Source organism: Rutidosis leptorrhynchoides, chromosome 1 (genome assembly GCF_046630445.1).
Source record: "Rutidosis leptorrhynchoides isolate AG116_Rl617_1_P2 chromosome 1, CSIRO_AGI_Rlap_v1, whole genome shotgun sequence".
NCBI lineage: Eukaryota > Viridiplantae > Streptophyta > Magnoliopsida > Asterales > Asteraceae > Rutidosis > Rutidosis leptorrhynchoides.
Window position 1 is genome coordinate 484,388,250 of NC_092333.1, and position 72,089 is coordinate 484,460,338.

General features: G+C 34.6%; 2 protein-coding genes and 1 long non-coding RNA gene across 3 annotated transcripts; 1 reads left to right on the plus strand and 2 right to left on the minus strand.

Annotated features, from left to right (window-relative positions):
* Positions 1–16,783: 16,783 nt before the first annotated feature.
* LOC139840295 (uncharacterized) lies at positions 16,784–17,197 on the minus strand. Its single transcript, XM_071830559.1, has one exon. It carries the CDS (start codon positions 17,195–17,197, stop codon positions 16,784–16,786), a length of 414 nt encoding a protein of 137 aa, XP_071686660.1.
* A 25,755-nt stretch (positions 17,198–42,952) lies between these two features.
* Positions 42,953–43,582, minus strand: LOC139840304 (uncharacterized). The gene is made up of 2 exons (XM_071830571.1): positions 43,318–43,582; positions 42,953–43,176 (listed from the first exon to the last, which is right to left on the minus strand). The coding sequence occupies exons 1-2, from the start codon at positions 43,580–43,582 to the stop codon at positions 42,953–42,955; spliced, it is 489 nt and encodes a 162-aa protein (XP_071686672.1).
* A 1,777-nt stretch (positions 43,583–45,359) lies between these two features.
* On the plus strand, positions 45,360–48,060 carry LOC139875151 (uncharacterized). The gene is made up of 4 exons (XR_011767906.1): positions 45,360–45,622; positions 45,706–45,755; positions 46,000–46,110; positions 46,239–48,060. It is a non-coding gene; the product is annotated as an uncharacterized lncRNA (long non-coding RNA).
* Positions 48,061–72,089: the final 24,029 nt, after the last annotated feature.

Here is a 72,089-nt window from a genome sequence, read left to right on the forward strand (position 1 = left end):
CTTCTCCGTTCACCATTTCGTTTCCAACGATGGAAATTAGCACTCACCGCCACCCATTGGCGTCGTCTAAATAAGGACTTAAAACCAACACGATTCATATGTCATAATATTTGCTCCATCCCCGAGCATACGAAAGATTTCGAATTATCATTCATCACTTCTACGAAGATCTCACTACAATTTATTCGAGCTTTATATTGCAATTTTCCAATTGCTAACGCTTGTCACTCCTTCACCGTCACACATATACTTAAGAGTTTCACTCCAGTACCCTAAGTACAATGTAACCATCAACTCATCGGAGTCAAACATTACGCTTGCAAGTATGAAAAGGCACCTGACGCCGCGTCATTTAGACTCCACTACTAACATTTATCAAAGTCAAAAGACTTGTTACCTAGGGTCCCATCTGCCCGAGGACTCCCATAACATAATTAGAATGACCTTAAGTCATACGTGCTCGTCGAACCTTATGGTTCATATTCATACAACACAAAAACGTCCACACACTAACAAGTAACACCAAAGCCTACTCCCATGGCTTGGTAAAAATCTTTCACCCGATATTAAGGAAAGCTTGGAAGCACCAAGTCTTACTCCCTTTGACCATCAACCCAAACATCATCACAGGGAAATTCTGAAAGGAATCCTACCCTTCATTACACTACTCACTAACAAAATGCATCAAATCAAAACCGTAAGTACATTTCACTAGAGAAATCAAAAGGTACCTGAAACATCGTCTTCAAGTTCTCACGCATCATCACTAATCATCACCTAGTTGCGCCCCCTGGCATCACCAACCAATTTCGGGCAATCTGACTTCCGGTTTCCCTTTTGCTGACAATTAAAACATGTAACCTGGTTGGAAGATGGCTATGTACAATCTCGAGACAAATGACCCCGTAACCCACAGTTGTAGCAAGTAGGGAGATAATTTCCGGAACCATCCTTCTTCGCACTACCGACAACTTCGGTCACACTTTTACTCTTCTTGTTCGAATGCATCATAGTTTTGAACTTTCGCTTACTAACATCGGAAACACTTGCCTTCGAAACCTCCGGTTCGAAACCCCGTGTTAACTCAAACAACTCTTCAAAAGACTTAGTCATCCCCCAACTAATCTTACGTTTCAATTCATCGCTTAAAGTACGATAGAAGTCTAGCATCAACATTCGGTCATCACCGACATACTCCGGACAAAAATGAGTTTTTGACAAGAAAGTAGACTTGAGAGTAACCAAGTCCATAGAACCTTGTCGCAAATCGCACAACTCGTCCTGAATTTTATTAAGGTCGGATTGAGTTCGGTATTCATCAAAGAACTCCTTTTTAAACTCTTCCCATGACAAGCTCATACATTATTTTTCACCATACAATTGAATCTTATCATCCCACCACATCTTGGCCTCTTCACATAACATACTAGAACCATATCTTGTCTTCTTCCCGAGAGGACATTCACTAGTACGGAAAGCCCCCTCGATATCGGAAACCCAACAAATACTCTTCAACGGATCCCTCACCCCATTAAACATAGGAGGTTGAGCATCCTTGAAATTTTTGTAATGGAAGTCCCGCCTTCCATGTCCCCCATTACCATCACCCCCTTCACCACGAGGATGGATGTTTCTAGCCTCGAGTGCCTCTTCGATCGCGGCATTCATTCGTTCATTGATTAAATCGGTTACTTGCCCATCGACCGAGTCTTGGAAGACCTTTCTAACATCCTCGAGAAACTCCACTTTTTCACGTTTAATGATGGCCTCAACCTTAGCCGTGAACTCGGAGTCTTCGCCTTGATCATCGTTATCATGTCTGTTCCTCGTCTTCATTCTAAGAAATGAACTCGGTTAGGAATGCAACACGAATAATTTACATACACCGCCAAGATCTATATTCACCATCATATAAATATGTCGCCGTTCGTACACCCTATCTAGTTCAATACTTGTTGTACATCACTTACCTGACTTGGCTTGCAACCGTAATAATGGTCGCGAAGCATTATTACGCTCACACGCCATGCCGAGCTCATGAATACAACAACCATCTCGCTAGATGTTCAACACAAACAACATGATTAGTAACACATAATCAACATATAACTAAAACTCGAACCGACCCGTAATCCTACAAGTCCAGCATAATAGCACACACAAAAGTCTAAGTCTAGGCGCCTATCTTAAGTCACCTAAATCCCTTAGACCATGCTCTGATACCACTTGTAACGACCCAACCCGTTATCCAACTGAATACGCGAAATAAATATTTTTTTTACAACAGAAGGGTGCGCGGCGCGCGACCCTCCTTGTGCGCGGCGCGCACAGACCCCCGGACAGTTCTGATCAAAATGCCATTTTCACGCGAAAAGATCTCTCACTTCCCGACACTTTTAGAAGAAATGCTTTTCACAACATATTAATATAAGTAAAACTTACACGTTACAATATTAAAACAAGTTTTACGACACCGGGTCCACATGTGCCCAAATTTCGAATTACGTACAAAATACAATTTTCGACCACATGAGTTTAATTTCCAAACAAACTACGAGCATGATGTTTGGGGATAAACTACCCAATTTCTAGGCAGAATCCAAAGTAATCCAAGCAAGCAACCAAAAAGGGAAATCATCTAATTCCGAGCATACCCTTGCCACGTCCGCTTCCAAACCTAAAAATATAAACAACGAGAGGGTAAGCTAATTACTTAGTGAATGCAATACTTATACGCATACATACATAATTCAATTACTTGCATTCACCTACACAAAATAACACACATCATTAGCAAAACATAATATCACGTATTCAATTGTATAACAAGCCAACATCTATAATATAAAGGTCACGTCAATATTACAATGCTAAAATATGAATACGTACAAACCACCGATTAAAACAAGACCACGAGGGAAACTATCCCCTTGAAAGAGCCATGGATGTTCATAACATCAAATAGTACCAATTTCAATTCCATGAGTGGTATCGTCTCATCGAACTTCAAACCCACTCTTCACGCTTCATGTGGTATCGTCTCATCGAACTTTAAACCCACATATGAGGTATCGTCACACCGAACTTTAAACCCTCATCAAGCATTACAATAGTAGTATGGCATCATCAATATCGAACTTTAAATCCATACATGAGGTATCGTCACTATCGAACTTAAACCCTCATCAAACAAACAATCGTGGTATAGCATCGTCAATATCAAACTTTAAATCTATACATATGAGGTATCGTCACATCGAACTTAAACCCTCATCGAACAACGTAATAGTGGTATGGCATCGTCCCATCGAACTTTAAGTCCATACATATGAGGTATCGTCACATCGAACTTAAACCCTCGTCCCGCATCGAATAATACAATAGTAGTATGGCGTCTTCATCATCGAACTTTAAGTCCATACATATGAGGTATCGCCGCATCGAACTTAAACCCTCATCCCGCACCCCAGTCCCAATGTGGCCCAAAAGAAGTGTATTCTATCGAATAACACTTACCACGTCGTACACAAGCAACCAAATTATATACATAAACTTATAAATATTCCACTCACCTCGATTACTTGAAACGCTAATCTGCTTGAGCTTCCAATCAACCAAACGTGAATCACCTAAGAAATTCACAACTAAATAAGCTAAACACTCCAGCTTATGCCCAAAACACCTTAAGTGCTATTTCGACCAATTTGCACTTACATCTATTTCGACTAAGTTAAAAATTCGCCCAAAACGCTCATAATCACAATTAACTAGTGATTATGTTCCAATACTACATTTTACTCAATGTTTTAACATCAAAACACTTACTTGCATCAATTTACACAAAACCCATATTGACCTAATCTCAAGTCAAAACACCTAGTTGCAAGCTTACATAATTAATCACTTATAATCTAAGTTAACTAGTGATATTAACACCCGAACATGAATATCAACTAATCAATTTCATCATCCAACCTAAAACCCACCAACAATGGTCATCAACACCATTTACTAGCTCAAACACCCAATTATCAACTAGTGGGTTTACTCAAGAACACCCAAATCAAAACCCCAATTATGAGCACTAATCGAACTATGAAAACTCGGAGTTAGAACTTACCAATACTACCACAACGTAGCCGTGAACGAGATGAACAACTTTAATACCCGAGCTTTGGTGAGGATCCCACTCCTTCTTCTCCAAATCAAGCTTTCTCTCTCTAACACTTTCTCACTTTAGGGTTGGAGGTTGAAGATGAGAGATTGAAGATAATATTGTGGACTTGAATGAGTCCACCAACCTGCCATTTTGTGGCCTAAAACCGACCCTCAAGTGAAACGACCAACATGCCCTTCATTAAACTCAAAACAGAAAAAGCAGAATTCTGTAGCAGGTCAGGTGCGCGGCGCGCACCCCTTACCTTGCGCGGCGCACACGAAGGTCAGAACAGTCTGCCAGCTTTTAAAATGCATCACGCTTCACACACTTTACGTATACCATATCTACATTATGTGCAATAAATATTTGGGTCTTATAGTTTCATACTCATCTTCATCAAATTTGAGTGGTCTATTAGACGAGCCATTTTCAAGGTAAGCTGTATTTGAATATGCAGCCATGAGAGAATTCAGATCCAAGATATTAAATTATCAAGACTGAAGCTCTGATACCAGTTGTTGGTCCCTTGATAAATAACAGGAGTATTGTAGAGGGGGGGTGAATATAATTCATCTTGATTAACTTAAACAGTTTAAACAATTTAGTATTCAAGCAAGTATATTAAATAGAGTCGGTAATTTCAACGGTTTATTCTTTATTGATTGAATCACAAAGAATTATAACTATCTTTGGCGAAATGATAGTTGGTTGATACAGATTTATCTAAGTATAGCTATTGAGGATATTTTAAGCTATTACACGTTTGGACTCTAAATAAATAAAACCCACACCACTAGTTGTTACAATAGTGGATACACCAATTTATAGTAGTTCTATTAACCGTGTAATTGTTCTATTGTCCACTGGTACATAGGATGTATGTACTTGTGGGAACAACTGCATCAGAGAGTGTGCTCTCCTCTTTTCTCTTTGGTAGCTATTTGCAGAAACACCACAAATCGGTTTGGCACCACTATTTGATTAAACAAATAGAATGACGTGTTCCCTAGGCGTTGACAAAGGATAACACATGTCTGCACATGCGTTAAACTTCTGCATTCCCACGTGGTCTTGTAAGATCACTTGTCAGCCACCCACACGTGTCCTTTTTTGTTCAACTTTGTCTTTGACTTCTGTTGAATAGTACAATTGATATAAACCACTCAGGAAACCACTATGCTTGTAATGGAGCATAGTTGTCTTGTGTAGTAAGCTGCATTGCAGTTATGCTGGTTCTTCATTGCTGAGTCACTTGATATTCTTGAAATGCTGGGTTCACATCCTGTGCTAATTGAAGAATACTGTCTACCTTGTGCTGGTAGACTAGGCAACAAATTAAACACTCGACACATTGATATCTGCTGTCTATACATAAACAAACTTGTGCTGACTGCACATTACATTTTAGTGCAAATAAATTCTGTTTTGTCATAATTAAATCCTTAATTATTTTGGGGACTCAACAAGATGTCAACACCAAACCCACCAAGTAAGATGTTAATATCTAACTTAACTTAGTAAACACTGAATCAGGTTAAAGGTGGCAAATCCTACCCAAACTATAAAACACATCATTATCTTCGATTAAATTTGATTAAATCGTCCATAATTTAATATTTTTGAGGAAAAACAATGTTACCTTCAGAGAACTAATCAGCTTAAAAAGGCAAGCTATTACCTTATAAATTATAGTCTTTATATATAAACAACAATATCCAAGTGTCTTAAGAAATTGCTATTACCGTCTTGATAAACAATGTTATGTAAAGTTATACATCTAATGAGCTGGCAGAACCTTAACCTTCTGAATCAAAATGCTGTTCAAAACCCTGTGTAATCTAAACAGAAATAACAAGAATCATAAATCGGAGTTCAAATAAAAAACATAATGAGCAAAATAACACCACCAACCTTTTTAATCATCCTGACATTCTTCGTAATTTACTTTACATTCTTATTGATAGAAGTAATGAAAAAGGATGCAACTTCTAATTCATACAAAATAAATTATTGTGGATGTAAATAAAAATGAAAGCTTGATAGAAAATTGAAAAGAAATTAGGGTTGAAACTTGAAAGCTTCATTGTGGAAAAACCTGAATATGAGAGATTTAAGAATAAATTGAGCGGTGGTAATAGCCCATAAAAATTAGGGGTGAGCAAAAAACTCCATTAACCGAACCATAACCATGTTAACTCTAACGACCCGCCAAAATCGCTATTGACGCGGTACGTTATCTACGGTCCCACAGCGAGGTTTCGACCTCTATATGATACGTTTTGATAAAACATTGCATTCATTTAAAAAAAACATACTTTCTATACATAGAAAGTTTACCAAAATATAGACATATCCCAAATATATATGACAACTTATACAAAATGTCTAAATCATCAATTTATTTAATAACAGATTATAACATTAATATTTGAATGCAATGTCTTTTTGAAAATATGGCATAAAAGACTCCATGCAGCACCTTGAGCAAATAGCAAGCAAACAGCGGAAGCACTTTTGAAAGACCTGAGAATTAAACATGCTAAAAGTGTCAACCAAAAGGTTGGTGAGTTCATAGGTTTATCGTAACAACCGTTATCAATAGTTTCAATAGACCACAAGATTTCATAATCATAAACATAATACACTCGCAAGTGTATGTAAAGCATTCTAAGTAGTTGAGCACTTGGTAACCATACTTAACATTTAATCAACGTCGCATATTCCCTTTATTATGAAATCTCACTACACCGTACCAAGTGTAGTTACCGAAACGAAGTACTGTGCAACCGTTGAATACTGGTCGTCCAGTCCGGTTGGGGTTGTCAGGCCCGATAGATCTATCAACAGGATTCGCGTTTACAATACCCATGTAAATAGTAGTTACCAAGCTACAGGGAAGTATGTCAGTGGTACAACTCAACGTAGAATATATTTTTAAGTACTTGTGTCTATTTTGTAAACATTTATAAAAGCAGCGCATGTATTCTCAGCCCAAAAATATATATTGCAAAAGCAATTAAAAAGGGAGCAAATGAAACTCACCTTTGTAGCCCAACAAACAATTCACGTAGATGTAACCAATACTTGGAATGCAAGTAACCGTAGACCTCATTCTAAAGAATATATGTTGGTTAATAAATGTCTAACAAGCTAGGTCAGGTCATAGGGTTCGTATAGTCCTATTGCTCAAGTCCGACTCATAAATTTATCAAAATTTAGCAAAAAGTCAACAAAAGTCAACGCAAGTCAAAGTAAGTCAAATGTAAGTCAAACGCAAGTCAAACACAGTCAACATGATTAACACAAGTCAACAACCGCATAAAATTACACAAGTTGATCAAGTAGTCAAACATAGGTCAAACTTAAGTTATTCATTTTTACTTAGAAAAATTTATATTATTTACATATATGTATTTTTTAGTATTTTGCAGCTGATTCCGGGTCCCACCAAATTTGATATAATACCTTAGGTCATGACCATTGGAAAGTATGTCATCCCACCTTTCTATAGACAGTTTATTTGACAAAAATGGAGTTACGGTTTTAAAGTTATGACCTCGCGAAAACAGTCTCCCGAAACATAAAATGCTGATAAAATTTTTGTTTTAAGTGTTCAAAATCAGCAACGATTGCCCATATTCTCGCTTGTTTTATATCTGTTTAAACTCAACAAAATTATACAAATAATATATCATTTTAAAGCTTGTCGCAAATACTTTCAATACCAAATAATAGTTTTTATCTAAACTTAACTGATTTCAACTTGCGAGTCCTCAAAGTAGGTCCGAGAGTCATTTTGACAATTTTGTAAAAATACTAAAATTTTCGGTTGACGATCCAAATTTGAATCCGGCTGACCTGACTTAACCAAATTTTTATCACAGCTCAAAAATGACATTTTAGATGTGTTGGTGACTTTCGTTTTCCAAAATTATGCATATGGGTCAATTTATGCACGTTTGACCCGAATGAGTCATAAAACTTTCTTTAAACCAAATTTGACCCAAACTCATTTTTAAAGCACCAAAACTTGCAAACATACTTTAATGTGTTACATACCTTTGGTTCTCAAAATTTCGCATATGGGTCAAAGTAGGCTCGTATGACCCAAATGGGTCATAAACACCCATTTTGACCAAAACATGCCACAACTTATTTTTTAAACACCAGAACCTTTAAACTTACTTAAATCGACGTTTGGGACTTTTCTACACTGACCGTTACCCATTTTGACCCATTAAACCCATTTGGTCAAACAAAGTCAATTGCACATATTATTTAGCTTAAATAATGTAGTCAACTTCCAGAATTTTTATAAAAATAAGTACAGGTCCATTTGACTTGAAATACGCGCCAAAATCTCCAAAATTTAGTCGACTATAATATATTTGAAGCACAACCTCTAACCCTAAACATAAAGCTCGCAGTGACTAAAAACGTACCAGGCTTTAATGCTGAATCATTTCGGTACTCATGTATAAACTTTGAAAAATCATATCAAATCCAAAAAGTATCCAAATGACGCGTTTCTGGAGTCTAAACTTATTACTTTTTCGATACGCACGCAACCGTGAACCCAGAATTCTGAGATCAGGTCACACGCATCCCAATGAAACTGTTCTGTCCGGTTTTAAATAATATAAAATTTTAACTTTGATTTGGCCATAGATTTTGACTCTTTTATCGGAATTGGACAATATCTAAATGAAAACCAAATGTTTTTTTTTTTCGCAAGCAATACAACTATATACCTCTCCGGACCTGAATATATAGCATACTTTCCCAGATTCACAGTTTCAATTACGAATTTTTAAACCGAAATAAATTTTTAAGCATCAAAATCACAAACCTTTAATTAACCATAACGAGGGCTATACATATCCGATTAACATGAATCTTAAGTCTATCTTGGGTGTTTTTCAATTATCTATACATCTAACATCAGTTCACAAACTCAATCATAAAGCATTCATCTCAGAAAATTCGGATTCATAGCAAGATCACATGAAAACTTCAATTTAACATATCGGGAGCATACGATAACGAAATCAATTGATTCTTGAGCCTAAAATTAGTAGTTTTTCAATAGTAATCCATCTACATACTTATATTTACAGATAACAGAGTCAAAATTCCAGAAACATGGCAAAACAATTCGGATTTCATGTAATATCATGTTAAACTTCAATTAATCATACCGGAAGCAATTCTAAACGAAATCAAGTGATTCTTGAGCCTAAAATTAATAGTTTTTCACAAGGATTTCATTTATAAGTATTTCATAAACTGAAAATATCATGTTCATATCAGTAGCATACCATTCAAATTCGTGATTCATCAACAAGTCAACAAATGATCAAATTAACGAACAATATCATGCATACATACAAGGACTTGAGCACTAGACACTATATCTACCCTAATATGTAACAAAAATATGAAAACTAGAAAATTAGAGTTTTTAAAACTTACACAAATCAAGAAATTGTTGGTATGGCTGAGTAGAGCTCTTCGAGAGGAGTCCGAATATGTAAACGATTTTATGATCAAGTGATTTCTTGAAGGTGTTTATAAGGAAAGAAGATCGATGATGATGATAAATAGTAATGGGTATTTTAAGGAGAGAGTCTATGTACGTGTGTGTTAGATGAAATGAATTAGGTTTAATAATATAGATGGGATAAAGAGTCACGGGTGATAAATCTATCTCAATTATTGATATCACGGACGTAATAATGTGTAGTCACGGGTATAATAATTAAACACTGGTATTACTATGTAATCACGGGTTATAATTAAATTTTTATCCGATATCTAAAACCCAATGTATTTTATTTTAATATGATTCAATAATTGGTAAATTTTTATATTTATAAAATACATTTACATATATATTGTTCGAAACCTTTTAAATTCTAGACATCGTACCTAGTTGGTGTTTTTCATAAATACTTATTTAATATATTTTTAAACTAAATAATATATGTCTTTTATTGAAAATATAAGTGTTTAAAATGATTCCCCGAGTTTAATTTAAGAGTATACTAATTAATTAAAATGATTTTAGAACTCAATTATTGTAAAATATAATATTTATATTAAGTACTCATACGTTTCGTTCTCTGGAAAAAAATTATTTTATTTTATTATTATTTTATTTATTTATTATTTTTTTTCTGGTTACACTAATTGTAGTGTTTTATTTAACACCTATAAAACTTATGTAATAATATATATATTTTAAAAAAAAAAAAAAAATTTAGCGTTGAAAAACGTTGAATTTAACAGACAGTTGTTAAGTTTTTAACGGAAAAAGTCTGGTTGTTACATTACCTACCCCTTAAAGAAAATTTCGTCCCGAAATTTTGGTTGGTGTGATTAAACGGCGTTTAGGAAACAAGTGAGGATAGATTGTTCATCTTGACGTAGTAAGATCGAGCATCTTGTAGTTAAGTATGAAAGTTGGGTAAAACGGAATCATGTTCCTTTAATGACGAATACCTTCGGATGAACTGTTCGGAGTACAAGTATGATATGACAAATACGGAAAATCATATGTGACTTCAAATGATGTCACATATAGAGTCTTAGTATATTCAGATGTCAGCAGAGAAAATAAAGGAGTCATGTAACATGATACATGGTAAGGGTAAGATTGATCAAACTTTACCGCCATCACGTTCCATTAGAACTTCCGCATGACTTACTGTAATATAATCACGCGATCAACTGCCATCATATTGCACTAACTCATGCTTCTATTCCAACATTACTCCAGAATATTTATGGATATAAGACTCAAGTGTCATTTTCCAGAATTTATAAATCAAAATGATTTCAAAAAAAAAAAAGGTGCACTAAAAATAGTACGAGAATATAATATTATAATTGATAATATTGAAAGGGAACGTCATAAGAATGTCTTGGAAAATATGAAGAATCTTTGTACGTCGGAAATGATGCCTTTCGGTTCACAAATCGAGATGTTCGGAATTTCTTAATCGAAGCACATAAGCACATAATATATCACAAATGATAACTCACGTAGGAATGTCGGAAATTTCGAAAGTCCTGAATGACGCTTCCTGGCTTCACTAATCGGGGCGTTAAAAATGAACTCGTATGAGCAGGAAAAGTCTTGAAATCGAAAGGAGAAATACTTTCACCGATAGTAGTAATAATGTTATATTAAAGTCAGAATATGCACATAATCACATATAAGTATAACGACACGGTTCTAGACTAGATCACTAATGTATCCTAACGGTCCAGGTCAGACACACTAATGCATCTAATTCCCTAGAACCACCGCTCTGATACCATCTCTAACGACCCGCCAAAATCGCTATTGACGCGGTACGTTATCTACGGTCCCACAGCGAGGTTTCGACCTCTATATGATACGTTTTGATAAAACATTGCATTCATTTAAAAAAAACATACTTTCTATACATAGAAAGTTTACCAAAATATAGACATATCCCAAATATATATGACAACTTATACAAAATGACTAAATCATCAATTTATTTAATAACAGATTATAACATTAATATTTGAATGCAATGTCTTTTTGAAAATATGGCATAAAAGACTCCATGCAGCACCTTGAGCAAATAGCAAGCAAACAGCGGAAGCACTTTTGAAAGACCTGAGAATTAAACATGCTAAAAGTGTCAACTAAAAGGTTGGTGAGTTCATAGGTTTATCGTAACAACCGTTATCAATAGTTTCAATAGACCACAAGATTTCATAATCATAAACATAATACACTCGCAAGTGTATGTAAAGCATTCTAAGTAGTTGAGCACTTGGTAACCATACTTAACATTTAATCAACGTCGCATATTCCCTTTATTATGAAATCTCACTACACCGTACCAAGTGTAGTTACCGAAACGAAGTACTGTGCAACCGTTGAATACTGGTCGTCCAGTCCGGTTGGGGTTGTCAGGCCCGATAGATCTATCAACAGGATTCGCGTTTACAATACCCATGTAAATAGTAGTTACCAAGCTACAGGGAAGTATGCCAGTGGTACAACTCAACGTAGAATATATTTTTAAGTACTTGTGTCTATTTCGTAAACATTTATAAAAGCAGCGCATGTATTCTCAGCCCAAAAATATATATTGCAAAAGCAATTAAAAAGGGAGCAAATGAAACTCACCTTTGTAGCCCAATAAACAATTCACGTAGATGTAACCAATACTCGGAATGCAAGTAACCGTAGACCTCATCCTAAAGAATATATGTTGGTTAATAAATGTCTAACAAGCTAGGTCAGGTCATAGGGTTCGTATAGTCCTATTGCTCAAGTCCGACTCATAAATTTATCAAAATTTAGCAAAAGTCAACAAAAGTCAACGCAAGTCAAAGTAAGTCAAATGTAAGTCAAACGCAAGTCAAACACAGTCAACATGATTAACACAAGTCAACAACCGCATAAAATTACACAAGTTGATCAAGTAGTCAAACATAGGTCAAACTTAAGTTATTCATTTTTACTTAGAAAAATTTATATTATTTACATATATGTATTTTTTAGTATTTTGCAGCTGATTCCGGGTCCTACCAAATTTGATATAATACCTTAGGTCATAACCATTGGAAAGTATGTCATCCCACCTTTCTATAGACAGTTTATTTGACAAAAATGGAGTTACGGTTTTAAAGTTATGACCTCGCGAAAACAGTCTCCCGAAACATAAAATGCTGATAAAATTTTTGTTAAGTGTTCAAAATCAGCAACGATTGCCCATTTTCTCGCTTGTTTTATATCTGTTTAAACTCAACAAAATTATACAAATAATATATCGTTTTAAAGCTTGTCGCAAATACTTTCAATACCAAATAATAGTTTTTATCTAAACTTAACTGATTTAAACTTGCGAGTCCTCAAAGTAGGTCCGAGAGTCATTTTGACAATTTTGTAAAAATACTAAAATTTTCGGTTGACGATCCAAATTTGAATCCGGCTGACCTGACTTAACCAAATTTTTATCACAGCTCAAAAATGACATTTTAGATGTGTTGGTGACTTTCGTTTTCCAAAATTATGCATATGGGTCAATTTATGCACGTTTGACCCGAATGAGTCATAAAACTTTCTTTAAACCAAATTTGACCCAAACTCATTTTTAAAGCATCAAAACTTGCAAACATACTTGGATGTGTTACATACCTTTGGTTCTCAAAATTTCGCATATGGGTCAAAGTAGGCTCGTATGACCCAAATGGGTCATAAACACTCATTTTGACCAAAACATGCCACAACTTATTTTTTAAACACCCATTAGAGTTTTTAAAACTTACACAAATCAAGAAATTGTTGGTATGGCTGAGTAGAGCTCTTCGAGAGGAGTCCGAATATGTAAACGATTTTATGATCAAGTGATTTCTTGAAGGTGTTTATAAGGAAAGAAGATCGATGATGATGATAAATAGTAATGGGTATTTTAAGGAGAGAGTCTATGTACGTGTGTGTTAGATGAAATGAATTAGGTTTAATAATATAGATGGGATAAAGAGTCACGGGTGATAAATCTATCTCAATTATTGATATCACGGACGTAATAATGTGTAGTCACGGGTATAATAATTAAACACTGGTATTACTATGTAATCACGGGTTATAATTAAATTTTTATCCGATATCTAAAACCCAATGTATTTTATTTTAATATGATTCAATAATTGGTAAATTTTTATATTTATAAAATACATTTACATATATATTGTTCGAAACCTTTTAAATTCTAGACATCGTACCTAGTTGGTGTTTTTCATAAATACTTATTTAATATATTTTTAAACTAAATAATATATGTCTTTTATTGAAAATATAAGTGTTTAAAATAATTCCCCGAGTTTAATTTAAGAGTATACTAATTAATTAAAATGATTTTAGAACTCAATTATTGTAAAATATAATATTTATATTAAGTACTCATACGTTTCGTTCTCTGGAAAAAAATTATTTTATTTTATTATTATTTTATTTATTTATTATTTTTTTCTGGTTACACTAATTGTAGTGTTTTATTTAACACCTATAAAACTTATGTAATAATATATATATTTTTAAAAAAAAAAAAATTTCGCGTTGAAAAACGTTGAATTTAACAGACAGTTGTTAAGTTTTTAACGGAAAAAGTCGGGTTGTTACATTAACCGATAAAACCGCACTAAATTAACTAAACCAAATAGATAACCGCAGGTTTGGTTAACACTTTTAAATTAACTGCACTTTATGGGTCGGTTATGGAAATCATAGCTACCCGCACCGAATTAACCGAACCAGCACCATTTAGTATTCTATATATGATCATTTTTATGGAAGATGGTCAAAATGTTAAAACATTAAACCTTTTAAATCAATGTGTAACATTATGTTGACTTTTAAATTGGGAAAAGTTAAGCATAGATATTAATTATACCAAATGGAAACACACTAATGAAAGATACTTTGATCTATGACTCTCGAAAGGAGGGAGAATAAAGTTTGAAGGAAAGTTTATTTATTAAGAACTTTATGTGAACTTATGTTTTGTCTAATTTATGGTCTTTGACATTAATTTAAAGTGTAAAAACGATATTGATCTACTTTTATTTTCGATTAGAAATATGAGACAATGACCTAATCTCATATTAAAATGTTATGTATGTAGTATAGAAAAACAAACTTATTAAACTAATTTTTTTTTCCGTAAATGGTTAATCAAATTAACCGTTTTATAATTAATCGTTAACCAATTTAACCATATTAACCAAACCGCTTTTAACCGCACCAAATGGTTAAGAAAATTAGTTAACCGCAATAATGGTTATGAGTGTGGTTTTGGCCTAAAACCGCCCCAACCCGCACCATGCTCACCCCTACATAAAATTGGCCTAGAACAATGTGTGGTTGTTTTCAAGAAATATGATTTATGATTTATCTTTTCAAAAAATCTTTTAAAATTATTTACAGTATCTTTTAAAAAAGTCTTTTGATATATTTCAATTTTCAAATGATTTATCTTTACTAAATAATTTTGAAGTTAATGTAATTTAAACATAATAATAATTAATTAATATTAATATTAATATTAATATTAAAAATAACATGACATCAAATATTGCAACCTTTCAAAGCACCGGATGACCTCACCTTAAACCCCAATTTATAAGATAGAATAGATGTCATGAGTATACATTTGAAATATATTATATATCACGGTCAATTTATTTGTCGATCCGAGCTCATATTTCCAACAATATCAAGTGGCATGCTTCACTTAAGTAAATATATATCATGGTAACAAACATATTACAGTTAGAACTTTGGTAGAAACTACAACCATTTTGTCTCATATAATGAATAGATATAAAAACCAATGTGACCAAAGGCTAACTACTTAAGACCATTCAAAGTGGTGCCGGGTGATGGGGCGTGATAAGGTGTTTTTGTGGGGTATAGTGCTGATTTAGCAAAGGTGATGGCGTAATGGCGTGATGGAGTTTGTAGTGGTGGGCATGATGGTTATGTGATGAGTTAATTTTAATTTAGTTATTTATTTTATTATTATTATTATTATTATTATTATTATTATTATTATTATTATTATTATTATTATTATTATTATTATTATTATTATTATTATAAATCACTAATTTTTTTTTTTTTGAACGGCACTTTTACTAAAACAAATTCACGGTTACAATTTTTTTAAACAAAAGATTAAACACAATAACAACGATAATAAAGCTAAACAACGATAATACAACACAACATTTAGAAATCATTGAGATTAAAAGAATCAGACGAATAGAATTTGCCATCTGTGTCGTCACGTGGCCCGGAGGGTACGTAGTCCTCTTCATCATACACATTGTTTTTGCTCTCATCCCAGAACTCAATATACAACTTGATGATTTCGTTGTTGGTCACAGCTCAACCCAAAAGCATGGTACAGTCTTCTTCATCTTTAAGAAGACTGGCTGGAACATTTGGTTCCTTAAAAACCACACTTGTGAGAATGCAAGAGGTATGACCTCTTTGAGAAAATCAAGTAGTTCAGACAACAGATAACTTCAGACATTCATGCAATACTCCCTCTGTTAAGAATTAACGGTGGAGTAATTCTTGACCTCGCGGTCGAATTCCCCACCATAGTTAACTTGAAGCATAACATTCATTTGAGACATTTTGAACTTATAAAAATTAGAATTAGTAGAGAAGTAAGTGTATGAGGTGTGGTTTGATAACAAATGAGGGATTGTATTTATAGCGGTAGAATCACTTGTTTGAACGAATTCAATGTTTGATTTAAATACAAATGTTGAATACAGCTTTAATAAAGCAATAGTTGAATACAGCTGTAAACAGAGCATCTCTGCTCAATACAACTTTATACAGAGCATCTCTGCTCATCACAGCTTTATTAAAGCAACAGTTTTATGCAGAGAATCTCTGTGAGCATCTTGGAACGAATCCAATGTTGAAATTACAAAATATATTGAAAATAAAAATTACACAATTTATTAAAATTCAAAATTACACAATTTATTAAAATTCAAAATACAACAATTTATTAAACTTCTAAAGTTTTAAAATTAAACATACAATATACTGAAAATAAATTAAGCGTTTAAACTTCTAAAGTTTGGTGGAAGGCCCCAAATGTGTTCAGTGAGATCATGTCGAAGTTGGTCATGAATGTTTATATCTCGTATTTCATGTTCTCTTACATCATGACTTGTAGATCGATTCCTTACATAGTTATGATTACCTTCATCAGTCCTAAGTAATTCTTCCTCAAGCCATGAAATGTTGAAGCCATTATCCTCGACTATCAAGTTGTGCAAGAGCACACAACAATACAATATTCGCCTCAACTTGTTGACGGTGTGTGGTCGACCAGCCATTTGTAAAATATGGAATCTACCTTGAAGAATACCGAATGTTCTTTCGATATCTTTACGTGCACTTTCTTGAAGTTTTTTAAATTTTGCACGTGGCTCGTCGGTTGGGGTCGAATATGCCTTCATCAACATTGACCAAACAGGATAAATATCGTCCGCAAAATAATAACCATTTGTGTAATCATTTTCATTTACAGTAAATGGAGCAAATGGTGCATTTCCATTCTTAATGTAAGACCCAAATATTTATTGTACATAATGTATTTATGGTGTACGATGCATGTATGAAGTGTACGAGACATGTACGTGTTGCTTGCTCGAACGTCGAAGAAAACTGGACGTTGTTTGGAGTCACAAGGTGTGTACGTACCTTTTCGACCCCAAATAAAGTTTGTGTTGATGTTTCAAAGCCTTACCATTGGAAAGAAAATCTTATTACGTTTCCAACGATATTTGATTCATCGAAAACGGAGTTACGGCAAAAAGTTATGGCCAAAACAAGTTTACTGAAGTTCGGATGAAACGGGCAATTGTCACGGCGCGACCAGAATGGCCACGGCGCGACAAATGCCTATTTTGAGCGTCAGAAAGCTTAAAAAAGTGATCTAAAATCACCCTTTGGGCCAATGCGCGATAAATTTTCTCCACGGCGCGACAATAGGCATGATCTTGTACTTTTCAGCCTTTTAATGAGTTAAATGAGGGGCAAAGTTGGTATTTCACATATGGACGGGTCTTTGGCCATAAAACTGATCCCAATCTTATCTAAACCTCATTTCCTTCTCATTTCTTCCCTCCCACTCACACCCCAAACCCTAGAGAGAGAGTAAAGGGTTTAGAGAGAGAAAGCTCGAATCGGGGATGAAGAAGAGTTATTCGGGTCGGGTCTCAAGTGTTAAAGTTGTTCTCCTCGTTCACGGCTATGTTGTGATAGTGATGGTAAGTTCTAACTCCGAAATTCATCTTTATGATTTGATATTCAAGTTAGGGTTTTTAGCTTTTTAGTTGTAAAACCCATTTAGATGATGAAGTGGGTTTATGGAAACTAGTTATTTTTGATACATGGCGGGTTTAGGGTTGATTGACGTTTTGGCCATGATTAGACTTTGGTTTTGGGTGTAATCACTTAGTTTAGTGATTTTGGAAGCGTTGGAACCCTTTTGGGTGTATTTGAGTTGACTAATTTTAAATGGGTCAAGATTAGGGTTTATGTGTCAAAATGGGTTTTAAGTCAAGTTTTGGTAAATCAAGTAGGTAAATACTTGATTTAAGTGTTAGTGGTTGTCTTGGAAATATAATCACTAGTCGTTAGTGATTTTGGGGCGTTTTATGACTTTGGTCAAAATGAGCATTTGGAATTGGGTCAAAATTGAGGATGACACTAATTTGGATTAATTGGATGTTAAACGCTTTTGTTAAGTGTTAAATGATGCTTTTGATGTAATTACTCGCGAGAAGTGATTTTAGGTTAAAATTTGGTGTTTTAGCAATAACGTCAAACTTGGTCAACCATGGAATGGGTTTTGTGTAAAATACGAGCTAGTATGCGTTTAGAGGTTAAAGTTGACATATTTGGGTATTTCGGGAACGCGGGAACTAGTCTCGTTAGTTTTGGACCTTCGGGTAGGGCTAAAAGTGCAAAAGGGTGTATTTTGCACTTGTTGTTCATTTGGGCGGGTCAAGAGTCCAAATGGGGTTGTATGTTGATTATGTGTATACCTATATGCATATTATAGGTAAAATCTTGCTCGGTTGCGTGTGGTGAAGATTTCGCGCATGGTTTGTAATGCTCGACTTCACGAGGTGAGTGGAATGATTATGCATATGTGTATATAATGTATTTACTTGTACGAGATTCGATGTGGGTTTAAGTTCGAGCGGTCAATACCACATCGGGTCAATATATGATATGGGTTTAAGTTTGGGCGTTCGATGCCATGTCATATATGTGTGTGGGCATGTAGTGTGGGTTTAAAGTTCCGGTGTTCGATACCACATTACACGTGACGGATGGGTTTAAAGTTCGGGCGATCGATACCACTCCGGGGTTAGTGTTATAATTTGTTTTGCACTAACGGTTGTTGGGAACACCAATGGGAAATTCGAAGTACCATTCCTTGTACTATTGGTTAACCATGGTTATGTGTTGTAGTGTAGCATATTATATTGTTCGAGTTATATATGCTATTATTTGTGCTAGCTTGTGGTCTTGGAGATTTAGTGATATACTTTGCGATGGTATGCCATGTAAATTGCTAGCGTGTATGAGGTATTTGTGTAAGTGTTTGTAAGTAGGTATATTATATATGTATATGTATAATTATTGCATTCACTAAGCTTTATGCTTACCCCTTGATAGTTATGCGAGGTGTATATAAAATAGCTATTATATTTTAGCAGAAAATACTATTAAATACGATACAATTTTACACAAGATATTTATTTATTTAGAGAATGGATATACTTAAACCTTGCTACAACACTTATAGGCAGTGTACCTAATCGTACAGTAGTGTAGTTTTTAGTAAGTCCGGTTCGTTCCACAGGGAAAATCTTTAAACAAAGCTTAACGCTATATTAGTTTACTTTTATAAAAATACAAATATATATATAAGTAATATTATTATTATTATAAAGGGGGGTTTTTACCGTTTAATGACCGGTTTGTCGATTTTAAAACTTTAGTCGCAGTTAAAACCAAATGTAAAATATTAAAAATAAATACAACACTTAAATTAAAGCGTAACGTAAATAACGATAATGAAATTGCGAATAATAAAAGTGCGATAAAATAAACTTGCGATAATTAAAAAGTACGATAATTAAAAGTGCAATTAAATACAATAACAATAAAAATGCGATAATTAGAAGTGCAATTAAATATAAAATAAAGGAAATTAAATATGAAATAAAAGAATTATGCTTATTTAAACTTCCGTAATCATGATGTTTGACGTGTTGATTTTAGTTTTATGCCCATGGGTTAATTGTCCTTTGTCCTGGATTATTTAATATGTCCGTCTGGTTTTTGTCCATAACAGTCCATCAGTCATAAATATAAAGTGCGAGTGTCCTCGTCAAATTATCCTTATACCCGAAGTTAAATATTCCAACTAATTGGGGACTTAACCTGTAACAAGATTTTAATACTTTGTTTAATAATTACACCAGGATGTCGACTGAGTGTAACCCAAGGTTTTAATATTTTGTTATCAATTATACCAAGTGTCCTTGTACATAATTTCACCCCTGTTTTAATTATTCTAGTGGCTATTAATCCATTCCTGTGCCCGGTTAAATGAACGATTATTCGTACATATAAATACCCCGCCCATCGTGTCCGATCGAGTGTATATGGTAATTTATAGGGACGCCCAATTGTAAATATTTATATTAACATTAACAAACTATCATTTAGTTAAACAAATATAAAGCCCATTAATAGCACATAGTCTAATTTCCACAAGTATCGTTCTTTTGTCCAAACCCCAATTATGGTACAAAGCCCAATTACCTAATTTTAGTAATTAGCCCAACATCATGATTACTTCGGATTAAATAAGCATAATAATAACTTAGCTACGAGACATTAATATAAAAAGGTTGAACATAACTTACAATGATTAAAAATAGCGTAGCGTTACACGGACAGAATTTCGACTTACACCCTTACAACATTTGCTAACATACCTTTATTATTAGGATTAAAATTAAAATTAAAATTAAAATTAAAATATAAATATAAATATTTACGTATAGATATAGAGAGGATGGATATATATTGGTTTTTTTGTGATCAGAATTCGTTTACTTTTATAGGGAGTTTCAGAATTTGGGGCTCCGCGACTCGCGGCCCTTTTTGCCTTCAAACTCCGCGAGTCGCAGAGTTTGAAAATACAGCTCACAAACTTTGGAGTCTTTCTTGCCGACGGATTTTTATTATTTATATAATATATAAATAATTATAAGAATTATTTAAATATTATATTATATTTATGTGCATAGTTGACTTGTAATTTTTAGTCCGTTGCGTCAGGCGTTGAGAGTTGACTGTGGTCCCGATTCCGGATTTTCGAACGTCCTTACGTACAATTTAATATCTTGTACTTTGCGTTTTGAATCTTGTACTCTTGTAATTTCGAGACGTTTCTTATCAATAATTGGAACCTCTTTGATTGTATTTTGTACTTTTGAGCTTTTTGGTCGTTTGCATCTTCAATTCGTTGAATCTGTCTTTTGTCTTCACCTTTTATTATTTAAACGAATATCACTTTTAAATAGAACAATTGCAACTAAAAGCTTGTCTTTCTTGAGGAATAATGCTATGAAATATATGTTCGTTTTTAGCATTATCAAATATTCCCACACTTGAGCGTTGCTTGTCCTCAAGCAATATCGTCTTGAAATACTAGAATCACTTCTTTATTCTTCACACTTTGTACATCAGTGATTTCTATACGGCGGTATAAACAATGGTAGTAACGATATGGTTTACAGTCCCACATGACTATAAAAATTTAGATCCATTAAGGAAATTGGATCTTTATGAAAACATTTGATCTTTTGAAAATTAAATCTAGTTTTTACCCTAGATAAGTTTTTCGGAATAACCCTTCACCGGTGTTTTGCAAAATATTTTTGTGGGTTTGGTGGGTTTCAGATTTGAAAATTTTAGCTCAAAACTTATGGTTTTCTGTCACCCACTTGCTAACCTTGTATTTGGAAAGCAACACGTCCAGTTTACTTGTCCCGTATATTACCTTTCGGTAAACTACCGTCCGGTTGTAAAGGAAAGCGTTGAACAAGCAACTGTTAAGGCAATGTCCCCTGACATGCTTTTAATTATGGTCTATAACGTGTCGGACGCAATTACTATCCTTGGTAGGAGCAATAGTAAAGCTCACCCTTATAATTTTTCGGTCTGGCACAAGGTCCTGTCCTTGACCATGCTATGCAACCACCGTTCTTACGGTTGACACCCGATTTAGTTCAGGTGACCTAATGAATTCCAGGTGAATTCCTAGGATTTTACGTTCAATGGTAATGAACGCATTGAAAATAGGGTTTTCAGAAAACAAATCGGTTTGTAATTTTGATCAAAATATTTTCTCGTTCAAGCTCGAGTTTAGATATCATTGAATTCCATGAGTTTGTAATTCTCAATCTTTAAGGTCAATCTCAAGGATTGAGTAATATCAGGCTTAAAAGCTGATTTTTGATCTTTTAAGGAGATTATCCTTTCTAGGGATCTGATTCATTAGTCTTATCCAGCTAATTTGCATGGTGCCCCCCATTGTACGAGATAAATCCTTCTCATGGTTAGGATAAATCTGACCACTTGGCGACCCTGTTTAATGCTGAGGTCCGTGGATTTCCTGCTGATTTTAGTGATGACTTTTCTAGATTTTTCGTCAACCTACAGCTGGTCTGGACGACAACTTCCTGACTTAAATCAAGAAGCGCGTGTCTTTTTCGGAAGACTTTACTTCCTTTTAATGATGGAATTGATTCATCGTGTAGATCCATCTTTCATACAGTAAATCAGGTAAAACTTTTTAGTTTAGTCCAAAGCAAAAGTATTTTCAGTTATTTGTACAAAAATATGTGATATATGTTTTGAATAACTTGGAGAATTTTCCCACACTTGGCTTTTATTTTCCTTTTTATTGTCCTCTATTCCATTTTAAATGAATTTTAACATTTTGGTTTGTTTCTCAATTTATGTCCTTTCCGAGCTTACAATAATTTCGGTGTTAAAACCTAGTTTTATCGTTCATAAATATGTATAAACATGATTTTGAGTTCATTTAATTGAAAATTTTGAAAAATTTTACTAGAATTGGGTAGTCAGTATATAAGACTAGGGCTGTTCTTTATTATCAGAGAGCACTAGATTCTAATACAACTACTGCTTTACTAGTATTTTTAATGGTAACCAAGTGTTTAAGATAAAAATTATAAAATCCGAAAGAATTTAACCCCTTCCCACACTTAAGATCTTGCAATGCCCTCATTTGCAAGAAATCAGTAACAATTTAAATTATTGAGGGTGATTTGTGTGAAAATGATTAAATTTTTACCAAAGTTTCCAAATATATTGGCGTTTGTTTGCTGAATGATAAATGGTGCACATCATTTGTTCATTCCGTCTTGTTGTTATTTCACATATATTTTGCATCTTGTCGTCAAAATTAGTTGCTTTTGCTGAACTTAATGCCAGTCTTTGAAAATGCGTTGTTTTACCCTGTTGTGTACATAAGATAAACTGCAAACATATATACATATTTTTGAAGTTTGGTATATTACCCCACATTCAAAAATTATTAAAATCTAAGAATAAAAGTTAGAAAATTATAAAAACTATTACAATATTAACATAAGTATTAAACGTATCAACATTACAAATTACAAAATAAATAAAACTAAGTAGACTAGGGATGATACTGATACCAATAGGGGTTCCATGCATAACCATAGGTGCTATAGAATGCTTCGGCTGGGTTATACGTAGGATACGGTGGTTGCATCTCTATAGACCAGGGAGGGAATATGGGTTTTGGAGTAGGAATATAGTTTCTACCTATATGTTGGCAATGAGCTATGATTTGGTTTTGATGAACTTGCCAATCTTCAAATGCTCTCTGTCTAGCATTTTCGTACTCCCGTGAAGCTATAAACCTTTGCATTTCTTGCATTTCATTTCCCCCTCCTACATTACCTTCTTGTTGGTTTCTCTCAACCTGTGGATGTCTACCATGGTATTGTACTGCAGCGTTATTTCGCCTCTTCAAAACTTCCGCACCATGGTATACATTTAAACCTATAGTATCGCGGGGTTCTGGTTCTTCGACTAATAATCCCCCCCGACTTATATCCACACCGAGATATTCAGCAATCAAAGTAATAAAAATACCACCTCCTATTATGTTATTCGGTCTCATCCCCCTAATCATAGCTGATAAATAATAACCCACACAATAAGGTATACTTACAGCGCTTTGTGGGTCTCGAATACACATATGGTAAAACAAATCCTGTTCATTTACCTTTTCCTTGTTCTTACCTCTTTGTGTAATCGAATTAGCTAAAAACCTATGAATCACTCTTAATTCAGCTCTATCTATATCCAAATAAGAGTAATTTCCCCCTTTGAATCGGTGATGGCTTGTCATTTGACTCCATACACCATGTGTATCAAAATTTTCATCTATCTTTCTACCATTTAGTATCAACCCTCTACAATCGGCAGATGCTAACTCCTCAGGCGTATATATACGTAAAGCCTGAGCCATGTCTAGTAAAGACATGTGGCGCATCGAACCTCCTAACAAAAATCTAATAAAAGATCGATCGGTTAAACTAGCTACCCGATCATTTAATTCTATACTACATAACAATTCTTCACACCATACTTTATATACAGGTCTACGCATGGTGAATAAACGTACCCAGTCGTTAAAAGTAGAATTACCATACCTCTGTGCAAGTAATTCCCTAATTGGCCCGGCCAATTCTACAGCTTCTAATGGTCCCCATTCTATGACCCTAGGTACCTCAACAACTTTAGAATGAAGAGTATGCAAACCCCTTTGGTATTTTGGATAATCTATCCAAAGTCTGTCAAATCTCAGGTTCGGGTGCAAATCTTCCAAGTGCATATCAGAAAATGTCATGACTGGATGAGGTATATCTTGCTTGTAGTAGTTATCCACCTCCTGTTGTTCCGCATTCTCAGCAGGAGCATTGCGAGCTTGAGATGAAGATTCACCCCTTTCAGTCTGCAAAACACATCAAACACAATTTTTGTGCATCTAAATATGCATTAGTGTCAGCAAAATCATTAATCAAAATAATTACAATGACATGATCAATTTATATCAAACTTAAGCTCATTTTCATATTTTCATCAAATCTACACTTTTTCAAATAAGCATATACGAAAATGTTCGCCAAATTCATAAGCATTCAACTCAAATAACATGTCAAAATAATCATTACTAGCAATTAAACAAGTTTCAAATGGCATTATCTCTCAAAAATCAAGTTCATGAATTTTTAGACTTGAAGAAGTCCACTTTAATTCTCAAAATCATGTTTAGGCTCAAAGTTTGGATCATTTAACTACCTAAACATGTTACACTACTTAATTTAGCAACAATTCATGACAAAAATCGGCCATAACCTGTTTATATCAAAAAGCCCCAAATTGCTCAAGAACACAAACCCTAGATTACTCAAAATTTGAAGTTTAAGGCTTCTAATCATGTTAAATAGCATCAATCTAAGTTATACAAGCATAATACATAAACAATTTAAGCATAATTACACTAAAAAGCATCAAAATCAAATTGGGTATAAAATTGCTCAAGAACACTAATTTTTGGATTAAATGGTGTTTAGGTGTAGAAATTTACCGTTTTTCTTGAGTAATTCCTTGATAGCATCCTTCTCAACATGATTTTAGTAAAAGATTTGATGATTAACGGTTAAAAATTGTGATTTTGGGGGTGTTTTTGCGGGTTTTTTCGGCAGTATTTTCGCAGTTTTTTTTTTTTGAGTTTGTGGTGTGGACTGAGCTGTTCTGCGTTTATATTTTTTTTCTGGATTTTAGGAACTCGGCGAGTCGCGGGGTTTAAACCTTCAAACTCCGCGAGTCGCGGAGTTTGTTAATTTTTTTTTTTTTATAACATCTTATACTAATTAAAACAATTAAGTAATTAATTTTAAAATTTTGTTTCCCTTGTTATTTAGGACGAGGTCGTTTCAGATCGATGTCCTAGTCCGTCCTTCGACAAAATTTTAAAATTTGTCTTTTTGTAGCGATTGTTTTAAAAGCTAAGATTTTTGGGTTTTTTAATGTTTTTGGCATACTTTAATTCAATAAGATTAAAAATAATGATAATAAAAGTTCTCGTCCCTCCCTCGGGTAAAGCAATTTCGATTTAAAGACCTAGTCTTCAACTTACGACGAATTTTAAAAATCATATTTTTAACTTAATGAGATAAAGTAAATTTTTGTTTTTAAATTCACACAATTTAAATATAAAATTCAAAATTAATATTAAAAATTCACACCAAACTTAAAATTTGAAATGCATAAAAATAAAAATTCATATTTTAAAAACTAAAAATTCACACCAAACTTAATTTAAAAATTCATATTATAAATTCACACCAAACTTATATTAATTTTTCAAATATTTACAATTTTAAAAATATTGTTTTTACAAAGTTTACAATATTAATTTAAGATTTAAATATTAATTTTAAAAACATGGTAAAAATAAAATTAAAAATCTTTTTGGCTTTTTTTTCCACTTTAATCAATCAAATATTATCAAAAATATGCGCCCCTCTTTTCGGTAAAGTAATTTCGGTTCCATGACCTAATTTAACTCATGACGAATTTTTGAAATATTTTGGGTTGATTGATTAAAGATATTTATACCTTAAGAATAAACGTTAAATTTCGCAGTGATGTAATAAATTTTTGAATGATATCAATAATTTCGGTCGCCAAACCTAATTTTATTCAATACCAATTTAATACTTTATAGCGAACAAATTAGCGTTTATTATCAAAAGGTTAAAAATAAAAATAAAAATAAAAAATTGTATAAACATACCTGTGAAATAGATTTCTTAGTTATATGATCTATCCCATTCATAAGATAGTCGGTTTAATTAGTTTTCCATAGCTACATAGGCGTAACCTCGAGCATTCAGTGTCTTTTCTTCTAAACATATGAACGGTCCGTCTCTGCATAAAGTAACAAATTCGGTATTTGAATAGGTTTGATTATTTGAACATTTACCTCCATGTGACCATTTTCCGCATTTGTGACATCTTTCTAGGTGTCGTGCTCTTCTTTTCGCTGCGGATTTTGATTTTCCTTTACCAAATTGTAACTTATTATCTTCGCATCTGGATTCTTTTCTAACTCCGTCCAATCTTTCTCTGATTACTGATACTATTTCACTCGGAAGTGTGTCATTATTACGTTTAGTGATCAAAGCGTGTAGCATTAGACCATGGTTTAGTTCACAGGCAGTCTTCATTTCCTAAAAAAAATAAAAATTCAGAATGGGGGAGAAGACTAGTTCTTTAGGGTCTGCTAGGGAAAGACCATTCGGGTTCCATTTTCGAGAACTACACGAAAACAGACAATCTAACTCTAACAGAAATACATATTATCCTTTAAAGACTTGATTCTCCCCACACTTAGTTAGCTGTGGTGTCAAATTGTGATTAACTTCGTTGTTGACTTTCATCGGACTATCTATGTAGTGTTTAACTCTGTGACCATTAACTTTAAATTCAATCCCATTTGAATTTATTAATTCTATTGTTCCGTATGGAAAAACTCTTTTAACTATGAATGGTCCAGACCATCTTGATTTCAGTTTTTCAGGAAATAGCTTGAATCGTGAATTGAAAAGAAGAACTCTGTCTCCTTCCTTAAATTCTTTTGAACTTCTGATTCTTTTATCATGCCATTTCTTCGTTCTTTCTTTATAAATTAATGAATTATCGTATGCTTTATGTCTTAATTCTTCTAATTCGTTTAGTTGACTTAATCGTAGACGTCCGGCTTCATGTAAATCAAGATTACATGTCTTCAAAGCCCAAAATGCTTTGTGTTCAATTTCTACTGGAAGATGACATGATTTTCCATAAACAAGTCTAAAAGGTGTGGTTCCAATTGGAGTTTTGTAGGCTGTTCTAAAAGCCCAGAGTGCATCCTCCAATTTAATGGACCATTCCTTCGGATTTGATCCTACGGTTTTCTCTAGAATACGTTTTAAAGCTCGGTTGGTATTTTCAACTTGTCCACTTGTTTGTGGATGATATGCGGTGGAGATTTTATGAGTTACTCCATATCTTTTAAGAACTTTCTCAAGTTGATTATTACAGAAATGAGTACCCCGATCACTTATTAAAGCTTTCGGAGTTCCAAACCTTGCAAAAAGACGTTTTAAAAAGTTTACTACAACTCGTGCATCGTTAGTTGGGAGAGCTTGTGCTTCCGCCCATTTAGATACATAATCAATGGCTACGAGAATATAGAGATTATTATGAGATTTTGGAAATGGACCCATAAAGTCAATACCCCAAATGTCAAATACTTCACATACTTGGATGACATTTTGTGGTATTTCATCACGTTGACTTATTTTTCCAGCCCTTTGACAAGCATCACAGGATTTGCAAAGAAGGTGTGCGTCTTTGTAAATTGTAGGCCAATAGAATCCAGCATCATAAACTTTTCTTGCTGTTAGTTGAGGCCCATAATGCCCTCCTGTTGGTCCTGTTTGACAATGGTTTAATATTTTACTAGCTTCATCTTCAAATACACATCGGCATATTATTCCATCGGGACAACTTTTAAACAAATGTGGATCTTCCCAAAAATAGTGTTTTATATCACTGAAGAATTTCTTTCGTCTTTGGTACGATAATCCTTTTTCAAGGAATCCACATACTAAATAGTTTGCATAGTTTGCAAACCATGGAATTTCTTTATAATCTATCTTCAATAGATATTCATCAGGAAAGTTATCTTGTATGGCCGATTCATTTAGAACTTCTAATTCGGGATTTTCAAGACGAGAAAGATGATCAGCGGCGAGATTTTCTGCTCCTCTTTTATCTCAGATTTCAATATCAAACTCTTGTAAGTGTAAGATCCAACGGATTAATCTTGGTTTAGCATCTTGTTTTGAAAATAGGTATCTAAGAGCAGAATGGTCGGTATAGACCACCGTTTTTGCTAGAACGAGATATGATCGAAATTTGTCAAAAGCAAAGAAAATAGCAAGGAGTTCTTTTTCAGTAGTTGTATAGTTCGTTTGTGCTCCTTGTAACGTCTTACTAGCATAATATATAGGTTGAAATCGTTTTTCAATCCTTTGTCCTAAAACGGCTCCGATTGCAAAATCACTTGCATCGCACATTAGTTCAAATGGTAGATTCCAATTTGGTGTTATCATGATCGGCGCATTAGTTAGTTTCTCTTTAAGAATATTAAAAGATTTGATACACTCATCTGAAAAGATGAATGGAGCATCCTTTTCTAGGAGTTTATTCATAGGAGTGGCAATTTTAGAAAAATATTTTATGAAACGTCGGTAAAAACCGGCATGCCCTAGAAAACTCCTAACTCCTCTAACATTGGTGGGATGTGGAAGTTTAGCAATTACATCTACTTTAGCTCTATCCACTTCAATTCCTTCTTTTGAAATTTTATGTCCAAGAACAATACATTCTTTAACCATAAAATGGCATTTCTCCCAATTAAGAACTAGATTTGATTGTTCGTATCTAATAAGCATTCGTTCCAGATTAACTAGACATGATTCAAATGTATCACCGAAGACTGAAAAGTCATCCATGAAAACTTCCATGCATTCTTCTATCATGTCATGAAAAATCGCCATCATACACCTTTGAAAGGTTGCAGGGGCGTTGCAAAGTCCAAATGGCATGCGTTTGTAAGCAAAAGTACCATAAGGGCACGTGAATGTGGTTTTCTCTTGATCTTCGGGTGCTATTGGAATTTGAAAATATGCGGAAAATCCATCTATAAAACAATAGTAACTATTTCCGGCTAATCTTTCCAACATTTGATGAATGAAAGGTAAGGGAAAGTGATCTTTTCTGGTGGCGTCATTTAATTTTCTATAATCAATACATACACGCCATTCTGTTACAGTCCTAGTAGGAATAAGCTCATTTTTTCATTTGTAATGACAGTCATGCCACCCTTCTTAGGCACGCATTGAACTGGGCTTACCCATGGACTATCAGAGATTGGATAAATTAGACCTGCATCTAGCAGTTTAATAATCTCTTTCTTAACTACATCTTGCATATTAGGATTTAGTCTTCGTTGGCGTTGCACATACGTTTTATGACCTTCTTCCATAAGGATTTTATGTGTGCAATACGAAGGACTTATTCCTTTAATATCATGAATCTACCATGCAATGGCTGGTTTATGAGCTTTCAACACAGAAATGAGTTGTGATTTCTCATTTTCATTAAGAGAAGACGATATTATTACAGGTAATTCAGATTCACCATGTAAATAAGCGTATTCCAAATGGTTTGGAAGTGGCTTTAACTCTAATTTCGGAGGTTCTTCTATCGATGATTTGTATCGATATCTGTCTTCTTCTTTTAGCATTTGAATTTCTTCTGTTGTTGGTTCATATCCATTAGCTATAAGTGTAGCTAACATTTCAGCTTCATCAATTGGTTCATTACCTTCTCCTAAAGAACATTCTCCTGTTCCTTGTAATTCTGGAAATTCTTCTAATAATTCTGCATGTGTATCTATAGTTTGAATATAATAACATGTATCATCTGCAGATTGTGGTTGTTGCATTGCTCTATCAACTGAAAAGGTAACACTCTCATCCTCTATACTTAGGGTCAATTTCTTACCGAACACGTCTATCATTGCTTTAGCCGTGTTTAAGAATGGTCTTCCTAATATGAGAGGAACTTGAGAATCTTCTTCTATGTCCAAAACAACAAAATCTACTGGAAATACTAAAGTACCAACTTTAACTAGCATGTTCTCCATTATCCCTCTAGGATATTTTATTGATCTATCGGCTAGTTGTATGCTTATTCTGGTTGGTTTCAATTCTCCAAGGTCTAGTTTAGCGTATAGTGAATACAGCATTAGATTTATACTAGCACCTAAATCTGCCAATACTTCTATTGAACTAAGACTACCCAGAAAACATGGAATTGTGAAACTTCCTGGATCAGATAGTTTTTCTGGTATCTTATTCAACAGCACTGCTGAACAATTAGCATTCATGGTAACAGCCGAGAGTTCTTCCATTTTCTTTTCTATTTGAGATTAGATCTTTCAAGAATTTAGCATATCTAGGCATTCATGAAATCACATCAATGAAAGGAAGATTTACATTTATCTGTTTAAACATATCCAAGAATTTGGATTGCTCGGCTTCAAGTTTCTCTTTCTTCATTTTACTCGGGTAAGGAAGTGGTGGTTGGTATGGTTTAACATAAGGTTTAGCCTTAACTGTGTTATCTTCATTAACCTTTTCAACTACCGGTTCTTTTTCCTTATCTTGATCAGGTTGTGGTTCTTGTGGAGTAGGAATAGCTTCATCAGAAGTTACAGGTATTTCAGGTGGTTTAAGTGTTGTACCACTTCTTGTGGTAATGGCTTTAGCTGTTTCATTTCGGGGGTTAGCATTTGTATCACTAGGTAGACTTCTCGGTTTTCTTTCACCTATTAACCTTGCTAGGTTACTTACTTCTTGTTCCAGATTTTGAATAGAAGCTTGTTGATTTCTAAATGCTTGAGCATTTTTTTCATTAGTTTGTTTCTGAGATGTGAAAAACTGCGTTTGAGTTTCAACTAGCTTCGTCATCATATCTTCTAAATTCGGATTTTTATCATCGGTTTGTTGTGGTGGTTTGTTTTGAAAATTAGGTCTTTGCTGATTGTAAGTATTATTGGATACTTGTTGATTGCTAGGACCTTGTTGGTTGTTGTATGGAATATTTCTGTTATAATTCTGGTTTTGATTGTAAATCAGTCTTGGCGGTTGATAATTATTCTGATAATTATTTCCAGGCCTTTGGTTTATGTATGAAATATTCTCTCTTTGTTCCATTGTTAATTCAATACTGAGACAATCTTTTGTCAAATGTGGTCCTCCACACTGCTCACAACTAATTCGTATTGAGTGAATATGTTTAGTCATCTTTTCCATTCGTCTCTCGACAACATCTATCTTTGCGGAAATGGAATCTAAGTCATGGCTAGAATCGGCTCTAGCTGCTTTAGATGATCTAACGATATCTTTTTCTTGGTGCCACTCATGTGAGTGGGAAGCAGTGTTATCAATAATTTTGTAAGCATCAGTTTCGGTTTTCTTCATAATAGAACCACCAGCTGCTATATCTATGTCTTTCCTTGTAGTGATGTCGCATCCTTGGTAGAATATTTGTACTATTTGACAGGTGTCTAAACCATGTTGCGGACATCCTCTTAACAACTTTCCAAATCTAGTCCACGCCTCATATAGAGTTTCATTTGGCTTCTGTGTAAACGTAACAATTTCTGCTTGAAGTCTTACGGCTTTAGATGCCGGAAAGAATTGTTTAAGAAATTTTTCAACTAAAACGACCCATGTATCAATCGCCCCTTCAGGTAACGATTCCAACCAATCTTTGGCTTCTCCCTTTAAAGTCCAGGGAAATAACATGAGATATATCTGTTCATCCTCAACTTCTCGGATTTTAAATAGTGTGCAGATCCTATTAAAGGTACGTAGATGTTCATTTGGATCTTCCTTCAGCGCACCACTAAATTGGCATTGATTAGTCACCATGTGTAGAATTTGTCCTTTGATTTCATAATCTGGCGCATTAATGTCTGGATGAGTAATTGCGTGACCTTGGCCAGTGCGTTTAGCTCTCATTCGGTCTTCCATACTTAAAGGTTCCAGATTCTCCATAATTGAATTTGTTGAATCGGAATCACTAGAGGATTCTGATTTTATGGTTCGTTCCTCAACAATCTCTGTTTGAATGATTGGTGGTTCCGGAGGAAAATTTAATGGTTCAGGATCTACGAATCGTTCCTGAATATTCTTCGGATTCTCAATTGTGAGGTCGGGTTCAAAAAATGGATTATCGGAAATTTGAACTGGAGTACTTGGTCGACTGGAAGACGATTCTAAAGAAAAATCAACGGTGGTAATATTTGTTAAATGTCTTGATCTAGTTACAGGTGGTGAACGTACAAAAGGTGGTGAACGTCTTGCTCGGTGCATTCACTGAATATCCTATTAGTTTTTAAAAGGAAAGAAAAATTATAATAAGTTATCCAATCAATAGACTTTTCTGATTTTGCCCACGTTTCGAATAGCCAAAAGATGCAGCAGAGGGGCAGGATTCGTTTGGTCTCAATATAATTGAGGACTGTTTGGCTCCAATAACCCGGTCCACGTACAAATCCAACTATTACTACGAACCAGAAAATTTTGATGTCTATTAATTTAACCACTTAAAATAAATTTTCGTAATTTTAAGAAATTTAGATAAGAAGTAGAATAAAAATCTATGTCCTAAAACTAGAATAGCGAGAAATAAGAAAGAAAAAGAGTTCGTCGAAAAAGGTCGAAAAAGAAAAATGGTTGAAAAATAAAAGGTGACGGAAAAATAAAAGAAACTTATAAAACTTAAAAACACTTGACTAACCTAACCTTATTACTACAACTAACTTAAAATTATAATCGCAAATTGAGATTACTAATTGGAATGATAATTGATACATAGGTAAAAGTCGTCTAAAAATATTAAAGCTTACAGGAAAAACTAAATCCCAAATGGAAATAACTTAAAAAGAAACTAAAACTTAAAAAGGCGTCGCAAAATTCTAAAGTACCTAAATCTTAGTCTAAAGAAAAAGCACTTAAGGGATTTTACGGCAAAGCCTAAAAATCTAGAAGTAAAAATAACTATGGCAAAAACTAAGTTTAAAACTAAATATGAGCTAAAAATACAAATATTACGCTAAAACGATTAAAAAGGGACAAAATATAAAAATATACAAAAAGTTGTAAAAAGTACAATTTTTATAAAAATATTATCTTTATATTATTTATTTAATAAAACTATTAATTTTACAATTTAATTAAACTAATTTAACTAAAATATAAATTAAATAAAAAGTAAAACTAATTATAATAATAATAATTAATTAGGGTTAATAATAATAATAATTAATAATTACCCGTAATTAAATGCAGATTAGGGTTTCTGTCGGAGTCAGAGTAGCTCCGCGAGTTGCGGTATTTCAAGCAGCAAACTCCGCGAGTCGCGGGGTTCCAAAATTCAACTATGGTATAGTTTAAAACTTGACGCGTTTTTTTTTATTTTTTTTTTATTTTATATTTTCTGTTTTTATATTTTCTGTTTATATCAAAATACTTGTATAATAAAAACTTATATTTAAAAACTTAAATAAAAATAGAACTACTTTATAATTTTAAAAATATCTTAAAAATAGATTTATATATATTAAATTTTTTTTTTCGGTTTTATATTTATAAAATATATTTATAAAATAAATTAAATAAAACTTATATTTTTACAAACTAAAGAAACTTTATAAAACTTAAATATTTATCAAACTCCTAAAAATATTTATATTTTTGTTTTTCTTTTAATATTTTTGAATATTTAAAACGTATTTTTATAAAAACGAATTTTAATAAAAGTAAACTAAAAATATTTTTTTTTTTATATATTAGCGTTGCGCTTCCGGCTTTTAAGCTAGATTGTTCCCCGGCAGCGGCGCCAAAAATACTTGATAGTTATGCGAGGTGTATATAAAATAGCTATTATATTTTAGCAGAAAATACTATTAAATACGATACAATTTTACACAAGATATTTATTTATTTAGAAAATGGATATACTTAAACCTTGCTACAACACTTATAGGCAGTGTACCTAATCGTACAGTAGTGTAGTTTTTAGTAAGTCCGGTTCGTTCCACATGGAAAATCTTTAAACAAAGCTTAACGCTATATTAGTTTACTTTTATAAAAATACAAATATATATATAAGTAATATTATTATTATAAAGGGGGGTTTTTACCGTTTAATGACCGGTTTGTCGATTTTAAAACTTTAGTCGCAGTTAAAACCAAATGTAAAATAATAAAAATAAATACAAGACTTAAATTAAAGCGTAACATAAATAACGATAATGAAATTGCGAATAATAAAAGTGCGATAAAATAAACTTGCGATAATTAAAAAGTATGATAATTAAAAGTGCAATTAAATACAATAACAATAAAAATGCGATAATTAGAAGTGCAATTAAATATAAAATAAAGGAAATTAAATATGAAATAAAAGAATTATGCTTATTTAAACTTCCGTAATCATGATGTTTGACGTGTTGATTTTAGTTTTATGTCCATGGGTTAATTGTCCTTTGTCCTGGATTATTTAATATGTCCGTCTGGTTTTTGTCCATAATAGTCCATCCGTCATAAATATAAAGTGCGAGTATCCTCGTCAAATTATCCTTATACCCGAAGTTAAATATTCCAACTAATTGGGGACTTAAACTGTAACAAGATTTTAATACTTTGTTTAATAATTACACCAGATTATCGACTGTGTGTAACCCAAGGTTTTAATACTTTGTTATCAATTATGCCAAGTGTCCTTGTACATAATTTCACCCCTGTTTTAATAATTCTAGTGACTATTAATCCATTCCCGTGTCCGGTTAAATGAATGATTATTCGTACATATAAATACCCCGCCCCTCGTGTCCGATCGAGTGTATATGGTTATTTATAGGGACGTCCAATTGTAAATCTTTATATTAAAATTAACAAACTATCATTTGGTTAAACAAATATAAATCCCATTAATAGCACATAGTCTAATTTCCACAAGTGTCGTTCTTTTATCCAAACCCCAATTATGGTACAAAGCCCAATTACCCAATTTTAGTAATTAGCCCAACATCATGATTACTTCGAATTAAATAAGCATAATAATAACTTAGCTACGAGACATTAATATAAAAAGGTTGAACATAACTTACAATGATTAAAAATAGCGTAGCGTTACACGGACAGAATTTCGACTTACACCCTTACAACATTTGCTAACATACCTTTATTATTAGGATTAAAATTAAAATTAAAATTAAAATTAAAATATAAATATAAATATTTACGTATAGATATAGAGAGGATGGATATATATTGGTTTTTTTGCGATCAGAATTCGTTTGCTTTTATAGGGAGTTTCAGAATTTGGGGCTCCGCGACTCGCGGCCCTTTTTGCCTTCAAACTCCGCGAGTCGCGGAGTTTGAAAATACAGCTCACAAACTTTGGAGTCTTTCTTGCCGACGGATTTTTATTATTTATATAATATATAAATAATTATAAGAATTATTTAAATATTATATTATATTTATGTGCATATTTGACTTGTAATTTTTAGTCCGTTGCGTCGAGCGTTGAGAGTTAACTCTGGTCCCGGTTCCGGATTTTCGAACGTCCTTGCGTACAATTTAATATCTTGTACTTTGCGTTTTGAATCTTGTACTCTTGTAATTTCGAGACGTTTCTTATCAATAATTGGAACCTCTTTGATTGTATTTTGTACTTTTGAGCTTTTTGGTCGTTTGCGTCTTCAATTCGTCGAATCTGTCTTTTGTCTTCACCTTTTATTATTTAAACGAATATCACTTTTAAATAGAACAATTGCAACTAAAAGCTTGTCTTTCTTGAGGAATAATGCTATGAAATATATGTTCGTTTTTAGCATTATCACTACTCTCGTTGTTTACCTTTTTACAGGTATTGTGATTATGAAGCTAGCTAGTTGTAGACTAGATGCTTAGGAGCGCTTGGGCTCGACGGGGTAGCTTTTGGATATTTGGACGCGGATGGGGGATTTGGTAGTCCCCGGGATTATGCTCTTGGTATTGGGTTGGGTTATTGAGTCTTAACCCGTATTTCTTGTGATCGAGTCATTATTACAAATGATTTTGTAAAGTGTAATTTGTGTGCCAAGGGTCATGATAGATTGTTAAACGTATCATTATGATGTTATGTTTCGATTAAAACAGAGTTGAAAATGTATTATATTAATGGGACCTAACTAATAATAAAAAAAATGTACTCCGTTTTTGGTTAAACGGATTTGGGTTGTTACAAGTGGTATCAGAGCATAGTCTAAGGGAATTAGGTGACCTTGGAATAGGTGCCTAGTCTTAGACTTATTGACGGTTGTGCGTTATTTGCGGGACTTGTAGGAATACGGGTCGGTTTGAGATTTTTTAGTGCCTTAGAGTAGGTGACTAACTAGGACTTGTGATTGTCCAAAGCGTGATTATGTGGGGCCTTATTTCGTGTGTAAATTAGTGCCTTAGATTGCTAGTGCCTAATGTAAGTAGGCGAACTTGGACGTTGTTTTAGTGATAGTCACCTAGGTTGTAGGTTGACTTGTTGTTGCAGTGTACTTGTGTATATTTATTATTATATTATATATAGGTGTATATATAAAGGTATCTATTGGTGCGGTGTCCTAGAGACGAATCTATTGGAGAGATTCGAATGTTTGGCGGTTTGAGTGATCAAGTTCGCGGTAAGGACTTTGGTCATTCGGGTACTAGGAATTATCGCGTCTTATTTGGTGTGAATGTTGCGTCAGTCCAGGTAAAGTACTTTGTGTGACCATGTGAAAATGGTAAGGTACGCATTTGTAATAGTGACCGATCACCATTATTACGAATGTGTATCTTGACACCAAGCATGACATGACAAGTACCGAACGGAGGAAACGTGGCATGGTTAGGGTAGAACGGGACGTGTTAGGAATCTTTTATTGGTTCCTAGGATATAGTGGTCTCGAGTGATGTGCTTGTTGTCACGTCGAGTTCTTTACGAGTCGGGAAGTGTTACGCTGGATTCGGTTAGCTAAGGTGAGTGAGCAACTCACGAGTTTGGCGCGTGCTTAGTCACCCTAAGTAGTGGGTGCACTGTTGAGAATGTTATTGGTTTTAGTTACCTATCGTAACTAGGATGACCGATTTACGTGTGTGTGTGTGCGGCGAAGACTTGAATTCCGTAATGGAATGCAATAAGTCTAATGATTGTAGTTTTGAGTTACACTCGGTGGAGTGTGGTCAGATAATCGTGTTAGGATTCTTGTTGTGAGTCGCCTTGGAATTGGCAAAATCGAGGAGTCTTTGGGTCGTTAAACTCATGGGAGTGGGACCCGTATGACGGTGATTGCGTTAGTGCGTTAGTGTGTTATGGATTATAGGGTAACATTCCTAACGGAATATCCCTTGTAGTAGTGGTGTTATCGAGATGTAGAAGGGTGTAAGACTTGGTGTTCTCGAGCATCTCTTTAGTGTTAGATGAAGGGTTTCGTGAGGCTATATCGTTTGGCCTTGTGGACAATTGCGGGTAGCGTGTGATCGCTAGGAATTTTCGATAAGACGATAAACCGTAAGGTTTTCTGGGTAGGTATGACTGCGGGTCATTATTATTGAGAGATGGGTGACATCGGGTGTATGGAACCTAAAGATCGGGTTTCTAAAAATTCGGTTGATTGTGGTAGGAGTCTGCATGACACGGCGTCAGGTGCCTTCTTATACCTGCTAGTGTAATGTTCAACTCCGGTGATGGTGTGATCACTTTGTGCTTAGGGTGCCTGTGAGATACCCTTTGGAAGCATCGAAGATTTTAAATAGTGATCGACGGGTGATAGTAATTCGACAGTTGCGAAGGTCGAAGTTTAGGAGCAATGCAGTAAATACTTCTTATGAAGTGGCAGATGAGCGAATCTTGTTGCTCTTATATGATGGACGAGTAAGGATGACCGGTGAGCCGGTGATGGGCTTAATGGTCGATTAGGTCGAAGGTTATGATGAAGCGTTGATATTGCGGTCGATGCAATTATTGTGTCGGATTGGTCACTCTTCCCCATGAGAGTGAGCAATTGTTGATAATGGTTCGTTGCGTAGAAGGTCAGGTGATCTCGACTGAGATGCACGAATGATTTATCGGAGTGACGTATGCTTAGGCATAGAGACGTATGTGGGACTTTGGTGGAGTTCGATTTGCGAACGGTTAAGGTAGTCGATTGTGATTTGTGGTATGAAGGTGCGAAGTCGTCGCGTGTACGACATCTCTGGTAATTTTGTATGACGGCTCTGAGAGCCTAAAGTGAAATTGCAGTGATTCGGTGTTTACGATCAATGATGAGAATGATCGCGTGTGTTGCGAAATGGTAATTCCGCGGGGTGTTATCATCTTGGCGGTGAGAATGTGAAGATGAATCCTAAGTGAGGGAGTTTTTACTGCCGAGGAATCTCCGGTGGTGTTAGATCAAGTGAAGCGTAAGTCTCCTTGTATAAGGCGGTCGTGCAGTACCAAGTGCGGTATGAGACCAAGTGTGAAGTTTGAGATCACGGACGTGAGAGAATGTAACTATCATTGCGGGTGCTCTCGTGATGTAAAATTGGGTTGGTGCGAAACCCGAATAGTGCTGTTGAGTAGGTACGAGTTCGATTTCGGTATGGATACTGTATTTTCCCTTTCGGGAAACGTGATTGTGGATATTATCGGTGAATTATTCCACTTTATGGATGATTGTGAGGCAGGGAGTTCTATTTTCGATTGTCTCACATAGAGACACGCGGGTTTTGTTTGTTTGCGAGGGTGTATTCCCTAGTGATGCGACCTGTTAGCCGCATTGAAATGTCGAAACCATCCTTAACGGACGGTCTAGGTTGGAGGATTCACCTGACATTAGTGAATACTTTTGGAGGTCGCGTGACGAATTGCGAATTGTTGGGATGATAATTCGCTATTGACAGGATTCTAGTACACAAATAGTTTCCATGCTAGTGCTAGGAAGCCGTATTGTATGGATGTGTTGTTGGGTTTAGGGGAGAAACCCTGTGTCGAGTGTTGATGTTTTGTCTAACTTGTGGTGTATTATTGTCGTCCTGGATTAATTCAGAGACGGAAGGTCGTGTGCGGATCCATTCATGGGAAAGTTTGTATCCCTAGTATGATTAGTTGGTGATACCGAAATTTCTTCGTTGAAGGAATGACCCTGTTGTGGAGACGAGGGGAGTTGGTTCTTGAATCGGAGAACATTCATGATTGAACGGTTGAGTGTACGTTTATGAACCGGTGAAGCACGAAGTTTTAACGCGGCATGAATCCTTCTCGATTTGGATTAATGCAAGACTTGGGTCACAGCGTAGTGGACTTAGTAGATCGCGTTGGGTGATATAGTTAAGGATGTAGCTTGTTGCGAGTTGTAGATGGGAGAACTTGAAGGGATGTTAAGTGGTAAGTGTTATCCGTAAGGATTTACTTTTACTCGGTCTTCGTCGTTTTGGATGTTGACCTTATTGTGGAACGTGGTTACTCTTGGCATTGTACCTGTGAAGGGTACACCAAAGGGGTGATATCTCGGTACGAGATTGGTTGAGTTCTTCCCGATGTGAGGGATTGAGCAAGTTTCTAGTGCTCGGATTCGTGGATTTGGTAAATCGCGGATGGAGATTAAGTTGAAAGGGGGTGATTCATCGGAAGGGTCGCTTAAGTGCGGTGTAAGATCTTCGCGTTGCAGGAAATTTCGTAGACTTCGAGTTCGAAAGTACGTCGAAGGACCATAGGATGTAGGTCCGGATGGGTTAAGTGACGAAGATCACGAGGACGTGATCGAGTTTAAGTGGGGGAGAGTTGTAAGACCCAAATATTTATAGTACATAATGTATTTATGGTGTACGATGCGTGTATGAAGTGTACGAGACATGTACGTGTTGCTTGCTCGAACGTCGAAAAAAACTGGACGTTGTTTGGAGTCATAAGGTGTGTACGTACCTTTTTGACCCCAAATAAAGTTTGTGTTGATGTTTCAAAGCCTTACCATTGGAAAGAAAATCTTATTATGTTTCCAACGATATTTGATTCATCGAAAATGGAGTTACGGTCAAAAAGTTATGGCCAAAACAAGTTTACTGAAGTTCGGATGAAACAGGAAATTGTCACGGCGCGACCAGAATGGCCACAGAGCGACAAATGCCTATTTTGAGGGTCAGAAAGCTTAAAAAAAGTGATCTAAAATCACCCTTTGGGCCACGGCGCGACAAATTTGCTCCGCGGCGCGACAATAGGCACGATCTGGTACTTTTCAGCCTTTTAATGAGTTAAATGAGGGGCAAAGTTGGTATTTCACATATGGACGGGTCTTTGGCCAGAAAACTGATCCCAATCTTATCTAAACCTCATTTCCTTCTCATTTCTTCCCTCCCACTCACACCCCAAACCCTAGAGAGAGAGTAAAGGGTTTAGAGAGAGAAAGCTCGAATCGGGGATGAAGAAGAGTGATTCGGGTAGGGTCTCAAGTGTTAAAGTTGTTCTCCTTGTTCACGGCTACGTTGTGATAGTGATGGTAAGTTCTAACTCCGAAATTCATCTTTATGATTTGATATTCAAGTTAGGGTTTTTTAGCTTTTTAGTTGTAAAATCCATTTAGATGATGAAGTGGGTTTATGGAAACTAGTTATTTTTGATACATGGCGGGTTTAGGGTTGATTGACGTTTTGACCATGATTAGGCTTTGGTTTTGGGTGTAATCACTTAGTTTAGTGATTTTGGAAGCGTTGGAACCCTTTTGGGTGTATTTGAGTTGACTAATTTTGAAATGGGTCAAGATTAGGGTTTATGTGTCAAAATGGGTTTTAAGTCAAGTTTTGGTAAATCAATTAGGTAAATACTTGATTTAAATGTTAGTGGTTGTCTTGGAAATATAATCACTAGTCGTTAGTGATTTTGGGGCGTTTTATGACTTTGGTCAAAATGAGCATTTGGAATTGGGTCAAAATTGAGGATGACACTAATTTAGATTAATTGGATTTTAAAAGCTTTTGTTAAGTGTTAAATGATGCTTTTGATGTAATTACTCGCGAGAAGTGATTTTAGGTTAAAATTTGGTGTTTTAGCAATAAAGTCAAACTTGGTCAACCATGGAATGGGTTTTGTGTAAAATACGAGCTAGTATGCGTTTAGAGGTTAAAGTTGACATATTTGGGTATTTCGGGAACGCGGGAACTAGTCTCGTTAGTTTTGGACCTTCGGGTAGCGTTAAAAGTGTAAAAGGGTGTATTTTGCACTTGTTGTTCATTTGGGCTGGTCAAGAGTCCAAATGGGGTTGTATGTTGATTATGTGTATACCTATATGCGTATTATAGGTAAAATCTTGCTCTGTTGCGTGTGGTGAAGATTTCGCGCATGGTTTGTAATGCTCGAGTTCACGAGGTGAGTGGAATGATTATGCATATGTGTATATAATGTATTTACTTGTACGAGATTCGATGTGGGTTTAAGTTCGGGCGGTCAATACCACATCGGGTCAATATATGATATGGGTTTAAGTTCGGGCGTTCGATGCCATGTCATATATGTGTGTGGGCATGTAGTGTGGGTTTAAAGTTCGGGCGTTCGATACCACATTACACGTGACGGGTGGGTTTAAAGTTCGGGCGATCGATACTACTCCGGGGTTAGTGTTATAATTTGTTGTGCACTAACGGTTGTTGGGAACACCAATGGGAAATTCGAAGTACCATTCCTTGTACTATTGGTTAACCATGGTTATGTGTTGTAGTGTAGCATATTATATTGTTCGAGTTATATATGCTATTGTTTGTGCTAGCTTGTGGTCTTGGAGATTTAGCGATATACTTTGCGATGGTATGCCATGTAAATTGCTAGCGTGTATGAGGTATTTGTGTAAGTGTTTGCAAGTAGGTATATTATATATGTATATGTATAATTATTGCATTCACTAAGCTTTATGCTTACCCCTCTCGTTGTTTATCTTTTTACAGGTATTGTGATTATGAAGCTAGCTAGTTGTAGACTAGATGCTTAGGAGCGCTTGGGCTCGACGGGGTAGCTTTTGGATATTTGGATGCGGATGGGGGATTTGGTAGTCCCCGGGATTATGCTCTTGGTATTGGGTTGGGTTATTGAGTCTTAACCCGTATTTTTTGTGATCGGGTCATTATTACAAATGATTTTGTAAAGTGTAATTTGTGTGCCAAGGGTCATGATAGATTGTTAAACGTATCATTATGATGTTATGTTTCGATTAAAACGGAGTTGAAAATGTATTATATTAATGGGACCTAACTAATAATAAAAAAAAATGTACTTCGTTTTTGGTTAAACGGATTTGGGTTGTTACACTTAATGTCATCAAACAGCGTAAGATTGATTCAAAACATTAACATCGTTGCGGCACCGAAGAATGCATGCCAAATTCATGTATCATATGAAGCAACTGCTTCAAAAACTATGGTCGGGTGACCTTGATGACCACTAGTATATTGCCCTTTCCAAGCATTTGGACAATTCTTCCACTTCCAATGCTTGCAGTCTATGCTTCCAAGCATTCCCCTAAAGCCATGTTTTTCTTCGTGCGCGCTATACAAACGAGCTATATCGCTACTCGTTGGTTTCCTCAAATATTCATCAACATACAGTTCTAAAACATATTTACAAAAGCTATTGAGACAGAGAATTGATGTACCTTCAGCCATTTGTAAGTATTCGTCAAACATGTCCGCTGTTGTACCGTAAGCCAATTGACGCATCGCGGATGTACATGTCTATATCGTAGTAAAACCTTGTCGACCAAGAGCGTCACTTTTTTGTTTAAAATATTCAAAATGAAGTGGTAATGGATCGATACGCTTAAATAATCTGCTACTCATTCTAAAACGTCTTTTGAATCTATTTTCAGGATAAACTGGATTCTCTTGGAAGTAGTGTTTGTATAGGTTTTCACCTGCAAGTTCACGATCTCTACGAATGTAAATTCGAGGTCGTGGAACACGATTGTTTGCAACCTCTTCAGCTGCAGCCTCTTCAGCATCTAATTTTTCGGCCATTTCTCGTAAAATCATCAATTCGTCTTCATCATCTGAATCCCATATATTAAAAAGTTTAAAAAAGCTTTTGCCATTGAATTTTTTGTTAAGTATAGAAGTGATATATTGAAGAATGTGCGTGAATAATTAAGATGTGAAGAGTGGTATATATAACAAAAAAAAAAAAAAATAATAATAATAAATCTGAAAATTAAACGGCTATATAGCCGTTGCAATCCACGTGGCCAACACCCATTCGATAAACCAAACATCTTGTTCCGGTGATGGAGTCATTGCGCACAAGCTTTTTTCTCTCCATCACGCCGCACAGGGGCGCGATGGAGGCACGGTGGTGGTGATGCCGGTCCGTTCACGCCGCACTAGAAATGGTCTAAATCATTAAGTTAATTAAAATATTAAGCTCTCGTGGTTGGTTATGTGTCACAATTAAAAAAATACTGTACTATGGAACAATAGCTATTTTCAATAATATATACAATTAGTCATAAAAGCGTTTAGAAATTAAGTTTGCTGCTAACTTGTATAAAGCTCTTACAACCCTCCCAGCCATCGCGCAGGCCATACATTTTTCATTTTAGGAACAATGAAATATAATTTTTCTGTTACTTGTAGTTGAACACCTTATTTGTACCATTTCATAATGATTTAACTTTTAAAAAAAAATTACAAAGAAAAATAAATTAAAATGGATTTGAGTCTGACCTACGTCTGACTAAAAAGTCCAATGTTTATCCAAGGTCCATTTCGGTGTCAAAAATTAACCTCGAAATTGATTAAAGTGGGGTGTTGTTCGGTGTTTATTTCGGAGTCGAATATGATGTGGACCAATAAGAAAATAGATAAATTAAAAAAAAAAAATATATATATATATATATATATATATATATATATACAAAAAAATATAAAATCAAGTTCACACCGTCCGTCCTCCGACCTTGAAGAATCGACGGCGAACCTACTGTAGGCGGGTGTTCGATTTTCTGGCGTCGGTAAGTGATTTGATGAGTGACGGTGTGGACACCGAGTGCTCTAAAAGATTTAGAGATAGGTGTAGATAATATAGAAAATAGTATGATTAATTAATAATTTGGGTTGGTCGGCTAGCAGAAACAAAGAAATGTAGATTTCTTTTGTTTTCCTTTGTCTTGAATTATATTGGTGGCTGTTTAAAAAAGAAAAGAAATGAAATAGACATAGAGTAACGACAAATTATAAGAGATGACCGGGTGCAACCGTATTCCAGTAAAGTGTTGGCTGTAGAAGATAAGGAAAAGATGCAGAGGAATTAGTAGGATTAAAAAGAGTAAAGAATGAAATTATGGAGGATCAATCTATATCTATATCTATATCTATCTATATCTATATTCTATATTTATATATAACTAGGAAGTGGCCGTTGGCCCACTTCGTTGAGGGCCAGAAAATTTGCTACTAAACGAAGTTTGTAAAAAAAAAATAAAAAATAAAAAAGGTACTGTAGCGATTTTACAGTAGCGGGCACTGTAGCGGTACTGTTCATTGATGCCGGCTGTTATATATATATTAGTAATAACAAAGTCTATTTTTGCTAATCAAGATTTAAAAAATTAAAATGGAGTAAAAATGACCATTAGATTAGAATGCATCTTTCAATAATAACCCTTAGATTGCTTGATCACTCAACATTTGTCTCTCTCCTCCATCTCAACTGTTTATTTACAAAACTACCCTAAAAAAAACTCCTCCCAACAAAAACTCGGGGTAACTGATATACAATTTATCACAAAACACTGTAAACTTCTTACGCTACACGAATAAGGCCTCCAAATTAGGGTTCCAAAGTGGAATTGTGTGGAAATCGAACCTCTTAATAGCCACGATGAACACAACCTAGCTTTCTGATGATTAGATTTTACGGGAAACCATGTCAAAGCGTTCCATCATCAATTTAGGGTTCTTCGATGTCTGATACGTATTTGATTCGATTTGTAAAATACATATATCAACAGTTCGATTAATTGTGATGTTGCTACGTATGAAACATCGTTCATGAATTGCAAGGTTTGATAATCATTTATTAATCTTTTATGTTTTTAGATTTCTAATTATTTGTTGCTTTCTCACTAATCAACCGTTATGTATAGATCGACTGATTACCAGAAATATAAATAACTCTGTCGATTTGGAAGCTAAGGTCAGTAACAATGTACTTTGTATTCAAAAACCCAAAATTCATATATCAGGTTTCAACTTTATTATGTTTTAACTGTTTTGAAGTTTATAGACGTAGTGATGTAAAAAAGGATGATAAACACCACCAATCTTTTTTTGTGTAACTTATTGTGTATTCTTGAAACTTCATTAGTTTGATTTAAATATCATTAGTCTGGCAAATATTACAGAGGGTTTAACTGTTGGATTCACATTCACAATTGCAGTTTGAATTTCGTATGGGTTTGAATCCGTGGCTGCCATTGTTGAACGATTGGAACAGTCTGGTCAAGCTGAATGTGACTTACTTGCAATGATCCACTAAATATATCAAAATGGTCATTAATTCTAACATATTTCTAATTTTCTTATCATTACATTTAAAAATAGGTTGAATGTCTTACTACGACTACTAATACTTATTGTGCTGACATAATTCTAATGTGGTTTAAAAACTAATTTGCAGATCAAGTAATGGAGAAAATGGTAAGACCTGTTTGGACAAGTGATAAAGTGGTGACTGGACCCTAATATGGTTCAAGTAATAACCAGATCAGCTATCAGATATGTTTCCCTATAAGATAAATCATTGTTGAGTTCATTGCAAAGTGGAAATTGCTGGTTGCTGCATTCTATGTTTTTATCCATCAGATACCAGAATGTGAGTGTGTCATTAGTACCTAAAATGCATATATTGAATTCGAATATTCGTACGGAATACATGAGTTGTTTACACTATACTAACCAAAATGGGCAAAAAAGACCAACCTTTCCACCTCAAGTCGTTCAGTTAATGGTAGCCACTTTCGCAACCAATCGAGCTAACTGTTTGTACATGTTTTTTTTTTCCAGTTGATTACTTATTATTCGTTGTTCATAATGTTGTTGTGAACCGATACGCAGCTGAAGTGGCAGTTATAAAATATATGAACCAAAAAGAGCTAAGAGAATTATTAAGGAAAGTCGATGCTGGTAATAATGGTTTGAACCTGAATTATTCATGATTTATTTGAAGCTATCAAATATTCATGATTCATTTGTAAGTTATTTTTGGGTTGAAGTCGAATATTTGATTATAATTGATTTTTAGAATATATATTTTGATGTGCGATTAGTAAAATGGAAGAACTTGGTGGGATTACGCTGCTTATCATTGTTGACTGTATATTGCATAACAGTCGCAGAAGGTTAATTTTCCATTACATGTGATGCTAACTTCAGTTAGGCGAGGGAGTGTTTGGACTTGCATTTTGCTCTTGATCGTCTTTTTATTTGGTCATTCATCCTTATTTAAGGTTCCGTAAAAAATATTTCTACTGCTTTCATTGATTGTGTGTCTTGATGTCAATTCTGATGTGCTCAACGTTAGTAAGTTGTGTCCATGTACAGGCAATCAATCTTGAATATCCTCAAGTTTGTTGGAAAAGTATTAAAGGAGGTCAAAAATGGGTTTAAAATTACTATGCGAGTAGACATCGGTATTGTAAGGATTAGTTTCTACAACTGAAACTAGATTACACATGATTTGATTGCTAGATTGTATAATTTGATTGTGTTGTCCACAGACAAGATATATTTGTTTGGTGAATATTGAAACCATACATGGCAATTGGGTCGGGTCAAATGTTTTAGGTACAAACGGGTTCGTGTCCAAACAAGCCATTATTAGGGAAACGGATTGAACGGGTCGGGTCTAAAAGGTCAAATGCTAAACTTCTTTTCTTTTGCAGTTCTGGACCAAAAGCAAGTGGTCACCCCGAGGCACCAAGTTGAAGAAATATCATGAATAACTTAAGGAGAGAAGATGGCGGATGTTGCGAGATGGTGAAGCCAATGATGTTGGCGAAGAGTATGAGACTATGAAAGCTGAACTTAAAGAAATTTATTCAAGAAGATTGACAATAAAGGAAGTCTTTAATTGATATAAGAATAATTTGACCAAGTCAAGAATTTCAAAAAATCTGTAAGTGAAGTTCCATGCTTTTTTTTTTTTTTTTTTTTATTACTTTTGGTGACCATTAAATCTAACAATAGTGCTTTTAAATTGATGTTGGAAGACTATTTTTGTTTAATTTTGTATGCAATTAATTGCCCGATTTTTGAGATTATAGGCAGAATGGATCGAATATCTAATGATGGAAATGCTACGATAAGCATAATCATGTAGAAATGGTTTAGTATACTTGTGGATTAGTAACTCACATCATCTACCAAATAAGTAGTTACTATTTAGTTATTTTATTAATATTACTTGCACGTCATACATGACAATCGCGTTGACAAACATCATGAAATCTCCGTTTTTGTTTCATTTCTATTCACTTTCTTTTTTTATATACTTGCTACGAATTCATGAAACAATTGTATTGTACTTCGTTATTGTATTGTATTTTGAGTTACTTAACGGTTTGAATAGACATACAAGTATTTTTATAACATTATGAATTATATTCCACCATATTTATTGATTTAACATTTGTCATTGAATGTTCATTTCAATACATTTCTAATATATTTCAATATATGTTTCATAATCTCTGATTTTAAAACCCGCGAAATCGCGGGTTATAAACTAGTTAATATATGATATCATGATAAGACTAACCTAACATCCATATAAAACACGAAGTGGGCTTCATGAGCCGAGTATGCATTGGTCATTTGGGCTAATACTCTGCTAACATCCATACAATACATACATATACACATATATACATATGCTAACACAATGATAATTATTACAACAATTGACCTAGATGCTAATGCAACCATAACTATTGAAACATAAGAACAAATACAAACAAAAGGAACAAATACCATTATTGTAGTATCATATATTGAAACGACTGAAGTAAACCGAATGAACTAAGAGCACTTGGAGTGGTGACTGAGGTTACTTGGCATGTCAGACCTGACTTGTTAAGTCAGAAAAATTGGGGAGTGGTGACCTCTGTTCAGTTGGGCATGTCAGTTTATATTTTTATTATTATTTTAATAATTTTAAAAATAACATAAATTAATAAATTATAAAAATTAACATAAATAGAAATAACTTCCATTAAAATAAAAATAAAACATTACAATTCCTAAAAAAAAAACATTACGATTCCTAAAAAAAAAAAAAAGATTACAATTCCTAAAAAAAACATTACAATTCCTATTTATTTAAAACCAATGTGAAACGATTCAATTTCCACTTCGAAGCTTGGCCCGAATCGCCGCTTTCTTCGCTTGAAGAACCATTGCATCTTCTTCATCCATTCCCGCGGTAGACATTTGTAGTATTTTCAAATCAAAGTAACTAGTCATTGAATCAAAAGTATTGTTTGCACTTTCATCAAACGAGGATCTTGCGGAAGCGGCAGAACTCGAAGACGTCTTTTGTGATTTTGATTTTCTTGATTTTCCGGGAGGTCGTGGTGTTGCATCCTCCCCATATAGCTCTGCATTTGGATTCTCTTCCGGTTCCTCTGGTTCCTCATCAAGATCACAATCATCCAAACTAACACAATCATGTTTGGTTATTTTAAGTGGAGTCGGGTTGTTCCACTTTTGCTTATCTTTTAGGAATTCCCAAGCTAGGTAATTGTTAAACCTCTTAAACGTCTCCACCTTGTATTGTGCATCACAACGTTCCTTGAAATTGACAACACCCTCACCACTACGTGGAACTCGTTTGAGACGACTCACGATTCCACCATACTTTCTGCAACATTCATTCATTTTTGTCCATTTGGAGGTCAACATATCATTTGTTCGTTTGTAAGGTGGACCCCTCGAATGGTACTCATTCATAACCACGTTCCAAAACGAAGCTGACTTTTGATCAATGCCTTGGTTTGGATCTTCAGAAGCTGCAATCCACGAGTGAGCTAAACGTAGCTCATCTTCGGGTTCCCACAAGTACTCAGTTCGTTTTCTAGGTTGAGACGAATACCGCAACTTCTTTTCCTTTAGCTTTTGCTCTCGACTTGCGTTTTGGTGCTTGTGGTGTTTGTTGTGTTTGTGGAACTTGTGTTTGTTGTGTTTTTGAAACTTGTGATTGTTGTTGTTGTTGCCACATCATAAACGCTTGCATTTGCTCGGGAGACATTTGTGGAAATGATTGTTGTGATTGGCAAAATTCGAAAAACCGAGATTAGGCTCACCACCATTAGCCGAACCTTGAGCCGATCCGGGTAAATGGGGTGAGAGTGGACTCCATTGTGAATTGAGATAATATTGGTTATTTGCCATTTATTTGTGTTTGTGTTTGTGTTTGTGTATGTGTTGTGTATATATAGAAAGTAAAAAAGAAAAAAAAATTCCCATCGGTTGGAAACATAGCCATTTGTTTGTGTTTGTTTTTTTTTTAATTCAACAAATGAAACCCGTAGCCTACACGACTGACCAAGGTAGGACGCAAAGAAGGGACGGGGTGGGGGAGTGGGGAGACTTGCGACGAGGAGCGGGATGGGTAAGTGACATGCTCCACTCCCAGCACTCTAAACAGACATTTGAAACACACCAACTAAATCCCTACTCTTTAGTCTTTGATCACCACCAAGTAACACGGTCCCATCCTCGACGAAGGCCCTAAAACAACCGAGGGTTGAAATTCACAAGTAGATGATCCACCGCAACTCGTAACTAAAAAACGTACAAGGATTTAATTATATTGTAGTAATAGTATCATTATATTCATGTTTAAAATCTTTTTTTTTTCCTTTGTAAAATCTTATTTGTTTCTGTGTGTAGACGAAGATTTAAGGATCTTAGGTCGCTTGCAAACAATCCTAGAGGCGTAATACACTAGAATTGGGTTAAACCGAGATATGGGTCGTATCAGGATCGAATAGATCAAACCTAGGACAATTACTAGATTAGATCGATGCCTAAACGAAGTATTTCGGTGGTATTTGGTGTTAGGGTTCGGCAGAGACGAAAACCTATCGATTAGGGTGAATGGGATGAGTAACCTCAACAAAGAAGTCTCAACCCGAATATATACTGCATATCAGACACACTCGGTCGAGTGTGTCTCTCAGTCGGTCGACTGTGTACCACAGTCGGTCGAGTGTGTAGACACACTCGGTCGACTGTGTGAGCAGTTTAACTAATTGATTGTTTAACAAATTAAGCCCGCACAATCACAAACGTAATCAATAGTCACAAGTAAACATTATTACATAACCGAATGTATCAAACTATGAATCAATCTACGGCTGGGGATTCATGCACTAATAAACTCCCCCTAAGACCTAGCCGTAGAACATAAAAACTCAGTTATCAATCAGTAAATGGATCTATCACCCAGTTCTTCAGATAGTAGAGTTTCACAACTCTGCAGTACTGTTCAGCTTGCACACGATTTTCTGGACGATACAGCATCCGGTTGTAGTATAAGGTGAACATATCTTCCTCACAGCAGTTCCTCAACCAAACTGGATCCAAAACCCTTATACTATCATTTTCATCTCCTCCATCTTTGTCTAACACAATAACCGCTTCTTCCGAGCGTTTATCATAATACCACCAACAAAAACGAGGACTGAAGTGCTGCGCCATCTTTCGCAAAGGAACCTTTCGCATATACTTCACATGTTGATATTTTACTATCTTCCTCCTTACCCCTGTTTTCCTGTTCGTTCTGTAAGAGATCTTTGGAAATTGTGGTCGAAAGCCTACAAAATTAGGTGACCGAAATGATCTTCTTATCTTACGAACCAAAATATCAGGAATTCCACAATAATCCTGATACAACATCTTAAGCCTGGCCACATGCATAAACTCAAAATATGGTAACGATTTGAACTCGTATGCATACTTGATATAATCCACTCCGTGTTTTTTCTTGATCGCATATATATCAAATTCTTTTATATAAGCCCAGACTATTATCTTTTCCTTAGCTCGTAAACTTTTACAGTGCTCGATAAACTTTAAAAAATGCAGCTCCACCTTAGGCTTCATAACATACTGCCTAATTCGCATCAAAATCTTCCATTCTTTTTCCAAAACTTCAACCTTTTCTTTGTTGATTTTCACCGGTAAAAACCCTTCCGGCAACACACTTTCTTGTTCTTTATGTTATTTTTCCTTGCACTTTCTATCCAAAAGTTCATCATTCATTTGAAAGTAATCAGCAAAAGTTGGAAGATCATTATCAGCAAAACCTTCATAACGTGGATACGGCTCTGTTGGCTCATCCTCAATAATCACCTCATCAAAACTATTATCACTTTCATCAACAACTTCTGTATCACTCAACTCATCATCAAAATTATGAGCCCCTGAAGTCGAAGCTTCAGTCGAGGCCTTTGATGCAGCGTCAGCAGATTCCTTAGCTTGTCGCTCTAGACGCTCCATCAATTCCTGTTCCGTCTCAGTGAGATCCGGTGGGATCTCCCCTTCTTCTAAATCAATATAAACAGTAGAGTGATTAAGTCGATCCTGCATAGCTAAAAAAGTTAGAAACTGTTATTACTTGAAGTGGAGTTACATATAGTGGGTGATCCTCAGTGTAACCTTTAGCAATCTCAACTGCCATGTCCTCCTCATTACCTAGGGTACCAAAAGGATATGGACCCTCCTCCTCTTCTTCAATCACTATTTTCTTCTCCCATTCATTTAACCTCTCAGTCAATTCTTGATTTTGAGTCTGAAGAGTCAAAATTTCTCCAGCCTGACTTCCAACATTTTTCTCAAGTTCCTCAATTTTCAATTGTTGTCGATCAACTAACTCCCTCAACGCAGACATTTCAGTTTCCCTTCTTTCCTTATCTTCATCAGCAGCCTTTTGAAATTTAGCAAAATCAGCAGTCAACTGAATCAATCGCCGATTACCTATTCCTATCAGATCACCTGTAACTGCTTCAGGACGCTGAGTAGTTTGGACTTGTTGAGTAGATGGAGTTTTTTGTTGTTGAGTGGGTGGCACTTGAGTAGAACCACCAGTATCACCAGTAGCTTAAATAATCGGAGCAACCTTCGGTTGTGACTTTGTTGTAGAAGATGAACTTCCGTCTTTAACCAAGATCTTCAAACGCTTCTATCTCTATCTGGTTGACACCTTAGGAGCTTCAGCTAACTTTCTTTTAACCAAATCAACCTGACTGTCATCAAGCGGAGTCACATCCTCTTCATCAACTAATCGAGGACCAGTATGCTTCGGTGGAGGCTGATTTACCTCTTCCTCACCTTCGATAGTAATGTCGGTCTCATCTCCAGAAGTAGATTTTCATGTCGGCAGCTTAAACCTTCTGGACACACGTACTTTTCATCAGCCAGATGACCGATCAACCTCTTCTCCAGAACCTCAACCCTGTTCTGCAAAAACCTATTGAAGGACTGATTATTCAAATGATTCTGCTTCAGTTCATCCTGAGGAATTTTCACTAACCCTTGAACTTTCTTCTCTAGCATAATCTGAAGAAACCTCGGAAACACCAGATGTACCTTCCTTTTAACATTCAGAACCATTCCATTAAATATAACTTGAGAAAAGTTAAAATCAGCATTCAAGACCAACGCAACAAACATAGAACTATATTTTGCAGTCATCTCATCGAAACCACCCTGCATCAGGCTCAAACAACTCAGAAGAACGTATGTAAAGTATCTGTACTACCTTGGGAGCTTAGTACGTTTCACAACCTTGGTTATATCACCAGCATAACCACATCTCTTCAAACACCTTCTTACCTTCAGAACTGGTAAAGAAGTTGGCATATCGTCATTATCCGGGAACTCCAAATCTTCCCTGATAGTCTGAGCAGAGATCCGAACAATGGTATTATTGACTGAGCTTAGAATCACCTGCCGATTGTTCTCTATAACAATGCTATCAACTTCCCAAAACTTTCTCTGATGTGAATAGTATGGAGTGCACTTAGCTGTAATTGCCTTAAAGATTCTGGATCGCTTCAGAAATACGATAACTGGACCAAAACCTCCTCTTTGAGCTTCCGTTCCGGTGTCATCAACACAAGCAAGCACATTAGTATCTTCTCGTCCGATTAGACCAGGCAGTTCATATGACAGCGGGATCTGTTGTTCTTCTACTTCTTCTTCCATATGTTGTTGCTCTTGAGACATCTCAAATAATCTGTACGAAACTCAAAACAATACAAATATTAAGCCTTTACCACCATGAATCATGGGGTATCAAGTTAATTTCATGAAACCGTTGATAAACAAACATAATAAGCACAATAACTAAGAAACGTACAAATACATCGTTCAGAAGTTATCATTTATTACAGGCCATAGTTCCAAGGCTAACAGACTAGCCTTATCAAATTACACAATATACCAAGCTAAGCCTAAAAACTGAAACTCATAATCACTTATCCCACAATGGGATTCTATGGCACCCGCCTTGTGACATATTGCACCACACCAAGTTTGTCAAACAAGTTATGTAATAAGGCTGCATAGGGAAATGGTTCTTCCATCTCAAGAAAATCTTTCATCACATTAATGAGAAAGTGACCCATATTCACCTGAATACCCTCTAGTAAGCAATACAATAGCATTGCTTCAGTACCGCTCAATAGATTGTCTTCATAATTCCTAAAAGTGACATTTTGCTTGATTATCCTTAGGTGAATTTCAAGTTGAGGTAACACCTCGTCATCACTAATCTCAATCCTACCAGAACTAACTTCTTTTCCTGGCTTACAAATCTTTGCAATTAGCTCAGACAGGTTGAACTTGTTGGGAATCTTTCTCATGTTCTTGCTAGGATACAGTATCTTGACTCTAGTGTGAGGAACATTCAACAAAGTTGAAAATTCCTCCAAGTGCTCAAACAGTGTGGAATGAATAAACTTCCTCTTACCATCTTCTAATGCCACATTGGCATAGAATTCACGCACCAATACTGGACAAAAGTAATCTCCAATATCTAGGAATGCCTGACACTTAATTTGTTCCCAAGGAGCATAAGTCAGTCGAGTCGCAATGACCTTCTGTTCCACTAGAATGCGACGATTACTTGCTAGAATTCTCCTACGCTCAATGTCAAACATCCATTGTCCAACAAAAGAACCACCTGACATTCTTACACAATACTATACAGAACATTCAGAATAATATGGCATGAACGCAACAAAATAATCAAAAACAGCAAAAATCAAAAATTAGGGTTTCTATACACTCGGTCGAGTGTGTATGCACACACGATCGTGTGTGTCGACAAACGGTCGAGTGTGTGAACTCACTCGGTCGAGTGTGTCACACACTCGGTCGAGTGTGTTCTTCAGATCTGTGTTCACCCAACTTATCAAATCGATAAAATTTGTTGTTTTTGATTCGATTCCTGGTCATATTAGCATCTAAAGAGGCCGATTAACAAGCTTATATCATCAATTTTAACAGTTTAAGTCTAAAAAGTACTCGATTCGTGTTTAGCACTTCAAACATAAAATCAAAGATTTAGGCCAAACGAAAACGAGTTAGAATACCTTGTTAGTGGCGCTGGAATCACGATAAGAATTTGTATCTAAAACACAGAATTAAAACCTCCTTCCTTATCAACGAAAAACTAGGTAAAATTCGACTCCAAAATCACCAAGTGTTCTGAGCCGTTCGTGACTCAATCCCTTTTATACCCTCAGACACACTCGGTCGAGTTTGTCACTCACTCAGCCGTGAGAGTGTGCATACTCGGCCGAGTGTGTTTATTAAACAAAACACATTTTTTCCAACCTCAGTCGGTCGTGTGAGTGAGTCACACGGTCAAGTGTGTATACTCACTCGGCCGACTGTCTTTTGATTTCAAAACTTAAAAATTTTAACTTTAACTTCACAGACTTTTCCTGTCCACTCCCCCTGTGACTGATCTCTACAGTATAGAAACAAACATGCTTTATTCCTTTAAGAGCCGAACAACTTATTTTCAAGTCTAACGTAAAACATAGGATTCCTTTCACAGTAAATCTTTCTGAGAACTGAGTTGCTAAGCTTAATAAACAAAACAGAAATTCACACGCAACTAACTTATGAATGCAAACATTTTTTATTTTTCAGATATGTATGCACATGCAAATTTACAAAGCGAACAACTGTACAAGATCCAGCGTGTCATGATCAACAGTATTAAGACAGACATAGTAAATAACATTTAACCTTACAGATCTGTAAAAATCCAACTTCTAACATCAATTTCATTACACGATAGCGTAAGCAGATAAATGATGTTATTAGCATGAAAACAAGTGATATAGCTTATCATGAATCATACTACGAGGAGCACAACACATATTTTTGTGAGTTGACATATCAAATTGATTTAATCTTATGATTCGGGGATCAGAACTGAACTACGTTGATATGATTCACTCATTTTATAGCATAAACAGAATAACTTTCAAATATATCAATAAACATTCACCAAGTTTCACCCTAAACTTTGATGATCATGTTAGATTAATTACTTTAACATCTTACAATGTTAGTTTTTGATCACGAAGTCAGTCCTCATTTGAGATCGCACGATGTTTCAGGTAGAACAATTGAGCACAAGTATATTGATGCTATCCTCTTATCACCTCAATGTACTTTCAATTTGATTGAACAGAACCATCTAACGATGTTTGTAACAACCCTGTCAGCCATGAGCTTCTACCTTAAACTTATACCTTTCGTTACAGATAACATTGTTTATCTCAAATTTATTGCATACTTTGAAAAGACGCATACCTGTCGCTATAAACCTCATACTTAAACGGAAATCGTATGATGTATGATGTTGGATGAATGGTAGTGATATAAATTTGAGTGATGGAACGCTAAGGTATCCTACAGACGATATTCCCTGCTATCCAGGTCAATAGGTACAATCTCATATCACAGAATGATTTAAGTTCTCTAAATCTGAAAATATGATACAATCCAATTCTCCCCCTCGGATGTAGATAACTTAATCATCCAAACATGTCGTGAACAAAAATACTGTATGAATCCATCAATCTTGTTCAATTCTTTCTCCATGATTCTCTTGCAATAATGTGGTGCATCAATGTATTTACAACTTGAGAAACAAACCAGAAGCATATTCTCTTGTTCAAAATATTTTTTTTGTTGTTGGATTTTCTGATGTTGTAAATATCTCCAAGCTAGATTACAAAAAGTAAACTAAACTAAAAAAAATAAATAAAATAATATAACTGTACATGATGATTCACCATTGTCTTTGACTTTTGTGGTGTCTGCACAGAAGATCAATCTTCTGATAATAACGTTGCGTTGTTCAAATCATTCTATGTCTGTGATACAGAATCGCACTTCTCAACCCATCTAGAGAGAACGCCTCCCTTTAGATACCCGACATGTATATTGTTGACTTTCGGTCCAAGCATTAAAGGTAAATAGAAACAAGTATGCACGCTAGACAAAATATGCTCACCTTGGGGACTCACAAAATTATCCTTTGCTACCGAGTATAAATCATAATAGGGGAGAGCTCAACCGTCTGTTGAGTTTCTGAACAATCATTTCTCAGTACATATCACACCCCCAGTTAGGGCCTGGGCGAAATGTGATTCAATATCATAATACATACCAACATATTATAAAATGAGAACAAATACTATATGAATAAAACCAAATTTGCAGCGGAAGGATTAATAATGTCGTTACAAGAATTATAAATTGTTCAAATGCAGAAAAGTAAATATGCGATAAGTCTTGATCCTAGCCAAGTAAGTCATCACATAAGCAGTAGATATAGAGGTCCTGATCATTCAGTACCTGAGACAAACATGCTAAAAGTGTCAACCAAAAAGGTTGAGTGAAATTCATAGGTTTAACAAATATGATTGACCGTTTGTTCTTAGACCACAAGATTTGTTATAAAAGTAGATCACGCAGATCCAAAAGTAGTACTGATTCGTGATATTTTAGACTAAACGTTTGTTTTGTTGCCCCGATGATAAGTTGGCAGTACCTTATCACCATGTTTAAATCATTATTAAGTAATACAAAGACATCGCGGTCAAATGTATCGGGGACGTTACTCCCGATAGGCCTACCCCCAATAATTAAGAATGCCTTATCCTGAAAGCAGTTAAAAAATATCACTGTGGGGTCTTAGTAGCATAAGCTAGTCATAGTACAGTTTAGGTTCGTACTTGTGTCTAAGTTGTTTAAAGTATAAAAGCAGTATGTGTCTCACCCCAGTAAGTATAAAAAGTGCTATAGCAATAAGAGTGGGGCTATGAAAGTCACCTTAGTAATTCGGTGAGTGAAAGTATTCCTTAAAGAGAAAGTATGGATGATCGAAGCACAGAGAAGTCAACCTAAGAATAAGTTGAGAATAGTTTAGATGTTTTGCCCGTATTATGATAAGTGTAAGTATTTTCTTTTATAGTAAGTTTAAAGAAGGTTTATCGTTTTGGAAAGGCTTTTCATACTAGACAAGCTTCCAATCTAACACTTTCAATTTAAAATGGCCTTTTCAAGTCATAGGTTTCTGAGCCACAGGATCCTTTAACTCGGTAATCCAAACTCTCCGCCTAGACTTTCGAGCGTCCATCTACTCGAGAAAGATCAAGATCTATACCCATCTAATATACCGTTCCAATACGTTTTTAGGTGCGTATAGAAATACAACACTTTATATACTTTACTTATAAGTGTTTAATATATATATATTATATATATGTAAGGATACATACATACATATATATATATATATATATATATATATATATATATATATATATATATATATATATATATATATATATATATATATATATATATATATATATATATATATATATATATATATATATATATATATATATATATATATATATATATATATATATATATATAGTTTAAATTATGTTTTAGATCAATATAAGCACCAATAATTATCTAATGATGCTAACAAGTGTTTTATTGATTTCATAACAGTAAGTAACTTGTATAAAACATAATAAAAATTTTCTATACATTAATATTAAGTTTTGTGTATTAAATATTACTTTTTATAATTGTTTTAATAGTTAAAATGAAAATAAATAGGTAAACAAGTTTAACACCACATCTTATATTTTTCTTAGGTTCTACTGATCAAAATAAACTTAGGAAAATTTTATAAATTTTTGTTATGGTGTAAAAGTATTTATTGCTAATTTCTTTTTCGGTTTGCAATAAATCAAAGTTTATAAAGTAATAATTATTAAATCAACTAAATTAATTCAACCAATAATTTTCGTGAGCTTATATTAGTATATTAAGCTTATAAAAATTATTTGTATAATTATATTAATAGTTTAACTATTTAATTCAACTTTTGTATTGTTATTAGTTTAAATTCGAAATTAACTAGAAATATATATTCATTAATTCAAAAAAATAATTTTTATAACTTTCTTAATAGTTCCAAAGTAGTTTATATTAATTATTGTAGTTATAAAAATATTATACCATTTAGTTCTCTTTTTATTTTAAAAACACTGTTTTCGGCTACTGTAGCAAAACTAAAGAAAATACAAATTAATTATTTAAAATGATAATTAAATCAAACATTAATTTTTATAATTACTTTTATAACATATGTGATAAGCAAAAATTGTAAAAACATATATATATAATCGTTTACTATTTATTTATTATATATCTATATATACCGAATATAAAAAAAATCAGTTTTTGATTTTTAATAAATATAAATTCGAATGTATAATTCATAAAAATAATTTTTATAGTCATTAGGATACTTAATACTAATTATCATGTATTTACATTATTTATTATAATTAATTTCATATTTATTTGGTATTTAACATAAAACTAGCACAAAAATATGATAAAAACTAAATAAAAACTATAAAAATAATATAGAGAACTTACAAAAATAATTTTTGCAGAGGTTTGAGAGAGAATTCTTCAAGTTTTTGGTGTACAAAATTTGTGAACTAGGCTATGGTATTTATAGTTACAATTTTTGGTAAAGAGAAAATAAAAAAAATACAAAAGTTTATATAAAAAATAACTAGTGTCTTGTAAAAAAATTAAAAGTATTTATGGCCAGTCATGCCACCATTTCAAAATATAAATAAATAAAAGTAAAGTTAAAAGTAGGAATAAAATAAATAAAAGTGGATCTAGATCTAGTTTATATATAAAAAAATACTACTTTTTAAAAATATATATATATATATATATTTCATAGTTCTAAAAATGTTAACTAACTAAATTTCTATTTTTATTTAATTATTAAATACGAATTTTGATAAATATAAATATATATTCTGTATTTATAAAATTATAATTACTAAATGTGGTTTTTATTTAATTAAATTATTACTTTATAATTTTATTAGTTTTATATATGTTACTACATTTATATATACTTGTATTTATTAATTGTATAATATATTAACTAAATACAAAATTAATATAAGTATTTTATATGTAATCATGTTATGACAGAAATTTTTTTTTTTATAAAAATTCTTACGCGTACGTTGTTGAATAAAATTTATTATTCGTTTAACGTTCGTTAATTTCGTATGTATATAACGACCTTTTATTAGTACTAAGAGTTTATTCATTATACTTAAATCTTTTGTTCGGGCATTATATAGATGGAAAAATGAGGGTCGTTATAGTACCTCCCCGTTAATGAAAACTTCGTCCCGAAGTTTTAAGTGGAGTTCCCGTCTGCTTCATCAACAGTTGGGAAGAGATGGGGGTATTTTCGTATCATTTGGTCTTTGCGTTCCCAGGTATATTCGGGGCCTCTACGCGAATTCCAACGGACTTTAACAATAGGTATGTTGCTCTTACGAGTCTGTTTGACCTCTTCTTTCATAATCTCTATAGGTTCTTCGACAAAGTGCATTTGCTCATCAATGCGGATATCATCCAAAGGAATAACAAGAGTATCTTCGGCGAGACACTTTTTCAGATTTGAGACATGAAACACATCATGTACTTGACTTAGTTCAGCTGGAAGTTCTAATCGATACGCAACGGGACCGATTCTTTGAATAACTTTGAAAGGTCCAACATAACGCGGACTGAGTTTATTTCGTTTACCGAAGCGAATAACACCTTTCCAAGGAGATACTTTTAACATAACGTTATCTCCAACTTGGAATTCTAACGGTTTTCGGTGAGGGTCGGCATAACTCTTTTGTCGACTACGAGCGGTTTCTAAACGCTTCTTGATTTGCACGATCTTTTCGGAAGTTTCATGAATAAGTTCAGGACCAGTTAATTGTCTGTCCTCGAGTTCATCCCAACACAACGGAGATCTACATTTGAGACCGTATAAAGCTTCGAATGGTGCAGCTTTAATACTAGAGTGATAGCTGTTGTTGTAAGAAAACTCGACTAAAGGTAGGTGTTTATCCCACTCTTTACCGAAATCGATAACACATGCTCGTAGCATATCCTCCAAAGTTTGGATAGTTCGTTCACTTTGACCGTCCGTTTGCGGATGATAAGCTGTACTCATGTCGAGTCGAGTTCCAAGAGACGCTTGCAAGGATTTCCAGAAATTGGAAGTAAATCGACTATCGCGATCCGAGATAATAGAAGTAGGGACACCATGACGAATAACAATCTCTTTAACATAGAGTCGAGCTAACTTTTCCATTCTGTCAGTCTCTTTGATTGGTATGAAATGTGCAGACTTAGTGAGACGATCAACTATGACCCAAATCGTATCATTGCCATTTGCAGTCTTAGGCAATTTTGTGATAAAGTCCATAGCTATACCATCCCACTTCCACTGTGGAATATCGGGTTGAGTTAGAAGGCCAGAAGGCTTTTGGTGCTCGGCTTTGACTTTCGAACAAGTAAGACACTTACTCACATAAGTAGCAATGTCGCCTTTCATGTTGGGCCACCAGTAGAACTCTTTCACATCCTGATACATTTTACTAGAACCGGGATGAATAGAATACCTAGTCTTATGTGCTTCATCCAAGACTAGTTCACGGAGATTACCATAACGAGGAACCCAAATTCGATTACCAAAGTATCTTGTACCATTGGACTTAACTTGCAGTTGGTTTTCGAAATTTATAGGTCCTTCTCCTTCGATAAGTGTAGGTTTGATAGCTTCAACTTGAACTTCGCAGATTCGAGAGATGAGATTCGATTTGATCTTAAGATTCAAGGCACGAACACGCCTAACTTCGTCCTTTCGACTTAGAGCATCGGCAACTACATTTGCCTTTCCCGGATGATACTTTAGTTCACAATCATAATCATTTAACAATTCGAGCCATCGTCTCTGTCTCATGTTTAGCTGTTTCTGATTAAAGACATGCTGAAGACTCTTATGGTCGGTGAATATCGTAAACTTAGTACCGTATAGATAATGTCGCCACATCTTCAGAGCGAATACCACAGCACCTAACTCCAAATCGTGTGTGGTGTAATTAACTTCATGTTTCTTTAATTGTCGGGAGGCATTAGCGATAACCTTCTTGCGTTGCATTAGAACACAACCGAACCCTTGTTTCGAGGCATCGCAGTAGACAACAAAATCGTCGGAACCTTCAGGTAAAGATAAGATCAGAGCAGTGGTCAACTTCTCTTTCAGAATCTTAAATGCAGGCTCTTGTTCTTCGGACCACTCGAATTTCTTCCCTTTTTGAGTTAACTTGGTGAGAGGCTTTGCAAGAAGAGAAAAATCTTTAATAAATCTTCGGTAGTAACCAGCAAGTCCCAAAAATTGGCGAATATGCTTCGCAGTCTTTGACACTTCCCAATTCTGAACAGCGGTGATTTTAGCGGGATCGACATGTATTCCATTACTATATACAACATGTCCAAGGAATTGTATGGTTTTAAGCCAAAACTCACACTTAGAAAATTTTGCGTAGAGTTTTTCTTTTCTTAAGAGTTCAAGAATCAATCGTAAATGTTGCTCATGTTCTTTCTCGCTTTTAGAATAGATCAAGATGTCGTCGATAAAAACAATAACGAATTTATCAAGGTAAGGCTTGCAAACACGGTTCATAAGATCCATAAATACGGCTGGAGCATTGGTTAAACCGAAAGGCATAACACAAAATTCGTAATGTCCGTATCGGGTGCGGAATGCAGTCTTAGGAATGTCAGACTCCTTGACTCTGAGCTGGTGATAACCGGATCTTAAATCAATCTTAGAATAAACGCTTGACCCTTGAAGTTGGTCGAATAGATCATCAATGCGAGGTAACGGGTAACGATTCTTTATGGTAAGCTTATTGAGCTCTCGGTAATCAATACACATTCTCAATGTACCATCCTTCTTTTTGACAAATAAGACAGGAGCTCCCCACGGGGACGAACTTGGACGAATAAAACCTAGATCCAAAAGTTCTTGGAGTTGGTTAGAAAGTTCCTTCATTTCGGAAGGTGCTAAACGATACGGTGCTTTAGCAATGGGTGCAGCACCTGGAGATAAATCGATTTGAAATTCAACTTGACGAGGTGGTGGAAGACCAGGGAGATTTTCGGGAAACACATCGGGAAAATCTTTAACAACCGGGACATTTTCAATACGCGTTTCTTCGAATTCGATCATTTTAACGTGAGCTAGTATGGCGGAGTAACCTTTCACAAGGTACTTACGGGCTTTAAGACATGAGATGATATTAAGATTGGAACAACTCCGTTTGTCTTGGATAATAAGAGTTTCTCCACTTCCTAACGGAATTTGAACGGTCTTATCGAAACACATGATGGCTGCTCTCAATGGACCTAACCAATCCATTCCAACCACTACATTGAAACTACCTAGCTCGACCGGCAAAAGGTCTATCTTGAATTCCTTATCGGCTAGAATTAGGTTGCAGTTTTTATATATTTTATCAACTTTCATTAACATCCCATTAGCCACTTCTACTAATCGTCTGGTTTGTAGGGTTTGGGGCTTTTCAGTAAAAAGGGTGCAAAACTCATTTGATACATAACTCTTATCAGCTCCCGTATCAAATAAAATAGTGGCATAATAATTATTGACGAGGTACGTACCGGTAATGACCTCATCCTCATCACTGGCTTCTGCAGCAGTAATCACAAAAGCACGACCTTTGGCAGTAGCATTTGCTCCAGTAGCTGGAGTATCTTTCTTCTTTGGACAATTCGGGCTAATATGTCCCTTTTCACCACAAGTATAGCATGTTGGAGGAGCTCTAGCCGGAACAATGGCTCTATTCTGAGGTAGGGTTCTACAAGTCTTTGCAGCATGGCCTATCTTCTTACATATTGTACACACAGCAGTGCACTTTCCCGGATGATGCCTTTCACATTTAGAACAAAACGGACTAGTACCCTGATAACCGGGTCTCGTACCATTTCCTGGTTTCTTGTTAACATTTTGAGCTGAACCCTGAGATGGTTCAAATTTCCTCTTATTGTCACCGTTTTTAACTTCGACTTGTTTGTTAACCGAAACTCTCCTACGTTTAGCCATCATTAAACTCTGTGCCATGTGGATCACAGCATCCACAGTAACCTTCTCGGCAGAAATCACATTCCCTTGAACATCCTCGGGTAGACCCTCGATATACCACTCTATCCTGCGGGCTTCAGTTGGGAACATTTCGGGACATAAGGTAGAAAGCTCCAAAAAACGATTGGTATAGCTTTCGATATCGGTTCCTTTAACTCTGAGTTCCCAGTTTTCAGCCTCGAGCTTTTGGACTTGACTTCTTGGGCAAAACTTAGTGATCATCATGCCTTTGAGTTCATCCCATGGGGTAGTATTAGCATTATCTATTCCCACAGATTTGGCATGAGCGGTCCACCATGTCATAGCATTGCCAGTGAGTGAACTTGTGGAAAACTTCACTCGATCATTATCTCCGCAGTTACAGATACGGAAGATTGATTCTAGCTTTTCAAACCATCGGACCAGTTCTACGGCTTCTTCTTTTCCACTAAAAGTGGGTGGGTTACAGTTCTTAAAATCTTTATAGGAGCAAGTTTTAGAAGGAACATTATGATTGTTGTTGTTATTGTTATTGCCTTGGGTGGTGATGTTATGCGAGGTGTATATAAAATAGTTATTAATTTTAGCAGGAAATACTATTAAATACGATACAATTTTACACAAGATATTTATTTATTTATAGAATGGATATACTTAAACCTTGCTACAACACTTATAGGCAGTGTACCTAATCGTACAGTAGTGTAGTTTTTAGTAAGTCCGGTTCGTTCCACAGGGAAATCTTTAAACAAAGCTCAACGCTATATTAGTTTACTTTTATAAAAATACAAACATATATATAAGTAATATTATTATTATAAAGGGGGGTTTTTACCGTTTAATGACCGGTTTGTCGATTTTAAGATTTTAGTCGCAGTTAAAACCTAATGTAAAATATAAAATAAATACAAGACTTAAATTAAAGCGTAAAGTAAATAACGATAATGAAATTGCAAATAATAAAAATGCGATAAAATAAAATTGCGATTAAATAACAATAAATAAAAGTGCGATAATTAGAAGTGCAATTAAATATAAAATAAAGGAAATTAAATATGAAATAAAAGAATTATGCTTATTTAAACTTCCGTAAACATGATGTTTGACGTGTTGATTTTAGTTTTATGCCCATGGGTTAATTGTCCTTTGTCCTGGATTATTCAATATGTCCGTCTGGTTTTTGTCCATAACAGTCCATCAGTCATAAATATAAAGTGCGAGTGTCCTCGTCAAATTATTATTATACCCGAAGTTAAATATTCCAACTAATTGGGGATTCGAATTGTAACAAGGTTTTAATACTTTGTTTAATGAATACACCAGGTTATCGACTGCGTGTAAACCAAGGTTTTACTACTTTGCTAACAATTACACCAATTACCCTTGAATGTAATTTCACCCCTGTTTTAATTATTCTAGTGGCTATTAATCCATTCCCGTGTCCGGTTAAATGAACGATTATTCGTACATATAAATACCCCGCCCATCGTGTCCGATCGAGTGTATATGGTAATTTATAGGGACGCCCAATTGTAAATCTTTATATTAACATTAACAAACTTTCATTTAGTTAAACAAATATAAAGTCCATTAATAGCCCATAGTCTAATTTCCACAAGTGTCGTTCTTTTGTCCAAACCCCAATTATGGTACAAAGCCCAATTACCCAATTTTAGTAATTAGCCCAACATCATGATTACTTCGTTTTAAATAAGCATAATAATAACTTAGCTACGAGACATTAATATAAAAAGGTTGAACATAACTTACAATGATTAAAAATAGCGTAGCGTTACACGGACAGAATTTCGACTTACACCCTTACCATATTCGCTAACATACCCTTATTATTAGAATTAAAATTAAAATTAAAATATAAATTATATATATAAATATAAATTTTACGTATGAATGAGGAAGAAAAAGATATGGTTTTTGATCAGAATTCGGTTGGCTTTATAGGCAGTTTTCAAATTTAGGGCTCCGCGACTCGCGGCAAAAGCCTCTTCAAACTCCGCGAGTCGCGGAGATTAAAATTACAGCTCACATCTTTTGGAGTCTTTCTTGCCGACGGATTTTATATATAAATATAAAATATAAATAATTAATATAATTATTTATATATTATATTATATTCTTGTGCATAGTAGACTTGTAATTTTTAGTCCGTTGCGTCGAGCGTTAAGAGTTGACTCTGGTCCCGGTTCCGGATTTTCGAACGTCCTTGCGTACAATTTTATATTTTGTACTTTGCGTTTTGAATCTTGTATCTTGTAATTTCGAGACGTTTCTTATCAATAATTGGAACCTCTTTGATTGTCTTTTGTTCTTTTGAGCTTTTTGGTCGTTTGCGTCTTCAATTCGTCGAATCTGTCTTTTGTCTTCACCTTTTATTATTTAAACGAATATCACTTGTAAATAGAACAATTGCAACTAAAAGCTTGTCTTTCTTGAGGAATAATGCTATGAAATATATGTTCGTTTTTAGCATTATCAAATATTCCCACACTTGAGCGTTGCTTGTCCTCAAGCAATATCGTCTTGAAATACAAGAATCACTTCTTTATTCTTCACACTTTGTACATCAGTGATTTCTATACGGCGGTATAAACAATGGTAGTAACGATATGGTTTACAGTCCCACATGACTATAAAAATTTAGATCCATTAAGGAAATTGGATCTTTATGAAAACATTTAATCTTTTGAAAATTAAATCTAGTTTTTACGCTAGATAAGTTTTCCGGAATAACCCTTTACCGGTGTTTGCAAAATATTTTTGTGGGTTTGGTGGGTTTCAGATTTGAAAATTTTAGCTCAAAACTTGCGGTTTTGTGTCACCCACTTGCTAACCTTGTATTTGGAAAGCAACACGTCCAGTTTACTTGTCCCATATATTACCTTTCGGTAAACTACCGTCCGGTTGAAAGGAAAGCGTTGAACAAGCAACTGTTAAGGCAATGTCCCGTGACATGCTTTTGATTATGGTCTATAACGTGTCGGACGCAATTACTATCCTTGGTAGGAGCAATAGTAAAGCTCACCCTTATAATTTTTCGGCCTGACACAAGGTCCTGTCTTTGACCATGCTATGCAACCACCGTTCTTACGGTTGACACCCGATTTAGTTCAGGTGACCTAATGAATTCCAGGTGAATTCCTAGGATTTTACGTTCAATGGTAATGAACGCATTGAAAATAGGGTTTTCAGAAAACAAATCGGTTTATAATTTTGATCAAAATATTTTCTCATTTAAGCTCGAGTTTAGATATCATCGAATTCCATGAGTTTGTAATTCTCAATCTTTAAGGTCAATCTCTAGGATTGAGTAATATCAGTCTTAAAAGCTGATTTTTAATCTTTAAGGAGATTATCCTTTCTGGGGATCTGATTCATTAGTCTTATCCAGCTAATTTGCATGGTGCCCCCCCCATTGTACGAGATAAATCCTTCTCATGGTTAGGATAAATCTGACCACTTGGCGACCCTGTTTAATGCTGAGGTCCGTGGATTTCCTGCTGATTTTAGTGATGACTTTTCTAGATTTTTCGTCAACCTACAGTTGGTCTGGACGACAACTTCATGACCTAAATCAAGAAGCGCGTGTCTTTTTCGGAAGACTTTACTTCCTTTTAATGATGGAATTGATTCATCGTGTAGATCCATCTCTTCTTTTCTTTCATCGGGTAAAACAGTTTAGTTTAGTCCAAAGCAAAAGTATTTTCAGTTATTTGTTACAGATATATGTGACATATGTTTAAAATAACTTGGTACATTTTCCCACACTTGGCTTTTATTTTCCTTTTTATCGTCCTCTATTCCATTTTAAATGAATTTTAACATTTTAGTTTGTTTCTTAATTTATGTCCTTTCCGAGGTAACAATAATTTCAGTGTTAAAACCTAGTTTTATCGTTCATAAATATGTATAAACATGATTTTGAATTCATTTAATTGAAAATTTTGAAAAATTTTACTAGAATTGGGTAGTCAGTATATAAGACTAGGGCTGTTCTTTTTTATCAGAGAGCACTAGATTCTAATACAACTACTGCTTTACTAGTATTTTTAATGGTAACCAAGTGTTTAATATAAAAATTTTAAAATCCGAAAGAATTTAACCCCTTCCCACACTTAAGATCTTGCAATGCCCTCATTTGCAAGAAATCAGTAACAATTTAAATTATTGAGGGTGATTTGTGTGAAAATGATTAAATTTTACCAAAGTTTCCAAATACATTGGCGTTTGTTTGCTGAATGATAAATGGTGCACATCATTTGTTCATTCCGTCTTGTTGTTATTTCACATATATTTTGCATCTTGTCGTCAAAATTAGTTGCTTTTGCTGAACTTAATGCCAGTCTTTGAAAATGCGTTGTTTTACCCTGTTGTGTACATAAGATAAACTGCAAACATATATACATATTTTTGAAGTTTGGTATATTACCCCACATTCAAAAATTATTAAAGTCTAAGAATAAAAGTTAGATAATTATAAAAATGATTACAATATTAACAAAAGTATTAAACGTATCAATAATTACAAATTACAAAATAATAAAAAAATAATAAGTAAACTAAGGATGATATTGGTACCGATAGGGGTTCCAGGCATAACCATAAGTGCTATAGAATGCTTCGGCAGGGTCATACGTAGGATATGGTGGCTGCATCTCTATCGACCAAGGAGGGAAGATGGGTTTCGGTGTAGGAATATAGTTTCTACCTATATGTTGGCAATGAGCTATGATCTGGTTCTGATGAACTTGCCAATCTTCAAATGCTCTCTGTCTAGCATTTTCGTATTCCTGAGAAGCTATAAACCTATGCATTTCTTGCATCTCATTCCCCCCTCCTACATTACCTTGCTGCTGGTTTCTCTCCACCTGTGGATGTCTACCATGGTATCGTACTGCGGCGTTATTTCGCCTCTTTAAAACTTTCGCACCATGGTATACATTTAAACCTATAGTATCGCGGGGTTCCGGCTCTTCTAGTAATAATCCCCCCCGACTTATATCCACACCGAGATATTCACCAATCAAAGTAATAAAAATACCACCTCCTATTATGCTATGTGGTCGCATCCCCCGAACCATAGCTGATAAATAATAACCCACACAATATGGTATACTTACAGCGCTTTGTGGGTCTCGAATACACATATGGTAAAACAAATCCTGTTCATTTACTTTTTCCTTGTTTTTACCCCTTTGTGTAATCGAATTAGCTAAAAACCTATGTATCACTCTTAATTCGGCTCTATCTATATCCAAATAAGAGTAATTTCCCCCTTTGAAACGGTGATGGCTTGTCATTTGACTCCACACACCGTGTGTATCAAAATTCTCATCTATCTTTCTACCGTTTAGTATTAATCCTCTACAATCGGCAGACGCTAACTCCTCAGGCGTATATATACGTAAAGCCTGAGCCATGTCCAGTAAAGACATGTGGCGCATCGAACCGCCTAACAAAAATCTAATAAAAGAACGATCGGTTAAACTAGCTACCCGATCATTCAACTCTATACTACATAACAATTCTTCACACCATACTTTATATACAGGTCTACGTATGGTGAATAAACATATCCAGTCATTAAAAGAAGAATTACCATACCTCTTTACAAGTAATTCCCTAATTGGCCCGGCCAATTCTACAGCTTCTAAGGGTCCCCATTCTATGACCCTCGGTACCTCAACAACCTTGGAATGAAGAGTATGCAAACCCCGTTGATATTTTGGATAATCTATCCAAAGTCTGTCAAATCTCAGGTTCGGGTGCAACTCTTCCAAGTGCATATCGGAAAAAGTCATGACTGGATGAGGTACATCCTGCTTGTAGTAGTTATCCACCTCCTGTTGTTCCAAATTCTCAGCAGGAGCATTGCGGGCTTGGGATGAAGATTCACCCCTTTCATTCTGCAAAACACATCAAACACAAATTTTGTGCATCCAAATATGCATTAGTGTCAGCAAAATCATCAATCAAAATAATTAGAATGACATTATCAATTTATATCAAACTTAAGCTCATTTTCATATTTTCATCAAATCTACACTTTTTAAAATAAGCATATACGAAAATGTTCGCCAAGTTCATAAGCATTCAACTCAAATAACATGTCAAAATAATCATTATTAGCAATCAAACAAGTCTCAAATGGCATTATCTTTCAAAAATCAAGTTCATGAATTTTAGACTTGAAAAAGTCCACTTTAATTCTCAAAATCATGTTTAGGCTCAAAGTTTGGATCATTTAACTACCTAGACATGTTACACTACTCAATTTAGCAACAATTCATGACAAAAATCGACCATAACCTGTTTATATCAAAAAGCCCCAAATTTGCTCAAGAACACAAACCCTAGATTATTCAAAATTTGAAGTTTAAGGCTTCTAATCATGTTAAACAGCATCAATCTAGGTTATACAAGCATAATACATAAACAATTTAAGTCTAATTACATTAAAAAGCATCAAAATCAAATTGGGGAAAAATTTGCTCAAGAACACCAAATTTCGGATTAAATGGTGTTTAGGTGTAGAAATTTACCGTTTTTCTTGAGTAATTCTTAGATAGCATCCTTCTCAACATGATTTTAGCAAAAAATTTGGTGATTAACGGTTAAAAATTGGGATTTTTGGGGGTGTTTTTCGGGTTTTTCGCAGCTATTTTCGCTGTTATTTTTCGCAGTGTTTGAGTTGTGTGGTGCACTGATCGTTCAGCTCTTTTTATTTTTTTTTCTGATTTTCGGTCCCTCCGCGAGTCGCGGCGAAATGCACTCCAAACTCCGCGACTCGCGGAGTTTGATTTTTTTTTTTTTTTTCTCATAATCATTAACTTATTAAAACAATTAAGTAATTAATTTTAAAATTTTGTTTCCCTTGTTATTTAGGACGAGGTCGTTTCGGATCGATGTCCTAGTCCGTCTTTCGACAAAATTTTAAAATTTGTCTTTTTGTAGCGATTGTTTTAAAAGCTAAGATTTTTGGGTTTTTTAATGTTTTTGGCATACTTTAAATTAATAAGATTAAAAATAATGATAATAAAAGTTCTCGTCCCTTCCTTGGGTAAAGCAATTTCGGTTCAAAGACCTAGTCTTCAACTTACGACGAATTTTTAAAAATCATATTTTTAACTTAATGAGATAAAGTAAATTTTTGTTTTTAAATTCACACAACTTAAATATAAAATTCAAAATTAATATTAAAAATTCACACCAAACTTAAAATTTGAAATGCATAAAATTAAAAATTTATATTTTAAAAATTAAAAGTTCACACCAAACTTAATTTAAAAATTTATATTATAAATTCATACCAAACTTATATTAATTTTTCAAATATTTACAATTTTAAATATATTGTTTTTACAAAGTTTACAATATTAATTTAAGATTAAAAACATGGTAAAAATAAAATTAAAAATCTTTTTGTCTTTTTATCCCACTTTAATCAATCAAATATTATCAAAAATATGCGCCCCTCTTTTTGGTAAAGTAATTTCGGTTCCAAGACCTAATTTAACTCATGACGAATTTTTGAAATATTTTGGGTTGATTGTTTAAAGATATTTATACCTTAAGAATAAACGTTAAATTTCGCAGTGATGTAATAAATTTTTGAATGATATCAATAATTTCGGTCGCCAAACCTAATTTTATTCAATACCAATTTAATACTTTTTAGCGAACAAATTAGCGTTTATTATCAAAAGGTTAAAAATAAAATAAAAATAAAAACTGTACAGACATACCTGTGAAATAGATTTCTTAGTTATATGATCTATCCCATTCATAAGATAGTCGGTTTAATTGATTTTCCATGGCTACATAGGCGTAACCTCGAGCATTCAGTATCTTTTCTTCTAAACATATGAA

Excerpts from the sequence above, each read along its gene's own strand:
- LOC139840304 (XM_071830571.1), bottom strand. The coding sequence starts at position 43,582 with ATGGCCGAAAAATTAGATGCTGAAGAGGCTGCAGCTGAAGAGGTTGCA. Across the intron at positions 43,177-43,317 it reads TGACGCTCTTGGTCGACAAG|AACTGTATGTTGATGAATAT; the intron begins GTTTTACTACGA and ends AATATGTTTTAG.
- LOC139840295 (XM_071830559.1), bottom strand. The coding sequence starts at position 17,197 with ATGTTGATGAAGGCATATTCGACCCCAACCGACGAGCCACGTGCAAAA.